This window comes from Aegilops tauschii, chromosome 5 (assembly GCF_002575655.3).
Source record: "Aegilops tauschii subsp. strangulata cultivar AL8/78 chromosome 5, Aet v6.0, whole genome shotgun sequence".
Lineage (NCBI taxonomy): Eukaryota > Viridiplantae > Streptophyta > Magnoliopsida > Poales > Poaceae > Aegilops > Aegilops tauschii.
The window spans coordinates 498,807,771-498,879,859 of record NC_053039.3 but is presented as its reverse complement, the minus strand read 5'-3'; the positions used below and the strand labels follow the sequence as shown (position 1 = coordinate 498,879,859).

Below are 72,089 nucleotides of genomic sequence, written 5' to 3'. Positions count from 1 at the left end.
CTGTTTAGATGACACTGAAAGTATATACCTGGACAAATGCAGGAAGAATGTGTACCTGGGCCATCGTCGTTTTCTTCCGACCAACCATCAATGTCGAAAGAAAGGCAAGCATTTCAAAGGCGAGGCAGATCACCGGAAGAAGCCCACCATGCGTACCGGTGATCACGTACTTGCTATGGTCAATGATTTACACGTAATCTTTGGAAAGGGTCCTGGCGGACTAGCTGTTCCGAATGACGCTGAGGGACACGCACCCATGTGGAAGAAGAAATCTATATTTTGGGACCTACCCTACTGGAAAGAGCTAGAGGTCCGCTCTTCAATCGACGTGATGCACGTGACGAAGAACCTTTGTGTGAACCTGCTAGGCTTCTTGGGCGTGTATGGGAAGACAAAAGATACACCTGAGGCACGGGAGGACCTGCAACGTTTGCACAAAAAGACGGCATGCCTCCGAAGCAGTATGAAGGTCCTGCCAGCTACGCTCTTACGAAAGAAGAGAAAGAAATCTTCTTTGAATGCCTGCTCAGTATGAAGGTCCCGACTGGCTTCTCGTCGAATATAAAGGGAATAATAAATATGCCAGAGAAAAAGTTCCAGAACCTAAAGTCTCATGACTGCCACGTGATTATGACGCAACTGCTTCCGGTTGCATTGAGGGGGCTTCTACCGGAAAACGTCCGATTAGCCATTGTGAAGCTATGTGCATTCCTCAATGCAATCTCTCAGAAGGTGATCGATCCAGAAATCATACCAAGGCTAAGGAGTGATGTGGCGCAATGTCTTGTCAGTTTCGAGCTGGTGTTCCCACCATCCTTCTTCAATATCATGACGCACGTCCTAGTTCATCTAGTCGATGAGATTGTCATTCTGGGGCCCGTATTTCTACACAATATGTTCCCCTTTGATAGGTTCATGGGAGTCCTAAAGAAATATGTCCGTAACCGCGCTAGGCCAGAAGGAAGCATCTCCATGGGCCATCAAACAGAGGATGTCATTGGGTTTTGTGTTGACTTCATTCCTGGCCTTAAGAAGATAGGTCTCCCTAAATCGCGGTATGAGGGGAGACTGACTGGAAAAGGCACGCTTGGAGGGGACTCAATAATATGCAGGGACGGATATTCTTGGTCTCAAGCACACTACACAGTTCTACAGAACTCTACCTTGGTGACCCCGTATGTCGATGAACACAAGAACAGTCTGCGCTCCAAACACCCAGAGCAGTGTGACGACTGGATTACATGTGAACACATCAGGACTTTCAGCAGTTGGTTGGAAACACGTCTCAGAGGTGACACCACTGTTTGTGATGAGTTGTACTCGTTGTCCAGGGGACCATCTTCGACTGTATTGACTTACAAACGATACGAGATAAATGGGAATACATTTTACACGATCGCCCAAGATCAAAAGAGCACCAACCAAAACAGCGGTGTCCGCTTTGATGCAGCAACCGAGAGGGGAAAGGACACATATTATGGTTACATAATGGACATATGGGAACTTGACTACGGACATGATTTTAAGGTCCCTTTGTTTAAGTGCAAATGGGTCAATCTGTCAGGAGGCGGGGTACAGGTAGACCCACAGTACGGAATGACAATAGTGGATCTGAACAATCTTGGGTACACTGACGAACCGTTCGTCCTAGCCAATGATGTGGCACAGGTTATCTATGTGAAGGACATGTCTACCAGACCGAGAAAAAGAAAAGATAAGGAAGCGAATACATCATACGATGAGCCAAAGCGCCACATAGTTCTTTCAGCAAAAAGGGACATTGTGGGAGTGGAGGGCAAGACAGACATGTCTGAAGATTATGAAAAGTTTCATGAAATTCCTCCCTTCAAAGTCAAGGCTGACCCAAGCATCCTGATAAACGATGAAGATTATCCATGGTTACGGCGCAATAAGCAAATGACACAAGCGAAGAAAAAGTGAAGACTTTCTCCCGCAACTATTATGATGATACCATGCCAACTTTGTAACAGACGAGTATGATACCATTGTCCGTTTTGTACACGAAGTGCATCTAGTTTTTGCCGTAACCCTCTCAATTTTCTTGCACATGCTATGTGGATGAAATGATGATACCATGCCAACTTTCAACCTTTTCGGAGTTCATTTGAAATGCTTTTCAATTTTAGGGTCTTATAGCTCAAAATAATTAGTAAATGCATGAAAAATAACAGGCCAAAAATTAAAAATTATGCCACCTACTGGGCCACCACGGCCTGAATACGATTAGAAACCCATCCATGGGCCAGGATTCAGGCCCGCAGAAGGCCCAATAGGCCCACAGGCATGTACAGAGAGGTTAGGCCCGTAAGCCTGCTTTAGAGAGGAGCTCGACAGCTCAGGCGCACCGCACCTTATAAAAAGGTGCGGCTCTCTCTCAGCTAGCGAGGTGGGACTAAACTCCCACCACCACGCCGCTGTGCAAGGCCATTGGTCCCGGTTGGTGGCACGAACCGGGACCAATTCCACCCTTTGGTCCCGGTTGGTGCCACGAACCGGTACTAATGAGGCTGTGGCCCCACGAGCACCTTCAGTACCGGTTCGTGGCACGAACCGGTACTAGAATTTCTTACTAAGCAGTTTTTTAGTCCCACCTCGCTAGCTAAGAGGCACTAGGAGCGGTTTATAAGCCCTGAGTGCAGAGACGATGAAGAAGAGGCGCAATGCTCACCTTCACGTTGCTTAGCTTCAAGCCTTGAGGAATAAGGTAGACTGCATGGAGCTATGTGCAGTGCAGTCTACACTATTCCGAAAGGCTTGAAGCTAATCAACGAGCATTGCGCCTCTTTTTTATTTTTAATAACTTATTACAACTCCGGACTTCTTGTGTTACGACAAAATAAAATAAACTTTAATAGAAAAAGAATTATCATAAAGAACTTTTTTGATAGAAACTTTAATAGCAAAAAGAATTATCATAAAGTAAAATAAATAAGTAATTAGAAACAAAATAAAATAAAATAAATAAGTTTTTTGTTGTAAGTAGAAACAAAACAAAATAAATAAAGCAAAAAAGAAAACAAAAAAACTAAATACAGCAAAAAGAATTTTCATAAAGAACTTTTTTTGATAGAAACTTTAATAGCAAAAAGAATTATCATAAAGTAAAATAAATAAGTAATTAGAAACAAAATAAAATAAAATAAAAAAGTTTTTTGTTGTAAGTAGAACAAAACAAAATAAATAAAGCAAAAAAGAAAAAAAACTAAATACAGCAAAAAAAATTGTTGGGGCGCTGCCCGCTGGGCCTTCCAACCCTCAGGTTTGCAAATACAGGCCCAGAAGGGCTAGAAGGCTCAACGGGCAGCACACCAAAGTTAGGCCCAGAAGCCTGCTATAGAGAGGAGTTCAAGACAGCAGCCGCGCCGCGGCTTTTAAACTGGTGCGGGCGCACCTCGGCTAGCGAGGTGGGACTAAACTTTTGGTCGCGACGGGGGCAGCAAGAGGCCTTTGGTCCCGGTTGGTGCCACCAACCAGGACTAAAGGGGTGCATTGGTACCGGTTCGTGGCACCAACCGGGACCAATGCCTCCCCTTTAGTCCCGGTTGGTTCCACCAACCGGGACCAAAGGCCGCCGCTTCCCGCCCTTTGGGCTGCTGAAAAGAGGGCTTTGGTCCCGGTTGGTGGCACCAAACGGGACTAATGCCTACCTTTAGTCCCGGTTGGTGCCACGAACCGGGACTAAAGGCTTTGCTATATAAGCAAACACTTAGGAAATTTTTCAGAGTTTATCTGCAGTTTGCCCCGACGACGCCGACGCCGCCAGGCTGCCCCGACGCCGCCCGCCGCCCCCGCCGTCGCCGTCGCCGTCGCCCGTGCCCGTCGTCGCCGTTGCCTGCGCCCTCGCCGTCAACCGCGCCCCTGCCCCGACGCGCGCCGCCCCGGCCCGTCCCCGTCGTCGCCGTCGCCCTGCCCCGCCCTTCGCCGCCGTCGCCCCCTACCCCGAGCGCGCGCCCACTGCCCCGTCGCCATCCTCGCCGCCGACCCCGCGGTCCTCCTCACCTAGGTCCGGTCGACGCCCTTTTTTCATATATATGCTTGTTTTTTTTTCATATATATGCTTGTTTTTTCATATATATGATGATATGTTCATGTATGAGTATATGTATGTATATATGTTCTCTGTGTATATATATGTTCATGTATATATGCAAAAGATAGATTTTTAGAAAAGTTAGGATTTTTTTCTGTTCATAGATTTTTTTGGTGATATTAATTACTGTAGAATATGCAAATGTTTGTATATTCATATGAACAATGCATTAGGCAAAACCTTTACTTTTTATCGAAATTTTCTATTTGAACATTTTTTTATGAATGAGAGGAAAAAGGAAAATAAGAAGAGGAAGAAAGGAGAAGAAGAGGAGAGGAGGAAGAGGAGAAATAAATAAGAAGAGGAAAAAAGAAGAAAAAGAAGAGGAGAAGAAGAACGGAATAGAAGAGAAGAAGAAAAAATAGAAACTCCTCTATTCCTTTCTTCTTCTCCTCTTTTTCTTCTTCTTTTTTTTTCTTCGATCTTCTCCTCTATTCCTTTTCTTCTTCTCCTCTTTTTATTTCTTCTTCGTTTTCTTATGTTTTATCGGGTCTGTCGTCGTCGATATGCCCCTCTCCCGATAACTTCAACACGAGGGGGGGTCGATATACCCCCTCCCCGATAATATTATTTTCCCATGTACGTATGTCGTCGTTGTCGATATAACCCCCTCCCGATAACTTCAACACGTGGGGGGGGGTCGATATACCCCCTCCCCGATAACATTATTTTCCCATGTATGTATGTCGTCGTTGTCGATATATATAACTCCCTCCCAGATAACTTCGACATCATGGACGGTCGATATTTATACCCCCTCTCGACCATGATAACTTATACCACGGGAGCACCCCCCGGCCCTCTCGCTCGACCAAAACTCTCGAGGACACCCAAACCCTAGAAAAAAACGATGTCGGTCTCCTATCCCCTCCCGCCGTGCCCCTACCCTTGAAGCGTTGCCGAGGCCACCCCAAACCCGGAATAAGCTAGGTCTACGTTTGCACTAATATATCCACCTGCTGTCATGTTTGTGTAATAATTGCCATGTTGTAATATCTGCAGAAACAATGGAGCACGGACGAGACGAGCAAGCAGAAGAGGTGTTGGGGGACATAATCTTAGCCGGAGGTGATATCTTGTCGTATCTTAACGACAATGATGGTCTGGAAGAACAGGGTGAAGAAGCAGGCTACGGTGATCGAAGAGTGGAGGAGGAAAGACATGATTATGATGGCTCCGGTGACCCAATACTGGTGCAAGAAGGAGCCCGTGGTGACTGCTCCGGTGACCGAACAGAGTCCGGCCAGGTAAATATATTAGTTAAGCCTGTGCTGACTAGCTAATTGATGCATTCATTGTTTTGGTATGTACACATATTAATTAACACTCGTCTTTCTTCTTTTTCTAGCCCTCCGGATCGAGCACAACTACGGTACAGAGACGAGGCCCGAAGAGAAAGTTGCGCTTGGATGAAAGGTTTGAGATCACAGCAATCGCGCGCGACGGCCAACCGATTGAACCCATCCGGACAAAGGATGCATTTGCTGCTCAGTGCGGGGTTCTAGTTAGGGACAAGATCCCGATCAGCATCCAGCAATGGTATAAGCCTAAGAAGGAAGACCCTGAGGTGTCTTATGTCAATGATATGCAGAAAGATGATCTTTGGACTGAGCTGAAGGCAAACTTCACCCTACCGCCAGAGGAGGATCCGGAGAAGCCAGTTAAAGAGCAATTAATCAAGTCTCATGCTCTTAAGAAGATGGCAAACCTATTCAGGAGGTGGAAGAATGAGCTGAAAACGTTTGTCGACAAAGAAGAGACACCAGAATTCATCGGTCGGTATGAGAAGATCAGAGATCACTGGCCCGCATTTGTGGCCCACAAGACATCGGAAAAGAGTAAGAAGATGTCAGCGACAAACAAGAAGAATGCTGCGAAGAAGAAGCTTCACCATCGCACGGGGTCAGGTGGCTACCTCAAAGCCCGACCTAAGTGGGCCAAGGCTGAGAATGATCTGCTTGAAAAAGGGATCGAACCACGGACAATGAACTGGACAGATCGTTGCCGGACTTGGTTCTTCGGGGCTGGCGGAACCTTGGACCCTGTATCAGGGAGGTGCGTTTGGACGAACGAGCTTTTGAGAATACCAGTCAAGAAGATTCAGCAATATATCGATGCAGCGCAGGAAGGGACGTTCGTTCCAGACAGAGAGAACGACAAGCTCACAATGGCCCTCGGGAATCCTGAGCACCCTGGACGGACACGAGGCACGCCAGGCTCCGTTCCGTGGAAGGCTGGTTTTCTGGACGCAGACGGTTACAAAAGCCAGGAGAGGAGGAAAAAAATGGAGCAGACCCAAATTCAGAAGCTGCACGAAAGGGTTCAAGCGCTAGAGGAACGAGACGGCAATTGACATGCCGAAGCTACCCCCGAAGCTACCCCGCCATCTCAGCGGAGAAGCAGCGTGGCTTCCACCGAGCTGCTTCAGCCAGAGCATGTCTTGATGGCTCCTGCTAGCTACCCCGTGGATGCTATCATGGAGTCTCAACATTGCCACCTTATGGCGGAATGGCAGAAATTCAAAGTCAAGGCGGCTGTTGGCTCTGTTTTACCTCCTGAACCCGGCGCAACCTACCACTGCCGGCCGATTCCAGAAGGATATGCTAGGGTGATGGTGGATGAAATAATGGAGGGATTTGAGGAACTCCAGCTTGACCACCCTACCGGTGAAGGGGAGACTCGGCTGGGTTTAGCTCTGAAGACTCCGTGCCTATGGCGGAAGGAGCTCATTAACCTTTCGAACTGGACGCCTCCGGCGAGTAAGGGCACTCCGCCAACGCCTCCTCGTCCGGCGAGTGATCAGGGCACTCAGCCTCCTTCTCCGGCGCGTGGCGGCACTCCGCCTCCTCCTCCGCCTCCTCCTCCGGCGAGTGATTGGGGCACTCATCAGCCTCCTTCTCCGGTGCATGGCGACACTCCGGCTCCTTCTCCGCCTGCGCCGGCGTGCCAGAGCAGCCAGCCTCCTCCTTCTCCGCCTCGTCAGCAAGGGCGGAAGAGACCCGCCACCGCTCCGGCTGCTCCAGCGCGTCGTAGTCCTTCTCCTCCGCCTCGTAAGCAAGGAAAGAAGACAGCCGCAGCCGCTCCGTCTGCTCTGCCGGCGTCTAGCAGTACAGCTGCCAGAGGCGGGAGGCAATACAGATTCGGTCCTTCTCTGAAGACTCCAGAGAAGTTACCATACGAGAGGACCGAGGAGGAAACCAGGAAGATCGTGCAAGCCGAAGTGAAGAACTTCTTTGAAGGGGTGAAAGCAAAGAAACATCCACCTCCGGAGGAGAAGGTAGATCCGGTGAAAGCAAAGCGCACTCTGGCTGCCCTGACAAAACTACCAAAGTCTCCACCGAGAGGCAACTATGAGCGCATTCTTGCAAAGACATATGCCGAAGCGGAGCGGTCGGGAAGTACTGTCAATGATCAAAGGTTAAAAGAACGACGAGCTGGGAAAAAAATTGCCCAGCTCGGCGAACAAGCGAACCAATCGTGCCCCCCGCTCAAGGAGTCTAGCGACATCGTCGCTAATGATCCGAGGATGGTGCCCGGTTATAGCAATCTTGGAGATTACCTGCCCGACGATGTACATTATGAAATCATGGAGGTGGACGAACACAAATACCATTACGGGAAGCCTCTCGTCAAAGATGAAAGATCTCTAACAACGATGATGCGAAGATTACATGATTGGTACATGAAAACCTGCAGAGAGTCTGATGGGATGAATACTTTGACGCTGAGAGTTAAACCGGAGCATGACCTCGTTGGAATTGAACTGCTGAATGTTCCATTTGAGGAGTTCTTCCAGTTTTACAATCAAAAGGCCCTCGATAAATCAACGATCACTTGCTACTGTCTGTAAGTAGTACTACTTCTGTCATTAAGTCTCTCTATATAGGCCAGCTCTTTCATTGCATGTATTTATAATTATCCTCACTATATTATGCAGATTGAAGATCGCCGAATTGAAGAAAAGACAAATCGGTGATATTGGGTTCATTAACACAAATCTCATAGATGCATATACGGTTGAAAAACATGCCAAAGAAGCTGAGGCCAACTTGCTACGATCGTTGGTATTAAATCAAAACAAAGATATAATACTCTTTCCTTACAACTTCAAGTGAGTGTTACTGTCTTGTGCATATTCGGTTTCCCTTATTAGTCCAGGTTATGGTAATGTAATTGATGACTTATGCATGCATGCGCAGTTTCCACTATATTCTCCTAGAGATTAAGCTTGAGCAGGGAGTAGTAACCGTCTTAGACTCGAGACGAAAAGATCCCCAGGACTACGCGGACATGACTCAAATGCTCGAGAAGTAAGTTAAATCGATCATTATCCACCATATCAGCAACTTTGTTCATTTCCTGATATCAAGTAATTGTTTTCTTTGTCTGGCAGGGTTTGGAGAAAATTCACCACAAAAGCTCCGGGACTGCCGAAGAAGCTGCAATAGACACCCGAAAGTAAGTACTATAGTAGCATGTTCCGTACATCTCCTAGTGATTCAAGCGCTAGTTTCATCAATACCATTTAGCATGCTTGCTTATCAGTTAGATTGACCTCTATTTCTTGTAAAATGGTTGTGTGGAACAAGGGAATGATTTCTGTGGATACTACGTTTGCGAGTCTATCCGCCACACGACCTGTGAGCGGGGCTACTCTGACGAACAATATGAAGTGCGTAAGCAATAATATTCACAATTTTATTTTATTACCATCATTTGTGTCGAGTTTCATTTATTCATATATATATATATATATATATATATATATATATATATATATATATATATATATATATATGTATTGACCCCCTTCTTCAAATTAGATGTTTCGGATGCGGGATGAACTCCTAGCAGAAGATCGTATGCGAGCAATTCAAGAGGAATTGGCGGTATTCTTCCTTGACCACGTGATCGCTGAAAACGGAGAATACTATGTGGACCCTGTGTTCTTACAATTTAATTAGGAGATTATATTGTAAGAGATAATTATTGTATATATGTAGCCGGTAGTGTCAGATAGATATACGAGAACTTGTTGTTCGACCAATCTCTCGGAGAAGGAGAGGTGGTCGATATCACTTCTCTCTGCATGCATATGTTCATGACGATCTTCTGTTTCCTTCATTTGCTTACTAGTTAGCGTGTCTAGACCTCTCCATACGTATATAGTACGTAGCGTCGACCAAGCACGGAGATAAGAGAGGACACTTCTCTCTATTAATTACCTAGCTAACACAATATATGAAACACCTAAATTAACCCCCCAACCCCCCCCCCCTTTCAAAAAAAAACAAAAACCCCAGCCCCTAAAATGCTGACGCGTGGATGCCTATTGGTCCCGGTTGGTGACACCAACCGGGACAAAAGGCCCTGCCTATTGGTCCCGGTTGGTGACACCAACCGGGACAAAAGGCCCTGCCTATTAGTCCCGGTTGTTGGCACCAACCGGGACCAAAGGCCCCCCTGCCTGGGCTGGCAGCAGCGGCCACATGGAGGATCTTCTGTCCCGGTTCGTGTAAGAACCGGGACTAAAGGGTTAGGGCTTTAGTAACGACCCTTTAGTCCCGGTTCGAAAACCGGGACAAAAGGCCCTTACAAACCGGGGTAAAAGCCCCATTTCCTACTAGCGTGTACAAAAAAATGGAAGTAGTAACTATTTGACTTCCTTCCCCATTGCGGTGATGCCAATGATATCTCAAACGTTGTGGTTTGGCGAAGTGCGTTCGACGGAGAACACCATTGAGGGAGACCACGGTAAGTCGTTCGCAAGTGCCGCCTCCAAGCTGAGACAACCGCCTTATTTGCATCCAGGAAGTCCGTTGAACCAAAGGACGCGTAAATGTACTAGTACTACTAGTACACAATTGCGTCGTCCATCCAGCTTAGTGCGGTGAGGTGGTTTCTCGAAGAAGACGATGGAGAAGCGAAGTCAGCGAAGAGTGAAATGATGGTTGCTTCATCCGTGCTTTGTGATTTGATGCCTCACTGCTTTGTGATTTGTGATAGAAGGGACATGAGAGTAGACTCTGTGCTCTATACTGTACATGCGTCCAAGCACGGGAGAAAGAGGAGAGACGTTGCATTTTTCCATTCCTTCAATCAATTAATCAGGGAGCTTCGGTTCCATCTTTTTGGCTTTGGCAGCACCGTCCACAATGGTTCCCATAGATGACAAAAGCTATTTTCACATTTGACTACACATTGTGGATGCCCTTAACCGTACCACTTGGTTTTGCTCCTGTGTGCTATCTATACAAATCTCAATTATATTGATCTAAAAAATTATAGAATCAAGATTAGTAAAAATGAGGTGATTTTGCCGCGCGGATGGCTGGGGAGGTTTCTTATTTTTAGAGGACGTTGGCCTGGTGGTTTGCTAACATGCGGTCCCATGTGTCAGTGCTTTACCAAGCCGATCCGCGTCCCACATGAGGCAGAACAACGGAAGAAGCAACACGTGGTTAACTTGAAGAAGATGAGGGAGAAGCGGATACAGCAACGAGTGAAATGATGGTTGCTTCGTCCCTCCAACTTCTTTTTTTACTAGCATTATTATTACTACATCCCTCCAACTTAACTGCGGGAAAGGTGCAGCTTTGTGATTTGACGCCTCATTGCTCATTACTATGCCGGCACCATGACTGGGGTGCTTCACCCCTGCTGCTCTGCACTGTATTTCGGTATGGCACATGGACCCGGTAGCTTGATGTCCCACATGCCAGCGAAAGGGACTAGAAAATTTGTGAAAGTGAGCGCTTCACTCTTACGACGGAGCAGTACACGACACGGCGGCCCAGTGAACTGTCACTTGTACTGTATAGTACTATAGTTTGCTGTTTCGCACGATCCATCGATACAAACCCAATTAAACAGGAAAGGGCGGGATTTTTCCCGCGCGGTAGATGATACTGGCCATACATTTCAAAGGCAATTTTAATGTATGCAAACTGAATAATTAAGTAACAATATGATATCTAGTAAAACTAAAAACACATATAGTTTATTGTGTTAGAGTGTAGTAGTAGTGCTGTATTGCATAGTTGTTATATGTAACATGCAAGAACGTGTAGAGATGTAGTTTTGGAGGGCCTACAGTGAGAAAGCATAATACGGTCACTGAACTTCAGAAGACGCTCATTACGGTCACTATATACGTTTTGCGGTGATTATACGGTCCCTTGCTCACCGTTCAGCATCGGATTGCACTCCGTTAACCGGCCAAATAGTCTGCGTGGCACCATGTTGACTAGTTAAATTGACCACGTTCCTTGTGGGTCCCACCTGTCAGTTCGCCTAGGGAAAAGGTCAGATAAAGACAAACTTACGGAGGCGCGACAAGACTCCAACCCATGCGCGGGAATCACCTGGTTGTTTATGCGTCTGTCAGGGGCTGATGTGTGTGCATGCACCTGTAGGTTGAGCACTTGAGTGTGAGAGTGTGTGTTGGTCGTGTGGTGTGCATGCATGCGTGCGTGTGTGCGTGTGAGTGTTGCATGCATGCGTGGCTGCGTGTGTATGTGTGAGTGTTGCGTGCGTGCATGGCTGCATGTGTTCGTATGAGTGTTGCGTGCATGTAGTTCGTGTGCATGCGTGTGTGTGTGTGTATAATCACCACACCAGCTCTTGTGTGTTAAAACAGACGACTCAACATACCAATACAAGGCCACCTTGTCCGCTGTGCCCGTGGTCATGACTTCGAACCACCGTCCAATATTTTTTTGTCGTTTGTTTTCATTCTTACTAGCAAGATGCCCGTATATTGAACGTAACATCAAGATGCATTTGTATGACTAGTTTATCTTGTGAGAGAAAAGGATGAATGGGGGAAGGCCTTATTTGCAAATGTGGAGAGGTGTGTGGGTACATTTTTGCAAAATTGCCATGGTTTCCTTCCTATCCGTCAGATATAAATCGGACGGCCTATATTGCAGGATGGCAGGCACACCATCATCACCAACTCTGTTTTTTATGAGTGTAGTTATAAGAGTGTAGATGTAGATGTAGAGTAGATACAAGCCGACAGGTGGGCCCAATGGTAGTGAGATAATGTGATGCAACACTAGAGGTGCCACGTGGAGCGTTTAACTGGTCAACTAGTCGTGTCTTGAGCAAATACAGAGCTATACGGTGAGCCCATCACTGTATAATAACCACAAAACGTAAATGGTGACCGTAATGAGTGGATTCTGAAGTCCAATGTACGTATCGTGGTTTCTCGTCAAATACAATGATCGTCACTGTATATATCGCGAGAGAAAGATGAAACATGCGTGAATGTGCTGGGGGCTTACTTTTAGAGGACCTGGAGATAGTTTGTGTGCGTACGTGAAAGGGGCGTAGAGGGGGTGTATGCGATGGAGAGAGATGCTCTTTGTTCCTCTTTATTATGACTAACTTTATATATAGGATAAAAATATAAAAATTCACAGTGCGGAATAAATATCATTGTGGGCACCATGCAATGCAAATTAACGTTCATACTCCTCCATATAACTTTGTAATGTTGTATATATTTAGAAATTCTAAAAAATTGCAACACTTTATTCAAAAGGAATGTTGTATGCGAAATAAACGTGAAGAGAGGGCTTTTTAGATCAATGGGGTACGTGATGTAACATGTGTGAATGTGCAGTTGATGTATTTGGCAGGGCATAGAGAGGTATGTGTGTTTATTACGTATTCGAGAGAGGCATGGATAGAGGGGCCGGCGGGGGGAGGGGGCATGGGAGAGATAGCACGAGAAATGAGAGAGGTCTAGAGAGAGAGACAAATATGATGTCACGGCGAGAGATTCCCTTGAGCGTGTATATGCAAGGGGGGAGAGGATAGAGGCACGAGGAGAATTTTTTGAGTGTGGTGTGTGTGTGTTGGTATGTGTGGGTGTGAGAAGATAACGAGACCTGGGGCAGAGGGTGTGTCACCGTGTGAGGTTTGGTGGGTCGAGGTGAGGCCCTTGGTTCGGTTCCGTCCTACGCCACATTGGTCAGCCCATGACGCATTTAGGGAGACCCATGGATGACTAGTCGTATAAGACAAAGATAGCAGAATTGTGAAGGACTCTGTGTCCACTGACAAAGCCGGCTAGGATTTGTAACCCTAGGTTCTCGGACTAAGGTAACCCCTTATCTCTGATATTACTATTCATCCAACCTAACTTTAAGGGGCATCCTACAGAATGCTCTGCTAGAATCATATTCGTCGATTAGGAAGAGAGGTGTGAGACAATGCGTGAGAGACAGGCATAAAGATAATGTGCGTACAGGAGACACGTAGGCATGTCTATGTATATAGAAAGGGTCGATGGGGATTGTGCGTGTGTATGCTTGTGAGAGGAAGAGTGCTTATGATAAAGGTTAGTGAAAACAGTCGTAAATGGTTACGAGAGGGAGGGAGGGTTATATCGAGAGCATGTCTGCGAGAAAGACACCTCGGGAGAGAGTGTGTGAGCATGTGTGAGAGACCACCGATGGAGAGTGAAACTACACGTAAAAGACTGATGTACACATTGATTAAAGATATAAATTGTATCCAAATATTAGGATGGGATCATGATACTTGCAATTCGCGTAAGGAACGGTCATTGATCCATCAGACATATAGATTCTAGCATGTCTATGTTATTATTCGACATAATTGATCCACATAGTTAGTATTTTGAACTCCAGACAATGCATCGCTTTAGAAATCGAATATAAACATGAGTATAGTTCATGTTGTGTGTGTAAAGCAAATTATACATACGAAAGTTACACAATGTACATTATAAATAGCTAGCTATGAACTAGCATACATTTGAATTCAACTTAAGGTGGTTTAAAAAAATTGAATTCAACATGAAATCCATTCAATTATCTGAATTCGATATCATGGCATTTGTAAATCATACCTAAATTATGAGGGCACCAATCTTGGCTCTGATTTTATACATAATAGCATATATAGTCGTGTACAAAATAGATTCAAATTTAGCTCCTCCATTCCAAAATAATCGTAGTTATAGGATTTTCAAGTGTCAAAATTTCAAAAAGAAGCGGATAATTTAATGAGGTTTTCAAACATACAAGGTCAAATTTAACGTTTTCTATTTAGGTCAATCCTCAAAGTTCAAGAGTACTCTAAACGTGAACGCTTCTGTTTCAAAATTTCGAACGAAGCGCCAAAAGAGCCTCTACTCGCTCGAAACCGCGTGAGACCAATGTCTGGTAGTAGAAGGAAATGACTTTTCTAACTCCGACCCATGAAACCTACTGGCCCGACGTCCAAAGGTCTAAACTGGGGTAGGTTTGTAGCTTCATCTAGACGCCAAGCAACCGCCTCCGAAAAAAATTCATACACAATGGCCACCTAAGCACACATGCGCGCGGCCGAAATCACTCCCGCCCACTATTTGGGACACCTCGGATTACCATCCTACCCCCGACCCGCAGTAGGTCCGAAATTTAAGAGGGGGGCAAAGTTTATACTTTCCCCAAATTTCAAACAAGCGCGTCCCATCTGTTTAAAAAAAGCCAAAAACAAGCGCGTCCCAGACCGAAACATGGTTCTCCCTTAGCTCCCCCCGCCCCCGCCCCCCCGTCCGATTCCCCATTTGTACTCCATGGGCGCCAAAACTACCTCTCCACCAGCCGCGAAACCCCGGCGTCCTCTGTCCGCCACCCCATCGCACCCATCAACCACCGCCCTCCTCCATCACGCCGGAGCTGATACCCCGACATCGTCGTCCACCGCAACCTCAACCGCAACGCCCTCCAAGGCTAGTAGTTGAAGCCGAGGCCGAGCCGTCCGTACCCGAGCCAATTCAACCACGTCGTCCTACGCCTCACCGCTGCCGCTCCAACTTCGCCACCGTCCACGGCACCGGAGCTGTTCCTGCTACGCCGTCCTTCGCCGCCTCGGATCTGCTTTCCCTCTGCCGACATACGGCCACGGCAACATAGTCAACAATTTGGCCATGGGTTCGTCCAAGCCTGCACCCTCCTCCAAAACATCGGTTTCCCCGGCAAAAAGAAGAAGATCGGCGCGGCATATGGAGGCGACCACACTTGCAACCGTAAATGGTACTCCTCTTCCCTTATTCATGCAAATCTTACGTGTCTGCTTGCACGGCATTCATCCCACAGAAGACACTAGTTGACCACTTCTTCTTGATACTAGATGTTCCTAGTAACTCGCGATGCACAAGGTTTCTCCTCATATACTATTTCACCTTAGCTAGAGGTCCGTCGCCTCCCTGGATTTCAATTCATGGTCAGTTGATTCCCAATTAACGGAAGCATTCCCGGCGTAACAGGCGCTAGTCCGCCTATTACGTCGGGGAAGCAGCGCCTCCGTGTTTATCTTAGGGGTGTGTGGGGCCTAGAGCTGCTGGAGCCCGATCTGGAGGTCGACCGGGATTAAAGGGATGGCCTGGGGGCGCTGCCAAGCACGGCGGTGGTGTGAGGTTGAGGGGAGGGTGGGGCGGCGGAGGGAGGGGTCTGGGCCGGTGGTCGCTGGCGGTTCGAGAAAGATCACCAACAGTGACTGGCGGGAGGTAGACGAAGGCCATCTGCATGTTCCTTATAGATCAGACGGTTCATCAAAAAATTGACTGGCCTATTTATTTTTAGTCGACTGTTATCTTGATAGGACCACATGTGGTGGTGTGATGGAGGAGTACCTGCATTTCCTGTGCTCATATATTACAAAATCATACGGAGTAGAATCTGATTTTGTTTGCCATGCAATGTTGTAGAGCTATCATATGTCTCCTGTCATTTATTTTTCAGCCACCTGTTATCTGCTACTTTTACAGTGCACTAGTTCTGCACACACTTCACCCATACTCTCACTATTGTGTTTTTATGCAAGGGTATTTCAGACTCTGCCTTCAAAGAAGTAGAAAAGAAAAGAGAGAAGTTGCTCCATCTTTGTACGCGGGTAGCCCAGACACGTTTTAGCACTTTAAAGGGTGCATTGTCAGCAGATGGAGATGGTAAACGTAGCTCTGGAGTTGACAATCTCGCTCCCAATGAACCACCATCCCAGGTGCCTGCTTTAACTTCGCGGTGTCATATGTGGTTGCATGTTGCATATGGTGTCTAGCTTGTATTCGAAAGGCCGAAGTCGGTCTTTATTAAGATAAGGAAAGATATTTTTTACACGAACCACCATCCCGGGAGCACCAGAAGTCAAATAGCTAGTCACGGCACTGGCCGAGCCAGTGACAAGCCCATCACAGACAGGCATCACCTGGAAGCCAACTAAAAAGCCACGATGGTGGCGAAGCAGCCCGCCTCCCACCAGGGTCTCAGGTCCTAGATGATCATGCTCACCACTCCAGCCGGATGTCTAGCTTGTATTGCCTCCAATTTGGTTAAATTGCATCTGCTTAGCTTACACACTATACCTTTGAATATGACATGCCTTCCTGTTTTTGGTACATACTAGTACATCTGTCTATTAACCATGTTCTTACATCAAACTAATGTTCTTGTGTATCCCTCACCAATCACTTATGATGAGGCAGTCAGGCCAGTGGACTACTGTGAGAAAAGATCCTCATTTAAAGATTGCAGCGTCAGCCTCCCCACATGATTCTCAAGAAACAACAAGGCTAGATGAAGATAGTGAACGTAGATCTATAGTTGATTACCGCATTTCCCCTACACTAGCATCGCAGGTGCTTGCTCAAACTTGGCAGCATGATATGTGGTTGCATGTTGCATATGGTGTCTAGATTGTAATTCTTCCAATCTGGTCAAATTGCATGTGCTATTCTGCTTAGTTTATACATTATACCTGTTAATGTGGCATGCCTTCCTATTTTTAGTACATAGTACATCTGTCTATTAAGCATGTCCTTACATAAAACTATTGTTTTTTTGTATCCCGCATCAATCAATATGACGAGACACCTTTAGTAAATGCAGTGTGATATTAGTTGCATCTTTCATATGATTTATAGCATGCGCTGCTTCTAATTTGTTGAAATGCCATTTATGATGGGATGCTTTTAACTTGGCAGAGTCATATTGGTTGCATCTTTCATGTGGTGTCTAGCTTGCATTGCTTCTTATTTGTTGAAATGTTTTCTGCTTAGTTTACACAAACAGTTGTGAACATGCCATGCCGTCCTGTTTTCGTATTATTCCATCCTGGTATCATGTGTTTGCCTTACATCAAAGTAGTGATTGTCACTATCATGCACGAATGAGTTCTGAAGAGTGAATTTTATTGCTTTTTCTTGACAATTCAAAATCAATAAAGCGGAAGGAAGTTAGCAAGGCAGCGGATAAAGGTGCTCCTTCCAAACTGAGGGCCTCTACAGATTCTACTCCTCCATCCCCCCAAGATGATTTCCAAGACAACACATGCATAGACACTCAACGTAGCTGTGTTGATCATGAGCACGTCTCCCCTAGTGCACCATCATAGGTGCTCCCTCTAACTTGGCACTGTTATATGTGGTTGCATGTTATGTATGATGTCTAGCTTGTATTGCTTCTAATTTTGTTGAATTCCATCTGCTTACTTTACACATTATACTTGTGAATAAGACACGTGTTCCTGTTTCTAGAACATACAATATCTGTCTATCACACCATGTTCTTACATCAAAGTACTACTGTTGTGTAACCTGCAACAATTACTTATCATAAGACATGTTTGACTTGGGAGTGTGATATAGGTTACATCTTGCATTCTTTTCTAGCTTGTACTACTTCTAATTTGTTGAAATGACACTTATGACGAGATAATTTTAACTTGGTAGAGTGATATTCGCTGCATATTTCATATGGTGTCTAGCTTTCATTGCTTCTAATTTATTGAAATGCCTTCTCCTTAGTTTACACATCATAAGCTGTGAATATGCAGTGCTGTGAATATGCAATGGCACTAATGACGAGAGACCTTTAACTTGGTAGTGTGATGTTGTTTGCATCTTGCATATGATTTATTTCTTGTACTGCTTCACATTTGTTTAAACGCCATTTATGATGAGACACTGTTAACTTGGCAGAGCGATATTTGTAGCATCTTTCATATGGTGTCTACCTTACATTGCATTGCTTCTAATCTAGTGGAATCTTTTCTGCTTAGTTTACACATCATAGTTCTGGTTATCTCATGTCGTCCTGTTTTCGTACATATTACATCCTACTATCATGTGGTTGTCTAACATCAAAGTTCAGTTCGTCTGTATCACGCATCAATTTGTTCTGAAGAACTAAATTGTTATTCGTTTTTCTTGTCGGTTTGACTTAACATGGCACAGAGAAAGAGGAAGCAACACAGATTGACAGGGAACGGGAAGCGGAAGAATCCTGCAGATTCTGCTGGTACTGATGGTGCAATAGAAGGTCAAAGTCCAGCGAAAAATTGTACAAGGGCATCCCGTGATACATGAGCTGTAGAACAAGCCAAACGGAAACAAATAGCTGCCACCAAACAAGCAGAGACAACCCTAGTTGTTGCAACACCTTCCACCGTACCACCAGCTGCACGACTTACTCGTTGGCCAACTCAGCTAGCAGCACGTTCCCAAGCTCCCTTTCCACCTGACACTACTTCCGAAGCACTCTTGACACAAGATGAGTTGGCAAGATCAGATGAACTTTGTGAGCTTCAACAGGAAGAAGGTAGTTGCCGGAGTCAAGTTACAGTTGCATGCTTCTTTATATGTAGTCTCACAGTTTGATGTACACTAACACTTCCTATGTTCGTTGTTGGACTAGCACCTAGGCGCAAGAGGAAACAAACATCAGGGATAATGCTCGATAGGTTAACTAAATCTAGAGGAGGAAGAATGGAGATCCGTTTTGAGGCAGGTTTAAAAAGGCCACGTGATGCTATAGAGTCAGCCAAGTTAGTATCAGAGGCAGCGGTTGCCGTTAGGTGTCATGTACATATCCTCCCAACATGGATTCAGTACAGGAATGACAAAGACGAAACCCAGTTCAACACCTTCCTCGACCATTTATCTGTAAGTATGGTTATGTATGGAAACGAGTAATATCGTCTTGCTCTGTCCCATACTTTCTAGGTTGCTGATAATGAGACTCCCATAATTTTCAGCAGATGAGGTTCAAGTTGGATAGCCAAGATGATGCAACCAGACAAGCTTGCACCCATGTTTTCAAGTCTGCTCTGCGACAGTATCGGTATAACTTGAGGAAAACTCACTTTGAAGGCAAGGCTAACAGTGAATTTTCCCAAACATCTCCAATGGAAAATATATCAGATGAAGACTGGAGAGGCCTCGATAACACTGGTTTGATCCGAAGTATCAGGTACATTATATCTATATCTGATCAGATCACATGTTGAAGTCCTATTTACGCATGTGCCACACACATCTATCTTCTTGTAGGTGAACTGTTCAAAGAACAAGGCCAACCGTACGAAAGTGAAATTCCAACAGACGACAGGATCTCGTATCTATATTGCACACTGCGAGGCTCTTGTAATTAGCTGCTGTTTCACTCTTTTCGCTGTACCATATTATCAGATCTATATTGACTTGTTCCAAATGCAGGGGAAAGCCCGCAAGGACCAAAAAGTACCTGAACCAAATGCTGTGGAAATCTTCAAGGACTGTCACACCAGCAAGACGAAGGGCATGACTACACCAGTCAAAACCGCTGTTGTAAGTCCTTAATCCTCATGCCTTTTAACTACTACTTACTCTGACTCGTGCCTTGAACTGCATGGTTTGCAGGCAATGTCTATTACTTTTTTCAATTTTATACACTAGCGTATCATTGCACCTTACAAGTTTTAAAAGAGAGGAGTGATGTTCCTTTGATCTTGACCTGTAATCTAGTTCCGTGCTGGACTTGCCCACACAATGTTACAATTGCCTGTTTGTCTGTTATCAGTTGTTTTGTGATATGAATGATGTCATACTATGCTTACAGTATTATAAACTTTGTCCCTTTATCCTTAGCTGTCAATACAATGTGAAGAAATAAACAATACATTAGCCATGGTACATGGTCATATGTTTGGAACCTAGTTTTATTATGTACTTTGCAGTAAAATACAACTAATATTTTACATGGGTTCACCAGAATAAGTTCTGTATATAGACCAAAGCTATTTTGTTTGGTTCTGCTGCCTCCTTAATATCTTCAGTTCTGGTACTACTAATGTAAAAACCCAGCTTTTCAGCAAGCTATGGAAAAAATGGTGGAACCGCCACCTTCTGAAGGTGGCGACGCAACTATAACCGCAATGTCAGCTCTTGATGCAGTGGGTCAGTACCTGTCCACTAACAGTGCCAAAAGCACTTTCCTGCGTAATACTGGGTTGGTTGTTAAGGCAATCTCGTCCAAACTGCCTCATGATCAAGATATGCAAACTCAAAACAATGTTATATCTGCGCTCCAGACACAAGTCCATTCCCTAACAGAGACCCTTTGTGAAACAAGGACAGACATTGTTCGATGTCGTCAAGATATGCATGGTTTTGAACCAGACTATCAGAAATTTTCTATGTTGTTCAGGAGCCTAGGAGAAATGAAGGCGAAGGTTATGGTGCTCCATCGGACAATACAGCATGAAAACGTAACAGCCATGTCAAATGAACTGAGCTTCTGAACTTCTAGTGGTGCATTTATCTGCCAGACTATTAACTTTTATGCCAACCTTCCTTTTGTTTTATAGTTATAATTTGTTTTGTTGCGATACAAAATTTGTTCTTAACGTGCAGCCACCTACTGAAGAAAACATCAAACCATTTTTGTATAGTGTAGGGTGTTCCCTATATTTGCACTGGTGGCGATCTTTGATGCCCAGTGGATGTAATCTGTGCAATCGCCTTAATAGCCTAGCGTTAGTTTCGGGCTTATTTATTTCCTAGTCTTCTTTTCCCCTGGTTTGCTAGTGGCCGCAACAACCATGGGCCATATACGGACCGTGGTAACCGTGACCCTGCTACGGGCCGTAGGATCCATGGGCCTCCTACGGGTCGTCGATAAATGGGCCTCCCACAGGGCCGTAGAATCGGTGGGCCTCGGGTCATCGGATAAATGGGTCAACATGGGCCGTAAACGGGCGTAATTGGTATCGGCCCAGCACGGTACGGGCCGTTAACAGGCCGGAGGACAGCAAATGCTTAATTCTGTCACAGGCATAATGGTCGTTAATGGGCCAGAATATAGGACGGCCTGGAAACGGCGCAACGGGTTAACAGGCCAGAAATGGGCCGACTCTTGCCACGGGTCAAATTTGGCCCATTAGGGGAACATGCCAGTAACGGGCCGGAAGTAATCAAGGGCCGGAAAGGAGCCCAAGAATGTGTGGGCCATCAGTAGGCCGAAAGCTAACACGGGCTGGAAACGGCCCATGTGAATCATGGGCCGTTAACGGGTACAAAGAAATTTACTGTTCATTATGGGCTAGAGTCACCGTGGGCCTCTAAAGGGCCTAAAGATACGAAGGCCTCATATGGGCCGAAAGACGTCGTGGGCCATACATGACGTTGTTGGGCCGATTTCGGGTAGGCCCTAACGGGCCGTGAGTTACCGGGCCGCAAAATGGTCTATTTGAGAAGAGACCGTTAACAGGCTTTTCATGGGCCAGCCCGCTAACTTTTGACTAAGTCAAACGGGTCGGCCTTTGTAAGCTATATGGGCCAGCGGTGGGCCGTCGCACGTGTCGACATATCATAGGCGCCTATCTGACCCACTGACGAGCTGACACGTGTTTCCTCCGGCCAATCAAAATTTTACACGTGGAAATTTCCCATTGGTCCGGGCTGTTAACGGGTTATCGGATCCAAAACCGGACCCGATAGCTTAACGGCGACCCGTTATGGTGGATGCCATGTGTCGGTCACCCTTGACGAAAGCACTTCTATGATGCGCGATTTATCGTCATGGAAGTTGACACTTCCGTGATGATAATTTTGGTAATGTCATGGAACACTTCTACGACAGCATAGGTATGAGTATCTCGATTCTGTCATAAAATCATCATGGATGTACATGCATGACAGAAAACGTGACCTACTGTGACAAACACATATCATCACGGAAGTGTCTTTTTTTTTTAGTGAACAGGAGAAGAAAAATATCACATGATGTGCCAGTGCGTTGCTACGGGTTGCTTTTTATTTTACTTTTAGGCCTTGGAGAATCTCGCTAAGTTAGTTCTTATTTGTGCCAGTTAGCACATGTAGAATTTTCGTTGTCCTGGCCATGGCGTGTAGAGGTCAAGAAGCCTACTCACTTCCTCCGTCGGCGTTGCCGTAATAGGGCCAAGGCTGGGTGACTCGAGAGACGATGTACGTCATAACAAAAGGAACAAATTTAGGATCCTCATGCATATCAAGCAGAGTATTTTAGAACTTCTATATTAAAATTACTCTCCTTACCACCAGGCAAGTGTGGTAAAAGCAATCTCAAATAGACACAAAAAATATATTCTTCTTTCCTTCTATAAAAAAAATAAAAGACCGAATCAGCAACCAGTAGAAATAAACATTGCATGCAATTATTTTAAGTTTTAATCTTTACAAATTCATAACGGTCGATAGTTAGTCTTTCCCTATAATAGATGAAACCAGCCATTTAAATATACCGACTGCCACCATGTGTTCTCCAAACATTCGAAACGGTGCGAAATTGGTAATCAAGAACCATCAAAGAACAACTGATCATGTGCCTTTTTTATCCTCTTAGGAGCTTGACCTTTAAAAAAATTAATCAATTTATTTATTTCTGTTCATAGTTCAGTAGAATACAACTCAGTAGAAAGATGCATGTGGCAGTGCACTATAGCAAAACTAGCAAAGCAAACAACAAGACAGAAGGGGGGGGGGGGGGGGGGGGGGGAGGAGCAGCATAGGACATTCAGGCACGTTACAACACTTCCCACGCCAAAGAAAATAAGAAGTTGCTACACACGATTAACATGCATGGCATTATTTCAAGGTAGACCCAAATATGGTCGCCGGTGTTGATGGTCTTCGCTTTTCCCTCTGGCATTTTCACTCGCCCAACAAACACCTGCTGCAGAGACACTTGTTATATTCGCTTCCTCTGCACACACCCAAAGCAGAGACACTTTGTGCAAGTTTTATTAGATAACTTTGTGCGGGTAACTTTGTCAAATACGAATGCCCGTTCCATTTCAGACACAAAGATGCATTTTGTTTAAAACTCACACAGAACAAGGTGAAGGACAGAATGGTGGGACGATTTACCAAACTGTCACCCCGCAAGATTTACAGAGTAGCATGCTAGGATAAACCTAACAGGGTACTACTTACCAAAAAGATGCACTGTGCATTTTGGATCAATTCATTTCGTGATGACTAAAATATACAGTTGCGCTTAAAAGAACATGTGTAGGCTGGCCTGGAGTACTTAGTAGAAATTATCCTCATGAGCCATCAGTACACCACATTTTCCAAAACCAAGATCCTGGGATAGAACTAAACAACATCCTGGTAGCAGGAAAATTTCAGTCCCACTGATGTGCAAAAACCTACTAGCACAACTGGAGCAAAGAAGATCACAAGTTGAAAAAATTGATCATCGTCACGATAAAATGACTCTTTCTCCTCAATCTGCATAGCAGAGCATGAGTACGCCCAAATAGTTACATAATTTGCCTACTTTCTATATTACCTAGATAATTAGATTTCCTTGAAGGCAGAGTTTGTAAGAAAGAAAGCAAACTGACATTCTTCTATCCTGCTACATCTCTCCCACCTCCTTCCCCAGGAGATACACCGACATTTTTTTAGGTGCTAACCCGAGGGTTTCCAGCCACTGCTCGGGAGGTGCGGCGGTTCGGGCATCTCGCTCGCTCTCTCCAGATCTGTCTCCCTCCTCCACCTCTTTCGATCTTGTTTGCGGCGGCGGTGATGGGGGATCGGAGGGCGGACAAGAGGCCCATGGAGTCGTCGGAGTTGGATGCGGAGAGAAGGCGGGAAAGGGACTTGCGCGACAAGGCCAAGGGATCTGCGCGGGAGCGGCAGGGGATCCACGACGAGCGTGCGCCGCGCGGCTCTGCTTCGGCGCAGGTGGGGTGCGAGGGGGAATGGGGTCCTCCTCCCCCTGGTGGATCCAGATGCAAGAGAAGAAGGAGCTGCAGCGCCGCTGTGAGCTGGAGCGCAAGCCCATGGCGCTGCCCAACACTGGCGGAGGGCATAGGGATCCCCTCACCAAGAAGCCCCGGACGAGCTCGTCGACGGTGGCGAAGGCGCTGCCTTCCTCTTCCAAGGGTACGGCGGGGGATCCAATCCCTGTGGAAGACACGCCCGAAGCCGATGTGGAGTGTTTCAAGTGCGGCCGCTGGGGCCATTTCCAGTCGGAGTGCTCCTTCAAGCCGCTCTGCGTGCTCTGCAAAGAGGAGGGCCATGCCTCGGCGACCTGTCCTACCCGTGGTCGCGCCCTCAATCTCCAGATCTTGGGGAGCGCTATCACGGGGAGGGTTTCTTCTGTCTCCAGTTTGACGACGATGCGGAGGTGGAGCTGCCAGTGGATGAGCGGATTGCAAACTCTGCCATCCTATCGGCGGAGCCTGGCAAGCTCTCCCTTCGCATCCTGCAGCAGGAGCTCACGCTCATCGTGGCCGGGGACTGGGATTGGCAAGTGACGCAGGTGGGAGACAACGACTTCCATGTGGTGTTCCCTTCGGCAGATCTGCTGCATATGGCAAAATCGAGCGGCAAGCACTTCCTGCCCTGCAATGATATCACAGCTAGGGTGCGTGATATGCTACATGAAGTGATCCAGCCCATGGTGATGCCCGAGACTTGGGTGCGGCTGCACGGGATCCCGAAGAAGCATCGCAGGGAGGAGAGGATCACAGAAGGATTCAAGATGCCGGGCCGCCCTATTGTGGTGGACGAGTTTTCCCTCATTCGGTTGGGGCCGGTGAGGATGAAGCTGGCTTGTAAGAACCCTGACAAGCTCAATGGAGTGGTTGAAGTGTGGTTTAACCATGAGGGTTATCAAGTCAAGGTGGAAGTCGAGAGGCTGCCCAAACGTGGGGGCGATGGCGGTGCTCTGAGGTTGGGTCCTGCTGATCCGTGCCCTCCCAATGCGGGTGACAAGCCTGAGAATATGGGCGATCAGGGAGATCTCAACAAGCAAGGGGCTACTGGCCCTGGTTCAAGCAAAGGCGGGGCTGGGGGGTGCAAGGCAGCGGATCCAAAGCACGATGTGCAAATGGTTGATCAGGAAGATGAGCCAGAAGACAGTACTCAGGATACCTCGGTCGACACTGAAACCTGGGACAAATTGGGGGCTCTGAGTGGTGGGAATCAGATCGTGGAGACGCAAGACACTACGGTTAGCATCCCTCCGCTGGCCCGTACCTTGGTTGGGGCTTTTGATGAGTATGGCTCAAATCTGGAGATGCCGGTGCCCTCTCTTCTCTCTGATACTGTGATACTAGAGACCCCGCGGGCCCAAGTGATCCCTTCTCCGATCGCGCGGGGGGGGGGGGGACTCTGGTTGTGTTCTGAATGAAGGGGCTGGTACGACTCCTGCTGCTGGGCGTCGTGGCTCAAGTGGATCGGGTAAGAAACCGAAGAAGACGGCAGGCCGGAAACCTTCGACCAAGGTGGCGGCGGCTACGAAGGTGGTGACCTCTGTGGACGTGGGTGGAGAGCTGGGTGCGGAGCTGGTGGCAGCGGGGACAGCGGTCAAGGCCAAGAGATGCAGGGCGACCCAGTGGAGCCGCGGGCGCCGAGTGTGCGGGCCAAGGCCAAGTTGGGCGAGCTGTCGTCCTTGGAGAGCGCCAAGCTTCGCCTTGCTGACAAGAATCTCGAGACCTCAGGTAATACTCTGCCATCCTTTTGCATCCTTAATGCTTTCTCCGACGACCACTTGGTTTCCATCTTGAATGATAGTGGTGTTGAGGTGTTGGCTAGTGCTGTGGATGTTGTTTCTTTGGTCCGTGCGAGGGAAGAGGCTCAGGCCGCGCTGGCTGAGGCGGCAGCCAAATGCGCGGCTAATGCCGTAGAGGGACTGGCAACAACAGGGGAGGCTGCCTGTCCCGTGCCCGATAAGGAGACATAGAAGAGGGATGCCTCTGTCGTTCCTTCTTCCAGCCGTGCCCCGGCTAGGAAACGCGTGGCTAAGGCGGTGAGCTCGACGGGAGTTCACCTCAGGAACCGCATTATCTAATGCATTACCTGTTTTGGAATATTCGCGGCAGCAGACACCCGGGGCGTCATACGCAGTTGCGCGAATATATGGCTAAGGAGAAAATCGACGTTGTAGCTCTGCAAGAAACGATCAAAGCAGATTTTTCTTATAGGGACCTTGCCTCGGTCGATCCTTTCCAATGTTTTGATTGGCAATGGGTGCCGTCTTCTGGCCTGTCGGGGGGTCTTTTCTTGGGTTGTAACAGAGACATTTGTGAGGTTTTGGCTTGGGAACGGGGTGTCTTTTTTATCGCAGCGACTATCAAACACCGGGTTTCTCAGTGGTCTTGGGTTGTCATGTTAGTTTATGGCCCGGCTGACCAATCCCCCTCAGCTGATTTCTTGGCTGAGTTGCTCAGCTTTGTAGGGACTAAACGAGCGCTCCTCCTTCCTCTTATCGTGGGAGGGGATTTCAACTTGATCCGCTCGGGTGCGGACAAGAGTAATGATAATGTGGACTGGACTAGGGTGAACATGTTCAATGATGCAATCGCGGCTGGGGCCTTGCGAGAAGCAGCGCGTTCGGGTGCCAGGTTCACTTGGTCTAACAAACAACTACGCCCAGTTCGGAGTGTGTTAGATCGGGTGTTCTTCACCCCGGAGTGGGAAGCGATCTTCCCTCTCTACTCCCTGGTGGCGGAGACGCGTATTGGCTCGGACCACCTTCCCCTCATTTTCTCTTCTGGTGAAGATTCGCTGCGGAGAAACAAGCGTTTTTATTTTGAAACTGCTTGGTTCGAGGTTGAGGGTTTTGAGCCGTTGGTTCGGGAGCGCTGGGCGTCTATCACGGCACAGCTCGGACCCCAGCGGGGGCCGGGTGAATTTTGGATGGTGGCGGCCGCGGTCCTGCGTTCTTTCCTCTGGGGTTGGGGGGCGAACCATGGCAGTGAGGCCAAGAAGGAAAGGGCTCGACTGGTAGAGGAGATTGCAGCTCTGGACTCGATCGCTGACTCGAGGCCGATGGCTGAAAGCGAGTGGGCTCTCCGCTACTCCTCAGAAAACCAAGTGCTAGCCATCCTGCGTGCCGAAGAAGAATATTGGCGCCGTCGGGGCGGTGTCAAGTGGGTGACCAAAGGCGACGCGAACACAAGCTATTTTCACGCTTTCGCTAATGGCGGGAAAAGGAAAAGTTTGAACCTGCGCCTTAATTCGGAGAACGGGCTCTTGCTGACTCAGGAGGAAATCGCTAGACATATTTATGATTTCTTTGTCGGCTTATTGGGTACGGCCGAGTAGAAGGTGGTGGGCCTCCAGGAAGGGTTCTGGGGGCCGGCCGAGAGGGTGTCCCAAGTGGAGAACGACGGGCTGGCCCTTGCCTTCCTCCCTGAAGAGATCGACCAAGCGTTGGCCGACATGAAAACCGACACGGCCCCTGGGCCGGACGGCTAGCCGGTTGCTTTCTTTAAAAGATTCTGGTCGTGTTTTAAACACATCTTTTATGAATTAGTCAACGGGTTTGCGCTAGGTACGGTAGATTTGGCTCGCATCAATTATGGGGCCATTAGCCTCATTCCCAAAGTAAAAGGAGCCAATAATATTAGACTTTTTAGGCCTATCACTTTGATCAACGTGCCTTTCAAGCTGTGTGCTAAGGCTTACGCGACGCGCCTCACGCCGGTAGCTCAACGTGTGATCTTGCGTAGCCAAATTGCTTTTCTGAAAGGCCGCAACATCCTAGAAGGCCCCATTGCGCTAGGTGAGATTGTCCACGAGCTTAAACGTACCAAGAGGAAAGGGATCTTGCTGAAATTGGACTTTGAAAAAGCGTGCGATCGAGTAAACTGGGAGTTTATTCGAGAAGCCTTCCTCAAAAAGGGTTTTGAGGCTGGTTTCGTACACCGCATTATGCATCTTGTCTCCTGTGGGCATACGGCGGTCACTATTAACGAGGAAATGGGCAAAATTTTCCAGAACAAAAGGGGCCTCAGACAAGGGGACCCTGGCTCGCCACTTATTTTCAACTTTGTGGCGGACGTTTTTGCGGCGATGATTGACAAAGCCAGGGCGGCTGGTCACATCGAAGGGGTTGTGGACCACCTTATCCCAGGGGGGGTCACACACTTACAATATGCCGACGACACGATGCTCCTTTTCGAGCCTGACCTTCATAGCATCGCTTCGGTCAAGTTGTTGTTGATCGCCTTTGAACTCCTCTCCGGCTTAAAGATTAACTTCCTCAAGAGTGAGGTTATCTCTATCGGGATGAGTCAACAGGAGAGTAGGCACGTGGCGTGTCTTCTTAATTGTAAGCTAGGGAGTTTTCCAATTAATTATCTTGGCTTACCGATTTCGCACCGGAAGTTGTCACTTACGGAATGGGAACCGTTATACGGCAAGGTGGCTAATCGTGTGAGCCCGTGGAAAGGGAGGTTCATGTCTTCGGCGGCAAGACTTATTCTCACTAACTCTAGTCTCTCATCCCTGACCCTCTTCACGATGGGAATGTTGCTCTTAGCGGATGGGGTCCATGCGAAGCTGGATACGCCCCGGTCTAAGTTCTTTTGGGAAGGCTGCGGAACAAAAAAGAAGTACCATTTGGTTAGGTGGGCGGCAGTCTGTAGACCGAAGAAGTTCGGTGGTTTGGGGATCCTTAACTCTAAATTGATGAATGTGGTGCTACTTGCGAAATGGTGGTGGCGCCTGGCCCAAAAAGAGTCGGGGCTCTGGGACGACATCCTTAAAGCGAAATATTTCCCGGATGGAAATGTGTTCAACGCCAAGAACAAAGGGTCGCAGTTCTGGGATGGGATCCAGGCGGTTAGACCAGCCTTTGCGGTGGGGGCCAGGTTTGATGTCCATAACGGACGGTCCGCGCGGTTCTGGCTTGATAGCTGGATCGACCCCCGGCCGTTGTAGCAGATTTTTCCCTCCATTTACCAGCTCGTGACAGACACTAACATGCTGGTTGGAGAGGCCCTTAGTTCGTCGCCCCCAGCTATACACTTTAAGCGTTCATTGACAGAGCCTGAAAGAGGTAGGTGGAACGAGCTGTTGGCGAAAATTGGGGCGGCACCTTTGAGCTTGGGAGCTGATGAGGTGTCCTGGGGTTTGCCGGCCTTTAGGAAATTCTTGGTGAAGTCTTTATACGCCAAACTGGTGGAAGGCAACACTCTGGATATTGCCAGAGGGCTGTGGAGGGCAGGGATCCCTCTTAAGATAAATTTTTTCCTTTGGCAAATGTTTAAAAATCGCCCGCCCACGACGGATAATGTGGCCAAAAGGAACGGCCCTTCCGATAGGACGTGTATAGTGTGTGGGACCCATGAAGATGCGAATCATGTATTTTTTCAATGCGTGTTAGCTCGATTCGCGTGGAGTGCGGCGAGGGACGCATTCCAGCAAAATTGGAGCCCGACGACGGGCTCTGATTTACTTTAGATTGTTCAATCCCAGAAAGGATCTAGTGGCCGAATTTTATGGCATTGCGTAGGGGCGCTTCTTTGGGGTTTGTGGTATGTTAGGAACAAAATGACGACCGAGAAGAAGTTTCCTAACCACCACGCTGATGTGATCTTTAAATGTCATCTCTTTCTACAGATGTGGACACCGTTGGGGTAGCACCGTGATGCTGAGCGGATGTCGGAGACCATGGAGAAGATCAGAAGCACACTGCTGGCTGTGCGGCAGCCTCCTTAGATTGGTCTTCTCTCATTTTGGAGATGGTGGTAGTCGAAGGGTTAGGGTGCACAAGAAGATGACAAGTGATTCATGTAACCCTAGCTACTTGTTTAGGTTTTGCGCCGGTTTGCACTAGAACTTTGTTGTAACGTGTGTATGAACGTTTGTGACGTTGACCCGGTGGCTTTATTAATTTAAAGCCGGACGCTTCTAGCGTCTTCGTTCCAAAAACCCGAGCATAACATGACTTGAAGTAAAACCTTCAGCCATGTGCATGAACCAAATACCATATTAGCTTCAAATTGGAATAGTAAATAACTACGAATTGCCAAAGTTTATGCAAATCGATCATCTAGTCTACAAAGCAATATGATATCATTCACAAAACATCTATTTCAGATACTAAACCAGATGTAGGAGAAAATTACTCTTATAAACCTCTGCTCCGGAATTACATAGAGTTACCTTGATCCTTAATGGCGGCTTAGAGTTACAATATGCGCGGCAAAATTTATTAAGAAAATTGCGTTATTTACTTGCTGGCATCAACTTAGACTGCTACTTGCTGTAGCTATTTTCAAAAAGGAAAGAAGATGGCAAAATAATATAAAGTTCCATCCTATAACCATAAGTAAATTTGGTCGTAAATCAAAGATAGCTTACTGCAAATAGTGGACTGTCCATGTATTTATCTTGACATAGAACATCTAATCATCTTGAAAAGCTAAATATAGGATTCATAAGCGACTCGATGGAGGCATAGCTACTACAGGACCTGATCCACCCTTTCAACATCAGAGATTATGAACCACAATCACAACCAGCAGTAGTAAAATAAGACCAAAGACATATTACTGTAGGTTGCAGAGAACCAAATACCATGATTTCAATCCTCCTTGTCTACATACCTCAAGTGGAAAATCGGCCGACGAAGTTCCTGCGAACTGTGGAACACTGTCGGTCGAGTTGAATAGTTCACTCCTGGCTCTTCATCAGGTAACATTTTGATCTCTCTAAGCTTCAGTTTGGAATGATCAGTGATAACAAAAATTGATATCCACCATGCAGCTAGAAAGGCAATATTGTAGCTCTGATTCAAAAACTTATTCTATAATAAACTAACTAATTTGGCTTGTTTGCGATGAACCAACAGCATGGAAAACAGTTAGTCAGTATATATCCTTAATTAGTCTGGTGCCGGTGTGCTGACTGCTGAAGTGCTGAGCATGTGCTTAATGGCATGGGGCAGCTGTGGTGCGTCCTAGTTGCTGTCAATTGGATGCTCTCCCTCAGGAAGTTTTGCACCGAAACAAACTGCTAGCATCGTGCAACTAGATGTGATATTATGATGCATCATGTACCTACAGATTGCATCACCTAGAACTAATGGTGGCAAGCTGGTTTGTGATGAGCCGATGATGATACATGAATTGAGCGGCCATGTGTCGAATTGGTCGACTCTCATACAAATTTAAGCCCTCTTTCTGCACTAAGAGCACCATGATTGTTGTCGATTTTGTAGCTGATGCAGGGAACACTTGCAGATAAAATTATCCTTAGGCTCCCTTTCGTCAACATCAGGGGGATCTCTAGCTACCAATTCTTCCACTATGAATTACGTCCCGGGATTGAGCACGAGGAACTGGAATACCTGCCTGGAGAGGGGGGCCTTCGGGACGTAGATTTTTAGAGCACCTGCACCCTGTCCCTACTATCCTGGCTGTCGAGTATTGCTTTAAGATCTGTGCAACTAATTTTTTATTTTTAAAAATATTTTTTTGTATATTTATATTTGACAAAAAATTCTGAAAGATTTATCCTAGATTCTAGTTAGAAAGCTTTGCCACGCTGCAAAGGTTTGAACTTCAAGACATGTTTTATGTGAGAGAAACAAAAAGAGAAATGTATTTGCACGAATCGCGATGCAGGAAATGGATGGCTAGATAGAGAGGGCCTGGGTGCAGGTGCTCTATTATATATTTTCGGGGGCCTTCGGAGGAGAGCTCCGGTGGCGATGTGGGGGCACGCCGTGGAGCCGCGAGAGGCGGCCGGCGTAGATGGCCTTGCGCACCCCGAGGCAGCCGACAAACACACATTGCACGCACGCCCCGTCCTCCATGGGTCCCTGCCACCGCGCCTGGCACAGCGCTCCGCCGCGGGTGGCTCCTTGGCCCACGCCCCTCCCGCCCCCATCGCATCCACGGAAGCCAGGTGTCGGTGTCAAAACCGGCGGATCTCAGGTAGGGGGTCCCGAACTATGCGTCTAAGGTCGATGGTAACAGGAGACAGGGGACACGATGTTTACCTAGGTTCCGGCCCTCTCTATGGAGGTAATACCCTACTTCCTGCTTGATTGATCTTGATGAATATGAGTATTACAAGAGTTGATCTACCACGAGATCTTAATGGCTAAACCCTAGAAGTCTAGCCTGTATGACTATGGTTATGATTATTCCCCTCCTCCGGACTAAGTCCTCCGGTTTATATAGACACCGGGAGGATCTAGGGTTACACAAGGTCGGTTACAAAGAAGGGAATATACATATTTGGTTGCCAAGCTTGCCCTCCACGCCAAGGAGAGACCCATCCGGACACGGGGGAGAGTCTTCGGTCTTCATATCTTCACAGCCCATCAGTCCGGCCCATGGCTAATAGGTCGGACGCCCGAGGACCTCTTAGTCCAGGACTTCCTCAGTAGCCCCTGAACCTGGCTTCAATGACGAGGGGTCCGACGCGCAGATGTGTCTTCGGCATTGCAAGGCAGGTTCCCCTTTCTGAACTCCAAGATAGTCTTCGGACGTAATGATTGTATCCGGACCTGACTGCCGAGAGTATAATATTCCACAAGTCCAAACCGCTGACAACTTTTTGCAACATGACATTATGTCTGCCCGGTCATTATTTCGAACCGATTTTCGCTGTCGCTCCACGTTTCGAGACGCGGTTGCTATTGGCACGTCTTGTCAAAGCAGAGATCGTGTCCCCTTCTTGCGGGATTCTCATCAATACGGGTGTGGGTAACCCAACCGTGCCGTTTACACAGCCGTTCGGAATAGGCGAATTTTAAGGCGAGTGGGGAGGCGCTTGATATTCACGGCCTTTATAAGGGGATAAGGATTTGTCCTCCTTCACCCAGGCCTTCTCCTTCCTCTGCCCATCCATTCTCGAGCTCCAGCGCCCAAGCTCTAGCTTTCCCCGCCCGAGAAAGCACTCCAACCATGTCCGGATCCGGAGCGGGAGGCAAGTGGATGGCCTCCTCCGTTAAGAAGAAGGACATCAAGGAGCTCCGAGAGGCTGGATACCTGGCCAAGGAGATCATTCATCGACTCCCGGCCAAGGGACAGATCGTCCCTACCCCAGAGCCCCATGAGAGGGTTGTGTTTCTCACACATTTCGTCCGCGGGCTGGGATTCCCTCTCCACCCATTTGTCCGCGGACTGATGTTTTACTACGGGATGGACTTCCATGATCTAGCATCCAACTTTATCCTCAACATCTCGGCATTTATTGTCATGTGCGAGGCCTTTCTCTGCATCCCACCTCACTTCGGCCTATGGCTGAAGACCTTCAATGTGAAGCCGAAGGTGGTGAGCGGCCAACAAGCAAAGTGCGGAGGCGCCATGGTGGGCAAGATGCCCAATGTCACCTGGCCCGAAGGCTCCTTTGTGGAGATGGTGAAGGGGTGGCAATCGGGGTGGTTCTACATCACCGAGCCGCGCGACACCAACTGGGCGGCAGCCCCCGAGTTCCGATCCGGAGTTCCGATGCGGCTTACCTCCTGGCAAGAGAAGGGCCTAACCTGGGGTTCCTCGAACGAGCTGACTGGGCTCCAGACGTGTGTCCCGAACATGATAACCAAGAGAATCAAGCTTGTCAACGTGATCCAGCTTATGCTCATTCGCCGGATCCTTCCGTGCCAACGCCGGCCTTGCTATTTGTGGGAGTTCGATCCGGCCAATCACCAGACGCTACTAGGGCTCTTCGGCACGACGCACGAAGATATCTGGAAAGTGCTCTTCAAGGCCGGCGAGACACCACCGCCCACGACCGAGGATCGCGGGCTTAGCTTAAAACGCCAGGCTAATTCGGTAAGCTCTTTCATGTTTTCAAGGTATACCCTTTACTGGAATATTTTGAGGAAGGAGTCTAAGCCTTCCTATCAATTTTTTCAGGCCTAGATCGAGATAGCGGGGCGGATTAACTGTCCGGCTCTGCTACCCGAAGACCAAGAAACCCCACTTCTGATGAAGATGCTGTTTCCGGCGCCTTATGAGGTACTGGAGAAGAAGGCCAAGAAAACGGCCAAGGGGGCCAGGAGTGGCCCTCGCCGAAAAGGTGCTTCAGACGTGACGTCCGAAGACGAGACTCACCCTTCAGCCGCTGAAGACGACGAGGAGGAGGAGGAGGAAAGCGACTCCCCCCTGAGGGAGGAAGGAAGAAAAGGGGGGCCTCCACAGATCTGGAGGCGAAGGCGCCCAAGAGGGGGAAGGGCTCCCTCGCGGATAACTCCGCGTGGGATGTCGATAGCAGTTCGGAGCGACCCCCCCCCCCCGGGCCAAGCCTTGGGCCGACGTCCAAATGTCTATCCTTTCCGCTTTGAAATATTAATATGTTTGAATTATGCCATTGCAGTCTGGCCTGTGACAGCTCCCCGCGATCCTCAACAGGAGGTTCGCTAGATTCAAAGGAGATGGCCAGCGTGTCACCGCCGCTCGCTCACTTTCCCCCAGCCAAGGGTGATGACGAGGTGGTGTCCCAAAGGACCTTCCCAGGTCAGGGAGAGGTTCCGGAGGCCGTCGGGGTGGCGCGAAAGGATGACTCCTCGGCCGCCGGGCACATGGGGGAAAAAGCCCCCATGGGACTGGCGATGGGGGCCAAGTTCAATTCAGCCCCTAGCCGGATACCATTCCGGCGACCTACACAGCTCCGGAGTCAAGCGAGCATCCTTCCCCGAAAGGAGGAGGTGTGCCTGTTCCGCCGGTGACCTCTGCCTATCAGAGGCATCGGATAATCTGCTGGAAACGCTGCGAGGCGCTTCCATTGTGGATGAACACCGTATCCTTATGGGTACGGTGATCGAGAAGGTTCGGTCCGCCAAAAGCGGACTGGCCGAAGCCTGCGCTAGCCTTCTAACAGGCTTTGAGGTAAGTAACATAATTGTAGAAAGAATATCATAGTGTAGACAGTAGCCCCTGATGCTCTGTTCGGTGTTTGGAAAGAAAAAGGCGAACAGAGGATCACAATAATTTTCGCAGGAGTCTAACATAAGATGTCTATGTGAATAAGCAGGCGTCGCTGCTGGCTGCTGCCGCTCATACTGCGGAGGTCTCCGGACTGAAGCAAGACCAGAAGCAGGCCGAGGAAGAGCTCGACCTCGTGAAGAAACAGCTGGAGGACAACCAAGGTATGCAGTAACCTGCATGTATATTTAGGAAGGATGAATGGTTTGTGTTGACTAAAGTGTCATGAACTTTATTAGGGGCCACGACCGAGGTGGCGGCCCTCAAGAAGGCGTTAGCCGACGCCGAGAACAGAGCGGCCAAGGAACGCGCCGCACACGAGAAGCACGAGGCCCGGGTCAGCGAGGTCTAGCAAGAGCTCCAGGATGCCGTCAAGAAGTACGAGTCCTTGGAGCGTGATTCTAAGACACAAGGGTCCGAGCTTGCGAAAGCCCGCCAGAGCACACAAGATGCCCGAGCCAAAGCCCAGAGCGCCCTCCAGGAAATCCAGGCGGCCAAGAAGATCGCGGCGGGTAAGGCTTTCATTATGCAAAGCAAGTCTGCGAAGGAAACATTCCTTTTACTTACCCGAATTTTGAGTTCTTCAGGGGCGTTTACGGATTTGCCGCGCAGCGTATCAGATGCTGCCGAGTTCTATCAAGCCGAAGAAGGGAGTTCTACGGAGAAGCTGTTCTAGTCTCAATACCTTGGACCAGAACATCCGGTGCCCTTCAGCGACCAGCTGAAACAGCTGGTCGAGCTGCACAAGGCGGCCGAGCTAGCCATGAAGGACCTAATAGTCCGGCTATGGCCTGCCGAGCCCATGCCCCGCAGCTACTTCGAACTTGTGAAGCGTCTTGTGAGTGCCTGCCCACGGCTTGAAGTCATGAAGCGATCGGTCTGTATTGAAGGTGCACGGATGGCCTTTGCCCGCGCCAAGATGCACTGGGCGAAGATGGATGTCAAGAAGCTGATGACCGAGGGGCCGCCTGAGGGCAAGGAGCACCGCCGACCCGAGCTATATTTTGATAGTGTCCTGGAGGGATCCCGCCTTGTGGCGGAGCAATGTGCGAAGGATGTCATATTCCCATGAAAACATTCATGTTATCCTGTCCTGTAATATGAAACAAGGTCGTTATGTAATATAATGGTTGTGACTTTTAAAATTTTACCTCCTGTGCGGTCGTTTATGAAATCTGAGGGTTGGCCAGTCGTCGGCTTCTGCCCCCACGTAGATAGTACGGGGGTGTTCGGGATAAATCTAAACACTCTTTAATCCACATTCTGGTCCTTAAAGGAGGTGTTTAGTGCAACGAACAAGGCAATCAGACTATACGGCTTTTATCACCCTCACTTAGCTTTGACAATGAGAATTTTGGCAAAGCCCCTGGTATTCGGAAGGCCGAACTAGGGGCGCTATACACACCTGATCGGATAAAAACCGATTCCTCGCATAAAGCGGAAAAAATCTCTAAGGATTTGAAACCTCTCGAACAGCTGACCGGCTCTCGCCGCATCTTGACAGTCAGTTTTCGGCTTTCTCTACTGAGGTGCTCGTCCGGAAGAACCGGGACACAATCGCAGTAGATCTCCCTTTACTAGCCTAGCCGATATAGCGAAACGTAAGGTAGTAAGCACAGGAGCCGGGCAACCCAACTATTGACCAAAGACATGATTCGGAGCCGATGCATATAAAGCTATAAGTTCGGGGTGCCGAACCGTACTGTAAAGTGTTCACACTTTACTGCCGTATTGCGGGGCGTGGTGAAGCCCCTGGTGAAGTAATACGTACCATAGTGTATGGGTGCGATGAGTAATAAATATAATAGGCAAGGAAAAAATCAAGTAGTAAGCTGACGTTGCCAATTATGTTCCATTGTAATTTGATTAATACGTCGAGGCGTACTTGTGGAAGTAATGCGATAAGTAAGGCTATTTAACATGCCATGACAAAGAGCGAGCTGCGTGCGGGTATGTAAAACAGGTATAGCAATCGTTAGCAGAGACCACCTGGGGATTCCCTTGTTACGTCAAAGCTCCTTGCCTCCTTGGTGTATCCGTCCCGTGATCGGTCTGATGATCAGGTTATTAGAAAAAGCCTTGAGAAGAGAAAAACCCGAAATGAAAAAGAAAAAGTGAAGGTGTGCGGATCCAGGGCCGGTCGAGCTGCACTGTGGATCGCGAGCTAGCTATGCCTCCATCGATGCCCATGGGATTTTGAGTGCGTAGTTATGTACGCGCGGTACGAATGCCGCCATTTGATCGGGATTGGGACGGAGGCCAAATTGCTAGTTAAGCTCTTGACGAGCCGGGCTATCTTGCTGCAGAATAGTCCGGACTCTCTTAATGGTGTCCGGGGGTCGGCCGCCGAATTAAGGTTCTGCCGGAAAAGGCCGCGCTATGCTTCTGATGCTAAGGCCGCGGTATGCTCCTCGGTACAGAGGGAGCGTTCCGTATTTCCATTGACTGTTATGACGCCACGTGGTCCGGGCATCTTGAGCTTGAGATAAGCGTAGTGAGGTACCACATTGGATCGAGCAAATGCGGTTCGTCCAAGCAGTGCGTGATAGCCGGTGCGAAAGGGGACGATGTCAAAGATCAACTCCTCGCTTTGGAAGTTGTCCGGAGATCCGAAGACGACCTCTAGTGTGATTGAGCCAGTACAGAAGGCCTCTATGCCTGGTATGACTCCTTTAAAGGTAGTCCTTGTGGGCTTGATTCGTGATGGGTTAATGCCCATTTTGCGCACTGTATCATGATAGAGCAGATTCAGGCTGTTGCCACCGTCCATGAGGACTCGCGTTAGGTGGAATCCATCAATGATTGGGTCCAGGACTAGTGTGGCTGATCCGCCATGCCGGATACTGGTCGGATGATCCCGACAATCAAAAGTGATCGGGCACGATGACCATGGATTGGAATTTGGGGCGACATGCTCTATCGCATAGACGTCCCTGAGTGCGCACTTGCGCTCCCTCTTGGGGATGTGTGTAGCATATATCATGTTCACCGATTTGACCTGGGGGGAACTTCTTTTGTCCCCCTGTGTTCGATTTCTGAGGCTCCTCTTCATCGTCCTCGCTTTGCGATCCTTTTTCTTTGTTCTCGGCATTTAACTTGCCGGCCTGTTTAAAAACCCAGCAATCTCTGTTAGTATGGTTGGCTGGTTTGTCTGGGGTGCCATGGATTTGGCACGGACGGTCGAGTATGCGGTCCAAGCTGGATGGTCCCTGATTGTTTCTTTTATACGGCTTTTTCCGCTGACCGGACTTGGAGCCGCTGAATCCGGCGTTGATAGCAGTGTCATCGGTGTTGTCGCCATTGCTTTGGCGTTTGTGTCTGCTGCGTCGGAGCTTGTCGTTGCTGTTTTTGGCCTTGAAGGGGCCTGCGTCGCTGGCCGTATTTTTACTACGAGCCAGCCAGCTATCCTCACCCGCACAAAAGCGGGTCATGAGTGCCATGAGGGCTGCCATAGATTTCGGCTTTTCTTGGCCGAGGTGGCGGGCGAGCCATTCATGGCGGATGCTATGTTTAAAGGCCACAAGGGCTTCGGCATCCGGACAGTCGACGATCTGGTTCTTTTTGGTTAGGAACCTATTCTAGAACTTCCAGGCTGACTCCCCGGGTTGTTGAACTATGTGGCTTAAGTCATCGGCGTCTGGTGGCCGGACATATGTACCTTGGAAGTTGTCGATGAAGGCCTCTTCCAAGTCCTCCCAGCTGCCAATAGAATTTTCAGGCAGGCTGTTTAACCAGTGCCGAGCTGGCCTTTTAAGCTTTAGTGGGAGGTATTTGATAGCGTGGAGATCATCTCCGCGGGCCATGTGGATATGGAGGATAAAGTCCTCAATCCATACCGCGGGGTCAGTGGTCCCATCGTATGATTCAATATTCACGGGTTTGAACCCTTCGGGGAATTCGTGATCCATTACTTCGTCAGTGAAACAAAGAGGGTGTGCGGCGCCTCTATATCGGGCCGCATCGCGACGAAGCTCCGATGGAGTCCGTCTGCGGTTTTCGGCCCTGGCGTGTCTATGTTTAGCACGTCCGGATATATAGCCGTCCTCGCGTGTCAAGGCACGTCCTCGCGATCCGTAGATCGATCTTGTATGTCCAGGTCTTGACGAAGGTCATATGTATAGCCCCGAGCTGTCTTATCCCTGCTTTTACGGCAAGGTGGGACAGGCTGGTTTTCGGCTCGGGTTGCCGTTTTATCCCGACCGCGTGGTGGTCGGTCGACCGCATTGCGTGATGCTGGTGGGGGCTCTGGCGCCCCATCATCGAACTGAGGTAGCAATTTGCGGTTCGGGTAACTTTTGGCTGGGCGTTTAAGGCCGTATTCCTTGGCTGCCAAGACATCGGTCCATCTGTCATTGAGCAGGTCTTGATCAGCTTGAAGCTGCTGCTGCTTCTTTTTCGGGCTCCTCGCAGTGGCTATTAGCTGAAGCTCAAAGCGCTCCTGCTCGAGAGGTTCCTCAGGCACGATGAAGTCTTCGTTGCCGAGGCTCGCCTCCTCCTCGGAGAGCTAATGGTAACTACCGTCCTCCGAGTCTTCTTCCATGGCTTGTTCATCAGGGCTGACTTGCCCATCTTCCCGATTGTCTCGTTCGGCAGTTTGTTCATCGGGTTCCTCTGTGTCTTTGGCACCATCCGGAGTGTTGTCATTTCCTGTGCCGGTGTTGCTGTCTCTATTGCGGCGCGATTTAGAGCGGCGCCGCTGATGCCGGTGCTTTGGTTGTGTCTTAGGAGGGTCCTCCTTCGCTGGGTTTTCCTTGTCATCGCCGCTATTAGTTTTGGGCGTATCTACCATGTATACGTCATATGAGAAAGTGGCCGTCCATCGTCCAGTAAGTGGCGGATTTTGGTCCTGCTCCTCATCAGCATCGTCGTCCATACCGTCGATGTCTTTGGAGCCGTAATCCAGCGCGTCGGTTAAATCCTCGACCGTGGCTATGAAGTGGGTGGCGGGTGGGAAGCAAGATTCTCCATCGTCAGCCCTAGTTCGAACCGGACATAGTGAGGCTGTGAGTCCCCCGCCAAGGACAGGTTCTTTAGTGAGTTTAGCACATTGCCCAAGGGCGAGTGCTGGAAGATGTCTGCGACGCTAAACTCGAAGATCGATAAGCGATCAGGTTCTGTGTCCGTGGACTCACATGGTTCGGAACTTATATCCAGAGATGAGTCCGGAGTTCCGGTGACACAAATATTGTGTGAGGTTAAGTCCATGTGCGGCTCCAACGCCGGGGAATCTGTGGCCTCCGCGATGGGGTTGAGCCTCCAATCCTTGGATGGCGCAGTATGCTCTGGATCTAAGGCCAGAGTAGTTACAGGAGCTATCTCCTGAACGCGGTCCGATGACAGATTTAGGTCATGTTCATCGAGGTGACCAGGAGCGGTCGCCGCGGTCTCGAATCCGGCGAAGATCAAATCTCCACGGATGTCCGTGACGTAGTTCAAGCTCCCAAATCTGACCTGATGGCCAGGGGCGTAGCTATCGATCTGCTCCAGATGGCCAAACGAGTTGGCCCGCAGCGCGAAGCCGCCGAACATGAAGATCTGTCCGGGGAGGAGGATTTCTCCTTGGACAGCGTCATTGTTGACGATTGAAGGGGCCATCAATCCTTTAAGGGACGGCACAGTGGCACTCTCAATGAAAGCACCAATGTCGGTGTCAAAACCGGCGGATCTCGGGTAGGGGGTCCCGAACTGTGCGTCTAAGGTCGATGGTAACAGAAGACAGGGGACACGATGTTTACCCAGGTTCGGGCCCTCTCTATGGAGGTAATACCCTACTTCCTGCTTGATTGATCTTGATGAATATGAGTATTACAAGAGTTGATCTACCACGAGATCGTAATGGCTAAACCCTAAAGTCTAGCATGTATATCTATGGTTATGATTATTCCCCTCCTCCGTACTAAGTCCTCCGGTTTATATAGACACCAAGAGGATCTAGGGTTACACAAGGTCGGATACAAAGAAGGGAATATACATATTTGGTTGCCAAGCTTGCCCTCCACGCCAAGGAGAGTCCCATCCGGACACGGGGGAGAGTCTTTGGTCTTCATATCTTCACAACCCATCAGTCCGGCCCATGGCTAACAGGTCGGACGCCCGAGGACCCCTTAGTCCAGGACTCCCTCACCAGGCTCGTTGTCGACGCCCCAGACTCGGCCGCGCATGCCCGGATCGCCCAGGACATCACCAACATCTCCAAGGAACCGGAGATATTTTCTGCCCTCGCCCTGCTGCTTCGTGTTCGAGTCTGAGACGACGACGAGGTCCTGGAGTGCTGGCTACCTTCCTGGCGCCTAACAGTCAAAAAAATAGGGTGGAGGAGAAGGGGAAGAGAGAAGAGGGCGGAAGAGGAGCAGAGGCGTGACCAGAGCGCCGGCGTGCCGCCGGCGGGAAGGCCGGAGAGATGGCGGTTCAAACCCTAGCTCCTGTTCTCGACCTTTTTCTTTTTCTGTTCGGGAGAAGCGCTCGTGTCGTTGCTCCTTGCCTGGGTAGAAGAGAAAAAGGACAGAAGGTGAGAGGAGGTTTCTAAAGGCCCATTAGCATTGATGCTGGCGAGGCCCAGACGGCGACGCGTTGTAACAGACGAATTCTTTTGTGTTGAAACAATTTTAGTACCACCTCAAAAATAATACTATACGGTGAACTGACGACCGTGAGCGGGCGCGCAGAAGCAATAGCCGCTTATTAGGGAAAGATAAAAGTGATTTTGCACCGAAACAAGGTATGGCGGCTGCCAGACCTTGCCCACTGCGGTCCTCCGCCAGTGTGCGCAGGGATGACCGCCCTGTCCAGGCGCACGGCTGCTGCTAGCCGGAGCCGCGTTCCACCGCCTTCCTCGGCGGGGCACCGACTAGGTGGGTTTCTTGCCACGGCTAACCCGGAGTGGGTCGTCGAGTCTTGAGGCACCGGCAGCGGCCGCCAGCGGTGCGCGCACAAGGTACTCGATGGAATACATGAGAGAAAATAGGGAATATGGAGGCTGATTGGGGGCCCTGCACCAACCTGACGGCGGAATCAAACAGTTTGAGTTCCGGCCGACACGTCATCACTTAAAGTGGGTCCCACTGTAAGTTCTTATGTCAGTGTCACAATGTGCTCAATTGAGCTTTTAGAGCGTGTTTGGTTTTCACCCTAGAGTAAAAGTGCCTGGCCTGAAGTGTGCCTAGAAGCTGCCTGTATCCTGTTTGGTTGATCACCTGTTAAGTCCCCACGTAGCCTGTCCTGGACCAAGTATAGGTGCGGTTAGCCTGGCCAGCCTTCCAGGCACACGGTTAGCCTGAGCCAGGCTACCAGATCCGACGTCTGGCAACGAAAATCGAGGTGCCTGGCAACCAAAAGCTAGCAGTCCGCACTAAATAAAGAGAGAAGTAAGCTTTCACACAAATTTAATACTCGTCTAGGCCAAGGAAGCAAACCAAACATCACCTAGCCCAGGCAGCCTGGCCAGACAAAAATCTTTCACTTTCCAGGCACAAACCAGGAATGAATTTTTCTCAGGGCATAGAGCCTAGATCGCTAAACAAACAGCCTCTTAGTGCTAAAAAAAACACCAAAACTCCTGTCGCTCCCGCGCGGACGATATAGTTGATGTCCCGGAGCAGCGCTGCCACCGACCTACTCACACTTTGCTAGCATAATCAGACTTGTCTAGTCGATTTACGAAGGACCAAACAATTACATCAAGTATGACACTGGAATTTGTTAAAGATGTTCACCGAACTCGGTTTACGGTTACATTCCCGGGAATGACTACGGGCGCCCCTTTCTGGGCACACTGACCATTCGGGCACCGTCTCATGTTGTCGACTTCTTCTGTGCACGCGTGCTATTATGTTGGCATACGTTTACATCATGTGTCTACCTTCACAATATATATCAGGTCTAGGATACACGTGTCCTACCCAAACACGACTTTGTACCTGGTGCGCTGGCGCTGCTTGGGGTCTGCCGGACGATGAAGGGGCGGCGTGGCTACTGTGGTTCAGCGGCGGTGCGCGATCCGTGGCGTAGATGTGCGGGCACCGGTACGGACTGGCTCGATGGGTGACTCAGATCTGGTTCGTGGTGGCGGTTGACGTCTGACGACGCGCATGTATGGGGGGCGACTTGTCCACGGTGGTGTAAGCCCTCGTGTTGTGCTCTCCTTACCCGCAACTCATTGATGGTGTCGATACGAGTCGAGCTCCCATGGCGCTGCTATACCAATAGACGGATCGGTGCGGATGGCCAGGGATGTGGCGGCATGTGGGCTCACTTATGCTAGGGCAACAGGGCTAGGGGTTTTCTTGGCAGCAGAGGTCGTCAACCACTGGTTTGTGTCCCCGGGTCCGCCGGGACTGGCTGGCAACGCATGCATGGACTCCTCCTACGATGGAGATGTTGACCCGGTGGCTGGTGCCAACTAGGAGTGGGAGGAGGGCCTTCCATTCTTCCTAGCGTGGTTCGTGCGTTGCGATGTGGAAGGTTGGCGACGTCGTGGGAGAGATTGAGAGGGATCAAGAATCCTAATTCTCGCTATTTGGGGATATGGATGCCATGGAGGGGGACCTTATGACGGTCTGCATGGTTGACTCTCTAGTGGGCACCATGTCGCCTCGTGGCTATGTCTCTTGGTCATTTCGGTGGCGAGGGTGTAGCGGATGGTTGTTCGGGCTCGATGTCTGTTGTTAGCAATGGCGATGCTCAGATCCGGATCTGGACGCTTGTACTCATCACGGTTATCCTTGGTGCCTGACGGTGACATGGGTGAGTTGCCAAGAGAAAGCTCCACGCTTTGGCACCGACCGTGATGATGCTCGTCGGTGCTGCTATCCTCTTGATGGCAACGTTCTAGTTCTCCTCTCTCTGTGAGGGCTCTGAGTGAAGACCCTTGTCCGTCTTGGACTTAGCAATGATGACGCTTTGCATCTTTTCCCCTCCTGAGGGCATTGTCGTGGAGCTGAGGTATCCTAGGCGTGTCGTGGCGTTGTATTCCGATCTATGTGTGTTATCTCGCGGCAACATAGTTGTATGTGTTTGTGTTTTCTGGTTATCTCGGGATTTGCTACCTTATATCTCGGCCGTGTACTTTTTTTATGCTTTATCTATAAAGCGGGGCGATAGCCTTTTCGAATAATATATGTTGAATATTCTTTAATACACGCTGAACATTTTCTAATGTAGTGAGTTTTTTTAATATACAATGAGCATATTTTTGGTATATGCTGATTTTTTTTCAAGTCCATGAAATATTTTTGAAATTGGCACAATTTTTCAAATGTGAAACATTTTCTTATATTTTCTGAATTTTGGTATAATTTTGAAAAAGCAAGATTTTTTTCAAATTCATGAATATTTTTTTAAACCCCGAACATTTTTCAAAAGTAAAAGAAAGAAAAAACTCGCACCAGAATTGGGACGGCCCTTGTGCGCTCCCTACAGCGTCGCCTGCACTATTCGGTGCCTACAGGCGTCGAACAGGAGATCTCTGCACTACAGGGGGTGAACCACAGAAAATTGGCGTGTCACACATTTTTGCTGAAAACTGCCCACTCTCACCACAATTCCTCGTACAAGAATAATCTCATTTTCTAAGTACTTCAAAGGTCCTGAAGACGAATTTATGAATTATGGTCCATGACCAATGTTGTCAGCTTGATAAAAGAAGAGTAGCTCAGTATGAAGGATAAAATTCGTTTTAACGATCTTTTCTAAATATTTCAATGGTGAGATAGTTTTAGATGAGAAGAGGTATCCAGTTTACAGAGACTCGACAACGATAACTGCGTCTTGAGAAACAAGGGTGCTCTTGGCTTAAACAAACAATGGGTCGTGGTTTAGAAAAACCAATTTGAGAATTTTAGCACGAGAGGACCATTCTCTTGAGGCCACTGAATACATAGCTTTTGAGGTAACTCCACCATTCATACATATAGATAGATGTAGATATAAAATTTTCAAATGGATAATAAATATAGTTAAAGATAGATGGAGAAGATAGATAGCAGGGATTTAAGTAACAACGAGGTTGCATCATCATCATCATACTACTAAAGGAATAAACAAAGCTCCTGCTGTGAGTTGTGTGGGCTCACCATCGACCACTCGACGGAGTCCGCCTGTGTGTCCGTCCTTGTTAATTGGCGCGTGCGCCCGATCAACGCCGCCGCCTCCACAAGCAAACTCGCCGGCACGTCTGCGCTACCAGGCGCTGGAGCGCGTAGCCAGGCTCATGGCCGGCGGCGTGAGCCGCCACCTCCCTCCACAGCGAGGCAGCCATGGCGACGCGCAGCGGTATGCGTGGCGCCACGGCGGCGAAGTCGACCCAGACCGTGCGGCCAGCTGCGGCGGCACACACGCATGCAGCCCCCGCATCCAGGCCCATCCGCCGGGCCCAAACCTGGAGCGTCGACCCGCAGCGCGCGCGAACGTCGTTGGCTGCCGCGGGACGCAGGCGCGCAGCCCCCGCGTCCTCCAGGCCCATCCGCCTGGCCGAAACGCGGGCGTCGTTGCGCGGCGGGATGCGCGTGCGGCGGTGGCGGGACGCGAGGAGGTTGGCGCCGTGCACCTCGGCGTCGCACGGCGCGCAGAGGAACGCGGCGTCGGCCTGGCAGTGCACGTCCGCCCTCGCGCCGCACAGAGCGCAGCGTGGCCTCGCGGTGGTGCGCATCTCCGCAGACATACGGTTGCACGGTCTTCCTGCGGGCAGGAGAGGAGAGACGAGGAGCGTGGTGCAGGTGCTTAGCTCTCGTCCCGGCTAGCGTGTACTGTATTTAATGAAGAAGACGAGGGATCCCTCCCATGCAAGTTGATCCCCGGACCGCTGGACGTGCGTACGTACATGGGTGCAAACGGAGACCACGTGCAGCCCTTCTTTGGTCTCGCGAGGACGTGGAGGCTGGAGGGACCGGGCTGGGCGATTCCCATGCCAAAAATATCTGGACTTTTTCTTTCTTTGCGAGGGCAAAATATCTGGACTTGGTTTGGCGCTGCACTTCGGCCAGTTAGTTATTCAGTCCAAGACGTTTGAGCTCCATGGAGACTTTTTCAAAACAATAATAATAGGACAACCCTAACGCCACACGTGTGGTGGGAGCTAAACCTGCCCACACGCACTATAACACACAGAGTACGCCATGTCACCGCATGGATGCATGTGGAAATCTTTTTTGATTTTCAGTTTTTAAAATATTTTATCTCTTAAATGAAAAATCCGATTGAAGATCTGTTTTTACCATTAAATCCCTCGCGACGAGATCTTCGAAACTAGATCTCATATCAATATATTTCGATAATTTTTTTTTGTTAAAAGTTACCATGTCTATTGCACATGAATTGCCATGATGTTTACACTAAAATTGCCATGATATGTTTCAGCTATTTTCTTCTACATTTAAAAGTAATTTTGACATATTATAAAATGGGGAATTAAGAAACTAGACTTGTCATGCACCATAAACTAAAATTGCCATGATACGTGCACTTAAAATTGCCATGGTTCATACAAAAAAATATTTTCATGCTCAAAGTACTGGAATTGCCATCATCAAAAACTAAAATTGCCATGATCTACAAACTAAAATTGCCACATGGCAACTTTAATTTAAGCACTATGTCAACCACAGTGTAAACATCATGGCAACTTTTGGACAATTTTTTTTTCGTCGAAACATATCAACATGGGGTCTAGTTTTGAAGATCTTGTCGAGACGGATTTAATGGTGAAAACGGATTTTTAATTCGCTTTTTAAATTAGGAGATAAAACATTTTTAAACCGAAAACCAAAAAGATTTTTGCTGATGTCATCTATTCATACGTGGCAAAATGAGTGTTCATGGAGGCGTGTGGGCGGTGTGCAAATGCCCACACGTGTGGGCGTTAGTTTTTCCGTAATGATATCCCAACGGTTTTTAGAAGTTTGATACTCCATCTATCCCATAATATAACACATTTTTTAGCTAACATAACTTATAAATAGGGAAACGATTGCCCTCAGCTAGCTATTAATCACCACGCGTCCGCCGTCTCTGTTGCGTGCCACGCGTCCAACGCATAAAGGCAAGTGCAAGCATCTATTTCAACAACGGTGTTGTTGTAAATCTTTATGGCAAACAACTACTGTGATACAATGTGGCTTTGTTTTGTAGAAATATAATCCTGCAACAAGTCCTCAGTTTAAAAAAAAATCCGTAACAAGACGGTTGATGCAGGAAAATTCTAAACAAAACCGCAACAAGATGTCTGTTGCAAAAAGAAAGCTGCAACAAGATGCCTATTGCAAAAAATTCTGCGACAAGATGTCTGGTGCAAGAAATTTTCGTAACAAAGCATGTGTTGTAATGGTGGATGGCAACGCTCGGCTCACTCGATGCGTCAAATCTGACGGCTCACGCCTGAACAACCTTTTAAAAAGACCAGTCGACGGACACTACTAGAAAATTCTGGGCTACGCCGAGTGCCACGGACACTCGGCAGAGGGCCGAAAACCGCCGGCAAAGCCTTTGTCGAGTGTCACCCTCGGCGAAAGCCACCCGGCGTACACCTCTTCGGCAAACAGGAGTTTGCCGAGAGACAGAACACGGGCACTCGGCAAAGACTTTGCCGAGAGCCAAACAGTACCACTCGGCAAAATAAAGTGGCTAACGGATAGCAGACGGTGCCGGCGGTTCCTGACACGTGGGACCAGGGGAACAGGCCGAGGGCCTTCTTTGCCGAGTGCCACTTTCGGCAAAGAGAGCCAGTAGGTGGCTGACACGTGTCAGCTCCTGGCACGCGGGACCAGGCGAACAGGCCGAGGGCCAGCTTTGCCAAGAGCCACTCTCGGCAAAACCACCCAGTAGGTGGCTGACACGTGTCAGCTCCTGGCACGTGGGACCAGGCGAACAGGCCGAGGCCCAGCTTTGCCGAGAGCCACTCTCGGCAAAGCCACCCAGTAGGTGGCTGACACGTGTCTGCTCCTGACATGTGGGACCAGGCGAACATGCCGAGGGCCAACTTTGCCGAGAGCCACTCTCGGCAAGGCCACCCAGTAGGTGGCTGACACGTGTCAGCTCCTGACATGTGGGGCCGGGCGAACAGGCCGAGGGCCATCTTTGCCGAGAGCCCCTCTCGGTAAAGAGAACCACTAGGAGGCTGACACGTGTCACCTCCTGACATGTGGGACCACGAGAGCAGGTCGAGGTCCATCTTTGCCGAGAGCCCCTCTCGGCAAAGAGAACCACTAGGAGGCTGACACGTGTCACCTCCTGACATGTGGGACCACGAGAGCAGGCCGAGGTCCAACTTTGCTAAGAGCCACCCTCGGCAATCCTTTTCCCTTTACCGAGAGCCCTCTCGGTAAAGTTGTCATGGGCACCACAGGTTATTATCCTTTACCGAGAGGCCTCTCGGTAAACTAGAGAGGCCTCTCGGTAAAGGTGTCAGGTTCTACTGGTTGGTACATGTTTACCGAGAGGCCTCTCGGTAAAGGGTGCATTATGGTCCAGTTTCACAGTTATTACCGAGAGCCACCCTCGGTAATGGTGTGCCCAGGAGCCTTTTTTTTCTGTTTCTGTTTCTTTCCTGCAGCGAAACATATACAGCAGCAGCATATAGTTCATCACATATAGAACATGTCACATATAGGCATCATTGAACAAAAGAAGCAATGATTCTGAAAAGCATTCCACATAAAAGCAATAGTGCATAAAAGGTGAAATAGTAGTGAAGACACTCGACTACCACAAGTTTACAAGTCTCAAAATGCAAGAGTTCTCAACATACCAGTCGACGGACGCGTAGCGCACCCCTTATAAATAATATGTCTTAGAGCATCTATAGCCGCGGACAGCAAACCCGGACCCTCAAACTCTCGAGGACGTGCCCAGACTTTAGCCCACGGGCAGCGAGCTCTAGCGCCGCCATATATCACACTCCACCGGAAGAGATGCCTATCAGACCGTCAAGTTTCCGGGTGTTTTCCTGTGAGATCCCAATGTCAGTCCGACGTGGCAGACGTGTCGGTCACGTCTCGGCCGCCCCATATCCATTCCACACTGAAGAAAAAAAAGAAAAATGCCTACGAGCGCAATGGACGGGATTGGTGCCCCTCTTCATTCACCAGAGCGCAGGCCCGAGAGCCTTCGAGGGATCTTGCGCTGGGTCTCATCGCCGGGAGGGGGCTGGATCTGAGGGAGTTGGGAAGGCGGATACCGGTGGTGATATGACCGGACACTTCTCTCCGCGCACCACCACACGCTCCAGCTCCATTCGCAGGTGACAACGGCGACCTGCGCGCCGTACGTACGCAGCAGCAGCATCAGTACGCCGTGCCCCACGAACTGTAACCTGCCGGCGGGAGAACTGCCTCGACACAAGGCATCCCATGCGCAGGTGCCTGTTCTGTTGTTCCGCGGAGCTCCACCGACGCGACATGGTCAACGGGACCAGGAGCTGGAGGCTTCCCGTGCTAGGGCGCCTGCAAGTAGCAACGCTGAGGCAGGTTTAGTTAAGCCACCGTTCGTTGGAAATTAAGCTGGATTAGCAGAATCAAACACCGAGCCAGCAAGGCAGACCTCCGCTGGAGAACAGAGAGAACACAAGTACATCTCGATACTGATTACTGACTGACGGAGATGTCCTTGAGCATAAATCGGCATATGCAGCACAGCTGATTGACCAGTGAATGAAATCATGACTTCATGCATGACCTCACTCATCAATCATGATCAAATCATATCCCTCCCTGCCGGAAAAGGTACTGAATTTAGTTTCTCTGGGAATGCAAACGATGCCACATGAAGCTAGATTTCTGCACTAAAGTACTTTAGATCCTGAACCGAAAAAGGAACTTCTATCTAATGATTCAGGTCTGCAGTCTGAATCTTAGACAAAAGTATTGGCTCCATGTATCTTATTTCATGATTAACCGAACAGGGTCTCTAAAGCCTGAATTCGGTCTGGATCTTGGCAAAACAGGAGGTGAATTCAGAAAGGGTAAGGAAGAAGCATAAGTAGTTAAGAACATCTCTAGCAGACCCCTTATATCCCACCGAACTGTAAAATAACCGCCAGTTTTTAGTTTTAAAAGGAAAAAGTAGCCTGAACAAACACCTTATACACCTTTGACTTTTTTTAAGGGATGCAGTAAAAAGCTCCTAACAATCTGAAAAACACAGTTTTCGTGTCCATTTCTACGGTGCCGGAGAAAGCAGTTGACGGAAACCCAACTGCCACGGAAACATCTCCGTGACCCGTTCGTGTCCGCGGTCCGCACCGCCCTGTCCGCCGCCTGGCCCGTCTCAGAGGCCGGCTGGCCGCCCGCGTCTCTCCGACGACGGGAGCTAGCTAGCTACAGCGACGGGAGCTAGCTAGCTACGGCAACGGGATCTAGCTATAGCTAGCTCCTGGATCGATTCGACGAGAGCTAGCTCTTGAAGCAGCTACGGTGACGGGAGCTAGCTAGCTAGCTCCTGGATCGATTCGACGGGAGCGAGCAGCTAGCTCCTGAAGCAGCTACGACGACATCTCCTGTATCGATTCGATGCTGTCCTGAACGCCGGCGGCTCCGTATTGGCCGCTTCGTGCGCTTTTTGTCGGCTTCGTAGGTGCGAGTTAGAGTCGTGGACACATGCGAGAGGAAGAAGACATGGAAAAAAAAAGCAAATATTCGATTTTACATTTAAGTTTGAGGAGTCTGGCCGCAGCTCAAACCAACTCTTAAAACACGTTTTCTGCAAACTAAAAACCGCATTTTCAGTTCCACGATTTAAGGGGTCTGCTAGAGATGCTCTAAGTACCTCCTGACTATAGATTCCCTCTGCCCCTGAGCTTCTGATCCAGCCTCTACTTGGCCTCCCGGGTGATGCTGTCCAGCTGCGTCGTCCACACCTCCTCGCATGCACCGCTCTTCTGCTCCAAATCAATTCCAGAGACTCACAGGGAGCGAGATTGAGATTAACCAACATGCAAGCATCAACCAAACATGATGATGGACAATCCTTGGCTTGTACTAGTTGTTACCTTCGCAAAACCTGCCGAGGTGGGTGTGGTAATGCCATTTGCTACCGGCGTACATGCCCTGCAACGGCCGTCCCGACGCACGGGTTGCTACTAGTCGGAGCCACGTTATGTCGCCTTCCTCACCGGGGCATCGGCTAGGTGGGTGTTCTCGCCACAGCCAACCCCGATTGGCTTGTCGAGTGGCAGCGGCCAGCGGTGCGCATAAGGTACTCCGATGAAATGGATAAGAGCATCTCAAGCAGATCCCGCAAAACCTCGTCGGCCGATAAAACTTCGGCCGTTTTGCAGGATCTTGCGTTTTTCGGCAATAGATTCGATGAAGTTAGCACAACCAGTAAAAATATTAGAGGCAGCCCGCAAAACCTTCCCTTCGGCGCTATATCTACGGGTCCAGTCGGGATTTAGGGTTACCAAACCCTATGCCTCTGCCTCAAAATCGCCTGCTCCGTCGGTAGCCATCCCGGCCTCTGGCGACAAGTCCAACCTTAATTCCGCTAATTTTTCTCCTACATGGCCGGTGTTGCTCACGGGCGTGGCGTCCGTGGTGGGTCGCCGCCGCACAAACTTGCTCGGGACGAAACGGAGGCTGGCAGCTCCAGCAGGCCCGTAGTCGAGCCATGGCGGCCAGAGAAGGCACATGACCGTGGCCACCTCTCCAGCAGTGCTGGGTGTTCCCCTTGGAACGACTTCAATGAGCTCCATGACACCCTTTCCCCGCACATCCTGAGGTTCAGGGAGGCGGATGCGGAGCCAGAGCTCAGTGCCATGGAGCGATAGTGGCGCCCGGAGAAGAAGGTGTCGTCGACCGTCTCACTGCCGTAAAGAAGGATCACGCCTATGCCAACGCATGCCGCAAGTCTATGGAGAAGTTCTTCCTCCATGCCGAGGTTTAATTTGTAGCATGAACTATGTATTTGCTGTGTACGAACTCGAGTTGTGTGATGAACTATTTGTAGCTCGAGTTGGTTTTTAAATTTATAGTACAAATTATACCGGATATGTTTTGCGGGGACCTTCACGTTCCCGCAAAATTGTTTTAGGAGGAACCCTATAAAATGATTTTGATGTACGAGATTTTACCGGATCTTCTAGAGATGCTCTAAGAAAGAATGGGGAATATGGATGCTGATGGGTGGGCCACGCATCAGCCTAACGGCAGAGTCAAACCGTGTGAGTTTTGGTTGCCACGTCATCACTTACAGTGGGTCACACTGCAATTTTTTTGTCACAATGCGAGTTCATAGTGCTTTCGGCAAAAAACTTACCGAAGACTTTCATAAACTGGTAGTGAAATGATGTTTTTCCTTAGAAGAGTGCATTGTTGTGGTTCTTTCTAACAATTTTCTCGTGTCGCTCCCGAGCGGCGACAAGTGGGATGTCCCATTCCAGCGCTGCCACGGTCCTCCTCCCACTTTGTTACCATAATCCGACTTATGTAGTCGATTTCCAGAGGACCGAACAATTACAGCAAGCATGCCACTAGAATTTGGTAACGATGTTCACCAAACACAGTTACATTAATTCCCAGGAATGACTAGGGGCGCCTCTTCCCGAGGCACACTGGCATCAGTTGTTGTCGGCTTCGCTTGTGCACTCGTTCAATTATGTTAGCATATGTTACATTGTGTGTCTACCTTCATAATATATACTAGGTCTAGGATACACATGTCCTTTTCAAACAGGACTCTGTATCTGGTGCGGCGACACTGCTCAAGGTCTCTCGGGCAACGATTGGGCGGCACGATTGTTGTGATTTGGCAGTGGTGCGATCTATGTCGCGGATGTGCAAGCATACCCCGGTGCAGGCTGGCTCAACAGGCGACGTGGATCTGGTTCGTGGTGGTGGACGACGTCCGGCGGCACGCACATATGGGGGGGGGGGGGGGGGGGGGCGACTTGCCTGCGCTAGTGCAAACCATCATGTTGTGCTCTCCTTGTCGGCAACTTGTTGGTGGCGTCGGTCCGTGCCGAGCTCCCATGGTGCTGCTATACGGTTGGATGGATCGGTGCCGATGGCCACTTATGTGGCGGTGTGTGGGCTCACCTAGGCTAAGGCCAGAGGGCTAGGGGTTTGCTCGGCGGCGGCCGTCGGTAGCCACCGGGTTGTGTCCCCCCGGATTCCACCAGGACTGGTTCAAAACGCAAGCATGGGCGCCTTTGGCAGGGGAGACATTGATGCAGACCCGATGGTTGATCCAGGTTAGGAGTGAGAGGGCCTTCCATTCTTCCTACCGTGGTTGGTGCGTTGTGATGTGGAATGTTGGCGATGTCATGCGAGATGGATGCTGGGGTGGTGGCCTCGGATGGCAATACACATGGTTGGCTATGTCTCTTGGTCATTTGGGCTGTAGCGGATGGTAGCTCACGCCCGATCTTTGCTGTTGGCATTGGCGATGCTCAGATCTAGATCTGGAGGCTTGTAATCGTCACGGTTATCCTGGGTGTCTCGCGGTGACATAGATCTAGATCCGGAGTTGGAGGTGACGTTTTCCTTCTTGAGGGCTTTGTGGTGGAGCTGAGGTTTCCAAGGCGTGTCGTGGCATTATATTCATGCATACATGTGTTATCTTTATCTTTCGGTAAAATAGAGCGTGCGTTTGTGTTGTCGAGTTATGTAGGGATTCGTTTTGTCAGAGAACTCCCTCGCTATCTTATATCGTTCGTTCCTGTACTTTGGTTTATGTTTTTTCTATAAAGCAGGACGAGAGCCTGTTTCAAGTAATATACGTTGAATTTTTTTAATACACACCGAACATTTTTGTAATATATATAGTGAACTTTTTATAATATACGATGAACATATTTTCGGTATACACTGAATTCGTGAACATTTTTAAAATTTGGCACATTTTTTAAATTTTGAGAATTTTCTGAATTTTGGTACAATTTTTAAATTCCAGAAACATTGGGGCCGGAAGTGGGGCAGCCGATTGACGCCCGCTACAGCGTCGCTTGCACTGTTTGGCACCTATATTCGTCGAACAGGTCTGGTGAGCCACAGAAAATTGGCATTCCGAATATTTTCCTAAAATCGCCCATTTCCCAGCTTGCTTCCTCGTACAAGAATAATCTTATCAAGCTTCCTCGTACAAGAATAATCTCATTTTCTAAGTACGTCAAAGCTACTGACTACGTCTGGACTACATGACCAGAGCTCAAAATAGACACGTATTGCTTTTGTTGTTCTCGTGAGACGTGTAAGAGTGGAACAACTCAACTCAACTGAGGAATGAAGTAAAAAGTGGAACACAGGGTCATATACTCTTGGACACATACAAAGATAGCTTCCTATTTATAAGGGAACGACGCAACATACGGAGTACATATAGAAAATAAAATCGATGATGTAATAGTTGCGCACAATTACTGTTGCGTTGTGTGTTAGAGTTGTGTCGAATATTATTGTACAAGATAGGTTACAGTTGGACTCTGGGTAGTATTGTGTTTACATGGTATGGAGTCGTCTGAATAGTATTGTATTTACAAGGTATATGGAGTCGTGCCCTAGTAGGATACTTCTATCCTAGCCTCTCATATACAACCAGTGTGGACACACGTTGTAACCTATGTTAGAGTTGTGTCGAATATTGTGTACACGTTGGGTTACACTTGGACTCTGAGTTGTACTGTGTTTAGATAGGATATGGAGTCGTGTCCTAGTAAGACACTTCTATCCTAGGCCTCTCATATATAGCGGGGGTAGACACACGATGTAACATATGCCAACATAATAGCACCAGAACGCGGGGGAAGCTGGCGGCATGTGCCGGCGTCCAGGGCGACCGGGTACGGTATTGTAGCGGTGTCATGGGGAGGAGCGCCCATAGTCAGGCCCCGGGGATGTAGCCATATCGGTGAACCTCGTTAACAAATCTCGGTGTCATGCTCGTGTGATTGCTTGGTCCTCGAATGATCGACGGTATGCCTCAGATTTATTCTAATAAGTGGTATCATGAGCTAGGTTGTTGGGAAGCCGTGGAAGGTTGATCTAGAGGAAGGAAGAAAGCATCAACGGAAGTCTGCAGGAAGCAATCCTAATACGGGATATGTCATCGGCGAGTTATGATGCATGAGCAGATGTATTGGTCGTCTTGTGATCTTTGGTGAAGCAATTGGAAGCGAGCAGCAGAATCGGCGAGTTCGACGGTACAAGGCGAACGACACGAAAATCGGATATCAGGCAGGCTGGCAGCAGTTTTTGGCGACTCGGCAAGATCGAGCAATCGAGATCGGATCGTGGCTGAGTGGTAGCGCTCACAGAGGCTTGTGGCCCAGGTAGGGCGCCAGTGGCTGCCAAGGCCAGACTGTGATGGCCCAAGGCCCATAGGGGTGCGGCTGTGCAGGCAGCCCATGGCTGGGGTGGCGGCTGATGAAGGGGATCGTAGCAGAATTTTAAAATTTTCCTACGCTCACCAAGATTCATCTATGGAGTATACTAGCAACGAGGGGAAAGGAGTGCATCTACATACCCTTGTAGATCGCGAGCGGAAGCGTTCCAATGAACGAGGTTGATGGAGTCATACTCGCCGTGATACAAATCACCGATGACCGAGTGCCGAACGGACGGCACCTCCGCGTTCAACACACGTACGGAGCAGCGACGTCTCCTCCTTCTTGATCCAGCAAGGGGGAAGGAGAGGTTGATGGAGATCCAGTAGCACGACGGCGTGGTGGTGGATGTAGCGGGATCTCGGTAGGGCTTCGCCGAGCTTCTGCGAGAGAGAGAGGTGTTGCAGGGGAGGAGGGAGGCGCCCAAGGCTGTTGTGTTGCTGCCCTCCCTCCCCCCTTTCTATAGGCCCCGTGGGAGGGGGGGCGCCGGCCAGGAGCCCATCTGGATGGGGGGGCGGCGGCTAGGGGGGAGACTTGCCCCCCAAGGCAAGTGGGGCGCCCCCCCCCCCCCACCCTAGGGTTTCCAACCCTAGGCGCAGGGGGAAGGCCCATGGGGGGCGCCCCAGCCCACTAAGGGCTGGTTGCCTTCCCACTTCAGCCCATGGGGCCCTCCGGGATAGGTGGCCCCACCCGGTGGACCCCCGGGACCCTTCCGGTGGTCCCGGTACAATACCGGTGACCCCCGAAACTTTCCCGGTGGCCGAAACTTGACTTCCTATATATAATTCTTCACCTCCGGACCATTCCGGAACTCCTCGTGACGTCCGGGATCTCATCCGGGACTCCGAAAAACTTTCGGGTTTCCGCATACTCATATCTCTACAACCCTAGCGTCACCGAACCTTAAGTGTGTAGACCCTACGGGTTCGGGAGACATGCAGACATGACCGAGACGCCTCTCCGGTCAATAACCAACAGCGGGATATGGATACCCATGTTGGCTCCCACATGTTCCACGATGATCTCATCGGATGAACCACGATGTCGAGGATTCAATCAATTCCGTATACAATTCCCTTTGTCAATCGGTATGTTACTTGCCCGAGATTCGATCGTCGGTATCCCAATACCTTGTTCAATCTCGTTACCGGCAAGTCTCTTTACTCGTATCGCAATGCATGATCCTGTGACTAACGCCTTAGTCACATTGAGCTCATTATGATGATGCATTACCGAGTGGGCCCAGAGATACCTCTCCGTCATACGGAGTGACAAATCCCAGTCTCGATCCGTGCCAACCCAACAGACACTTTCGGAGATACCCGTAGTGTACCTTTATAGTCACCCAGTTATGTTGTGACGTTTGGCACACCCAAAGTACTCCTACGATATCCGGGAGTTGCACGATCTCATGGTCTAAGGAGAAGATACTTGACATTGGAAAAGCTCTAGCAAACGAACTACACGATCTTTGAGCTATGCTTAGGATTGGGTCTTGTCCATCACATCATTCTCCTAATGATGTGATCCCGTTATCAATGACATCCAATGTCCATAGTCAGGAAACCATGACTATCTGTTGATCAACGAGCTAGTCAACTAGAGGCTTACTAGGGACACGTTGTGGTCCATGTATTCACACATGCATTACGATTTCCGGATAACACAATTATAGCATGAACAATAGACAATTACCATGAACAAAGAAATAAACCATTTATTATTGCCTCTAGGGCATATTTCCAACAGTCTCCCACTTGCACTAGAGTCAATAATCTAGTTACATTGTGATGAATCGAACACCCATTGCGTCCTGGTGTTGATCATGTTTTGCTCTAGGGAGAGGTTTAGTCAACGGATCTGCTACATTCAGGTCCGTATGTACTTTACAAATATCTATGTCTCCATTTTGAACACTTTCACGAATGGAGTTGAAGCGATGCTTGATATGCCTGGTCTTCCTGTGAAACCTGGGCTCCTTCGCAAGGGAAATAGCTCCAGTGTTGTCACAAAAGAGAGTCATCGGGCCCGACGCATTGGGAATCACCCCTAGGTCGGTAATGAACTCCTTCATCCAGACTGCTTCCTGTGCTGCCTCCGAGGCTGCCATGTACTCCGCTTCACATGTAGATCCCGCCACGACGCTTTGCTTGCAACTGCACCAGCTTACTGCTCCTCCATTCAAAATATACACGTATCCGGTTTGTGACTTCGAGTCATCCAGATATGTGTCGAAGCTAGCGTCGACGTAACCCTTTACGACGAGCTCTTCGTCACCTCCATAAACGAGAAACATATCCTTAGTCCTCTTCAGGTACTTCAGGATATTCTTGACCGCTGTCCGGTGTTCCATGTCGGGATTACTTTGGTACCTTCCTACCAAACTTACAGCAAGGTTTACATCAGGTCTGGTACACAGCATAGCATACATAATAGACCCTATGGCCGAGCATAGGGGATGACACTCATCTTTTCTCTATCTTCTGCCGTGGTCGGGCATTGAGCCGTGCTCAATTGCACACCTTGCAATACAGGCAAGAACCCCTTCTTGGACTGATCCATATTGAACTTCTTCAATATCTTGTCAAGGTAAGTACTCTGTGAAAGACCAATGAGGCGTCTTGATCTATCTCTATAGATCTTGATGCCTAATATATAAGCAGCTTCTCCAAGGTCCTTCATTGAAAAACACTTATTCAAATAGGCCTTTATACTTTCCAAGAATTCTATATCATTTCCCATCAATAGTATGTCATCCACATATAATATGAGAAATGCTACAGAGCTCCCACTCACTTTCTTGTAAACACAGGCTTCTCCATAAGTCTGTGTAAACCCAAACGCTTTGATCATCTCATCAAAGCGAATGTTCCAACTCCGAGACGCTTGCACCAGCCCATAGATTGAGCGCTGGAGCTTGCATACTTTGTTAGCATTCTTAGGATCGACAAAACCTTCCGGCTGCATCATATACAATTCTTCCTTAAGGAAGCCGTTAAGGAATGCCGTTTTGACGTCCATCTGCCATATCTCATAATCATAGTATGCGGCAATTGCTAACATGATTCGGACGGACTTCAGCTTCGCTACGGGTGAGAAAGTCTCATCGTAGTCAACCCCTTGAACTTGTCGATAACCCTTAGCGACAAGTCGAGCCTTATAGATGGTCACATTACCATCTGCGTCTGTCTTCTTCTTAAAGATCCATTTATTTTCTATGGCTCGCCGATCATCGGGCAAGTCAGTCAAAGTCCATACTTCGTTTTCATACATGGATCCTATCTCGGATTTCATGGCTTCTAGCCATTTGTCAGAATCCGGGTCCGCCATCGCTTCTTCATAGTTCGAAGGTTCACCGTTGTCTAACAACATGATTTCTAGGACAGGGTTGCCGTACCACTCTGGTGCGGAACGTGTCCTTGTGGACCTACGAAGTTCAGTAGTAACTTGATCCGAAGCTTCATGATCATCATCATTAACTTCCTCCCCATTCAGTGTAGGCACCACAGGAACATCTTCCCGCGCTGCGCTACTTTCCGGTTCGGAAGGGGTGACTATCACCTCATCAAGTTCCACTTTCCTCCCACTCAATTCTTTCGAGAGAAACTCTTTCTCCAGAAAGGACCCGTTCTTGGCAACGAAGATCTTGCCTTCGGATCTGAGGTAGAAGGTATACCCAATAGTTTCCTTAGGGTATCCTATGAAGACGCATTTCTCCGACTTGGGTTCGAGCTTTTCAGGTTGAAGTTTCTTGACATAAGCATCGCATCCCCAAACTTTTATAAACGACAGCTTAGGTTTCTTCCCAAACCATAATTCATACGGTGTCGTCTCAACGGATTTCGACGGAGCCCTATTTAAAGTGAATGCGGCAGTCTCTAAAGCATAGCCCCAAAATGAGAGCGGTAAATCGGTAAGAGACATCATAGATCGCACCATATCCAATAGAGTGCGATTACGACGTTCGAACACACCGTTTCGCTGAGGTGTTCCAGGCGGCGTGAGTTGTGAAACGATTCCACATTTCCTTAAGTGCGCACCAAATTCGTGACTTAAATATTCTCCACCACGATCTGATCGTAAGAATTTTATTTTCCTGTCACGTTGATTCTCAACCTCACTCTGAAATTCCTTGAACTTTTCAAAGGTTTCAGACTTGTGTTTCATTAGGTAGACATACCCATATCTACTTAAGTCATCAGTGAGAGTGAGAACATAACGATATCCTCCGCGAGCCTCAACACTCATTGGACCGCACACATCGGTATGTATGATTTCCAATAAGTTGGTTGCTCGCTCCATTGTTCCGGAGAACGGAGTCTTGGTCATCTTACCCATGAGGCATGGTTCGCACGTGTCAAATGATTCGTAATCAAGAGACTCCAAAAGTCCATCTGCATGGAGCTTCTTCATGCGCTTGACACCAATGTGACCAAGGTGGCAGTGCCACAAGTATGTGGGATTATCGTTATCAACTTTACATCTTTTGGTATTCACACTATGAATATGTGTAACATCACGTTCGAGATTCATCAAGAATAAACCATTGACCAGCGGGGCATGACCATAAAACATATCTCTCAAATAAATAGAACAACCATTATTCTCGGATTTAAATGAGTAGCCATCTCGAATTAAACGAGATCCAGATACAATGTTCATGCTCAAAGCTGGCACTAAATAACAATTATTGAGGTTTAAAACTAATCCTGTAGGTAGATGCAGAGGTAGCGTGCCGACGGCGATCACGTCGACCTTGGAACCATTCCCGACGCGCATCGTCACCTCGTCCTTTGCCAGTCTCCGTTTATTCCGCAGTTCCTGTTTTGAGTTACAAATATGAGCAACCGCACCGGTATCAAATACCCAGGAGCTACTACGAGTACTGGTAAGGTACACATCAATTACATGTATATCACATATACCTTTGGTGTTGCCGGCCTTCTTGTCCGCTAAGTATTTGGGGCAGTTCCGCTTCCAGTGACCACTTCCCTTGCAATAAAAGCACTCAGTCTCAGGCTTGGGTCCATTCTTTGACTTCTTCCCGGCAACTGGCTTACCGGGCGCGGCAACTCCCTTGCCGTCCTTCTTGAAGTTCTTCTTACCCTTGCCCTTCTTGAACTTAGTGGTTTTATTCACCATCAACACTTGATGTTCTTTTCTGATCTCCACCTCCGTTGATTTCAGCATCGAATATACCTCAGGAATGGTCTTTTCCATCCCCTGCATATTGAAGTTCATCACAAAGCTCTTGTAGCTTGGTGGAAGCGACTGAAGGATTCTGTCAATGACCGCGTCATCCGGGAGATTAACTCCCAGCTGAGACAAGCGGTTGTGTAACCCAGACATTCTGAGTATGTGCTCACTAACAGAACTATTCTCCTCCATTTTACAGCTGAAGAACTTGTCGGAGACTTCATATCTCTCGACCCGGACATGAGCTTGGAAAACCATTTTCAGCTCTTCGAACATCTCATATGCTCCATGTTTCTCAAAACGTTTTTGGAGACCCGGTTCTAAGCTGTAAAGCATGCCGCATTGAACGAGGGAGTAATCATCAGCTCGTGATTGCCAAGCATTCATAACGTCTTGGTTCTCTGGGATTGGTGCTTCACCTAGCGGTGCTTCTAAGACATAATCTTTCTTGGCTGCTATGAGGATGATCCTCAGGTTCCGGACCCAGTCCGTATAGTTGCTGCCATCATCTTTCAGCTTGGTTTTCTCTAGGAACGCGTTGAAGTTGAGGACAACATGGGCCATTTGATCTACAAGACATATTGTAAAGATTTTAGACTAAGTTCATGATAATTAAGTTCATATAATCAAATTATTCAATGAACTCCCACTCAGACAGACATCCCTCTAGTCATCTAAGTGAAACATGATCCGAGTTAACTAGGCCGTGCCCGATCATCACGTGAGACGGACTAGTCAAGATCGGTGAACATCTCCATGTTGATCGTATCTTCTATACGACTCATGCTCGACCTTTCGGTCCTCCGTGTTCCGAGGCCATGTCTGTACATGCTAGGCTCGTCAAGTCAACCTAAGTGTATTGCGTGTGTTCCGAGGCCATGTCTGTACATGCTAGGCTCGTCAACACCCGTTGTATGCGAACGTTAGAATCTATCACACCCGATCATCACGTGGTGCTTCGAAACAACGAACCTTCGCAACGGTGCACAGTTAGGGGGAACACTTTCTTGAAATTATCATAAGGGATCATCTTACTTACTACCGTCGTTCTAAGCAAATAAGATGCAAAAACATGATAAACATCACATGCAATCAAATAGTGACATGATATGGCCAATATCATTTTGCTCCTTTGATCTCCATCTTCGGGGCACCATGATCATCTTCGTCACCGGCATGACACCATGATCTCCATCATCATGATCTCCATCATCGTGTCTTCATGAAGTTGTCACGCCAATGATTACTTCTACTTCTATGGCTAACGCATTTAGAAATAAAGTAAAGTAATTTACATGGCGTTATTCAATGACACGCAGGTCATACAAAATAATAAAGACAACTCCTATGGCTCCTGCCGGTTGTCATACTCATCGACATGCAAGTCGTGATTCCTATTACAAGAATATGATCAATCTCATACATCACATATATCATTCATCACATCTTCTGGCCATATCACATCACATAGCATATGCTGCAAAAACAAGTTAGACGTCCTCTAATTGTTCTTGCAAGTTTTTACGTGGCTTGTAGGTTTCTAGCAAGAACGTTTCTTACCTACGTATGACCACAACGTGATATGCCAATTTCTATTTACCCTTCATAAGGACCCTTTTCATCGAATCCGTTCCGACTAAAGTGGGAGAGACAGACACCCGCTAGCCACCTTATGCAACTAGTGCATGTCAGCCGGTGGAACCTGTCTCACGTAAGCGTACGTGTAAGGTCGGTCCGGGCCGCTTCATCCCACAATACCGCCGAAACAAGATAAGACTAGTAGCGGCAAGAAGAATTGGCAACATCTACGCCCACAACTGCTTTGTGTTCTACTCGTGCATAGTAACTACGCATAGGCCTGGCTCATGATGCCACTGAAGGGGGTCATAGCAGAATTTTAAAATTTTCCTACGCTCACCAAGATTTATCTATGGAGTATACTAGAAACGAGGGAAAATGAGTGCATCTACATACCCTTGTAGATCGCGAGCGGAAGCGTTCCAATGAACGAGGTTGATGGAGTCGTACTCGCCGTGATCCAAATCACCGATGACCGAGTGCCGAACGGACGGCACCTCCGCGTTCAACACACGTACGGAGCAGCAATGTCTCCTCCTTCTTGATCCAGCAAGGGGGAAGGAGAGGTTGATGGAGATCCAGCAGCACGACGGCGTGGTGGTGGATGTAGCGGGATCTCGGCAGGGCTTCGCCGAGCTTCTGCGAGAGAGAGAGAGAGGTGTTGCAGGGGAGGAGGGAGGCGCCCAAGGCTGTTGTGTTGCTGCCCTCCCTCCCCCCTTTATATAGGCCCCCTGGGAGGGGGCGCCGGCCAGGAGCCCATCTGGATGGGGGGGGGCGGCGGCCAGGGGGGAGACTTGCCCCCCAAGGCAAGTGGGGCGCCCCCCCCCCACCCTAGGGTTTCCAACTCTAGGCGCAGGGGGAAGGCCCATGGGGGGCGCCCCAGCCCACTAAGGGCTGGTTGCCTTCCCACTTCAGCCCATGGGGCCCTCCGGGATAGGTGGCCCCACCCGGTGGACCCCCGGGACCCTTCCGGTGGTCCCCGTACAATACCGGTGACCCCCGAAACTTTCCCGGTGGCCGAAACTTGACTTCCTATATATAATTCTTCACCTCCGGACCATTCCGGAACTCCTCGTGACGTCCGGGATCTCATCCGGGACTCCGAACAACTTTCGGGTTTCCGCATACTCATATCTCTACAACCCTAGCATCACCGAACCTTAAGTGTGTAGACCCTACGGGTTCGGGAGACATGCAGACATGACCGAGACGCCTCTCCGGTCAATAACCAACAGCGGGATCTGGATACCCATGTTGGCTCCCACATGTTCCACGATGATCTCATCGGATGAACCACGATGTCGAGGATTCAATCAATCCCGTATACAATTCCCTTTGTCAATCGGTATGTTACTTGCCCGAGATTCGATCGTCGGTATCCCAATACCTGGTTCAATCTCGTTACCGGCAAGTCTCTTTACTCGTACCGCAATGCATGATCCTGTGACTAACGCCTTAGTCACATTGAGCTCATTATGATGACGCATTACCGAGTGGGGCCAGAGATACCTCTCCGTCATACGGAGTGACAAATCCCAGTCTCGATCCGTGCCAACCCAACAGACACTTTCGGAGATACCCGTAGTGTACCTTTATAGTCACCCAGTTACGTTGTGACGTTTGGCACACCCAAAGTACTCCTACGGTATCCGGGAGTTGCACGATCTCATGGTCTAAGGAGAAGATACTTGACATTGGAAAAGCTCTAGCAAACGAACTACACGATCTTTGAGCTATGCTTAGGATTGGGTCTTGTCCATCACATCATTCTCCTAATGATGTGATCCCGTTATCAATGACATCCAATGTCCATAGTCAGGAAACCATGCCTATCTGTTGATCAACGAGCTAGTGAACTAGAGGCTTACTAGGGACACGTTGTGGTCTATGTATTCACACATGCATTACGATTTCCGGATAACACAATTATAGCATGAACAATAGACAATTACCATGAACAAAGAAATATAATAATAACCATTTATTATTGCCTCTAGGGCATATTTCCAACAGCTGATGACCTGAACGAGGCCGGCTGCTAGCGCGTGGTGGCCAGGCACTGGATCGCTGAAGATGGGCAATGAGCTGGCAAGGCTTTGCACGTTTGCGTGGGATTTGTTTGAAAAAAAATTGGCACAAAGACTAGTCCTTCGCCGGGATGCTGTCAAGAAGAAAGAAAGAAGATAAGTCCAGGAGCTATATACGTGTGTTGTTCACACTAGAAGGCTGTGAGGGATTTTGCTTTGTTTTTCTTTGCTGGTACACTTTTGTGTATGGATGGCGTTGGATACGGTGACGGCTTGAGGACTCTAGAGTGTGTCGCGCAGTCGGATATGTTCGGCTGGGTCGGACTAGACAATCTGACGGATCGACGCGAGTCGGTTGATATAGAAGACGATGGTGAGATCGGCGATGACGACATAGGAGCGTGATGCTGATAGTGACCGACTTCTGGGCGTGAAAACACGTGGCGCAGGCCGGGGGCTTGTGCGGCTTCGACAAGACTATGGCGCGGGGTTGATTCAAGACGGTGCGCACATGAGAGTTTGGAGTCGACGAGGCGCGGGGTGGCACGTACAACCACCATGGAGTCATGTTGAAGGTGGAGCTGGATTGAGGGGCTACGGTGTAAGGATCCAGGGAATCGAAGCCTATTCAGCAAGGGAAAAAAGCGAGTGACACGCAATTTGGACTGGAGCCCAGTGGTCTGATGAAGGCGTGAAACTCGTCATCAGTCGGTGATGATCGGTGGTACTCTGCAGTGGGGGTTGAGTGGCGTGGTTTCGCGACCCTTGAGACTCGACTGGGACAGCGGAGGCTCGACGCGGTAATAGCGGCGAGGCGTGTGGTTAGCACGGGACATGGAGACGGGCCAGGGCTCTGGTGGTCATACATGTGGTGAGACAACTGCGAATTTGACTTAGGATGACTACAAGCAACGGTGAAATTCCTTCATGTTTCAGATAGGCGGTCAAGAAAGGAGCGGTGATGTTGAGTTCAGGTAACTCTTATGTGTGGCATCCAATATGTGAGTTGTTCACTTTCACGCAGGTCAGTGATCAGTGTGTGATGGCGTTGGACGGACACTCTGGAAGTTGGGAGCACAAACTAGAGTAACAAGGAACTTAATTTTGCTCGAGTGTTGACTGTGGTCAAGAAAAGAAGGGACTACAAGTTGCAGGTGGAGTCACATGGAGTCTTTGGAGTAGCAGCGGTTCTCATGGGATAAGCTCAAGTCCAATGTACATAGAAGTTTGACGCATTGATGAATTCAAGGTGGTGGAGAATATTTGCCAAGGTGGAGTTTGTTAGAGTTTTGTCGAATATTGTGTACACGTTGGGTTACACTTGGACTCTGAGTTGTATTGTGTTTAGATAGGATATGGAGTCGTGTCCTACTGGGACACTTGTATCCTAGGCCTCTCATATATAGCGGAGGTAGACACACGATGTAACGTATGCCAACATAATAGCACCGGAACGCAGGGGAAGCCGGCGGCATGTGTCGGCGTCCAGGGCGACCGGGTACGGTATTGTAGCGGTGTCATGGGAAGGAGCGCCCATAGTCAGGCCCCGGGGATGTAGCCATATCGGTGAACCTCGTTAACAAATCTCGGTGTCGTGCTCGTGTGATTGCTTGGTCCTCGAATGATTGACGGTATGCCTCGGATTTATTCTAATAACCTATGCCAACATTATAGCACAGGGCACGCGAGGGAGCCGGCGGCGTGTGCCGGCTTCCGGGCGGCCGGAAGGAGCGCCCGTAGTCAGGCCTCGGGGATATAGCCATGATGGTAAACCTCGTTAACAAATCTCGGTGTTGTTCTTTGTGTAATTGCTTGGTCCAAGGTAGATCAACGGAGCGCCTCGGATTTTATTCTAGTAAGTGATATCATGAGCAAGGTTACGAAGAGGTGGTTATGCGTTGATCTAGAGGAAGGTCGAAGGTGATCGTGGCTGGGAGTTGTGTGAACAACGAAAGCAATGGAATTGATCGCTCAGTGTTCGATAGCAGATTGATCAAGTAGACAACAAGACAGTCAAGACGTGTCGCTGCCGATTCGTTGGAGGATTGCGGTGTTGTCAATTCAATCAAGATCGGAGAAAAGCGGTCGGAAATCAACACGGGTCTTCAGCGAATCAGATCGATGGCGGCAGCAGGCAGCGAGCAAGGCGGCGTCTCCTTGGAAAACCGCGAGCGGCAGACAGGCGGCGGATCGGATCGATCGGTCTGGTAATGTGCCTGGCGCGCGGGCAGCAGGAATATGCGCATGGCGGCGTGAGGCAGCGGCTGATCGATCGGGCGTGAGAAGCGCACATATTTATGCGGAACATGATCCGAGTTGCAGGGAAGCAGGCGGCGGAATTGCGCAGAACCGTCTTGACGAGATCGATCGGCTCGGCGGCGGCGTAAGTAACGCGTGTGGGCAGCCCTAGCGACGCGTACGACAAGAGGCTTTGCCAGGGGCTTGCGCTGGTGCAGTGTGGGCGTGAGGCCCAGGTCCAAGCGGCTCTGGTGGGCGTGGCCTAAGTTGGCAGAGGCTGGCTGGTGGGCTACCAAGGCCCAGGTACAGGTTGCTGGAGGAGCAAAGCCGGCGGGATCGGGTCAAGGCAGTGCGTGCGTGCGTACATGGCTGAGGCGACAAGAGATTTGTTGATAAAAAGAATGTTGTTCTGCTGCAGTCAAAGGGTGTCGCTTGGTGTTGTCTTGTCACCAAGGCGTGAACATTGATGGCCATGGATCAATTGGGTACGTGTGTGAAGGATGAAGAGAATAGTTCAGAAAACTTATGTGTGGTGGCTTGCTATAGGAAAACAAGAAGGATCCGGATGCTATTCCTTTTGAAATTCTTTGCTTTGTACGTGGATCGGGAAGATGGTTGGAATGCAGCGGCAGTGTTGTTCGGCATGATGGTCAAATGGAAATAAAGACATATGACGTGCGTATAAGGCTCGTGGAGCCTCAAGTGCGTCGTGGCAGGATCATGCATACACAGGGCGTCAAACAATGCACGGAGATGTGCGGGACGGACACGGCGTGGGATGGAGCATGGTTGCAGTTGAATAATTTCGGCTGGATCAGACTGGACAGTCTGATGGACTGACGTGGATGTTGGTCAAAGCAGAAGATGGCGGTGATTTCAGCGACGATGACATAGGAGCGTGATGCTGATGGTGGCCAACTTCTGGGACGTGGAAACATGTGGTACATGCCGGAGGGCTTGTGCGGCTTCGCCAGACTATGGCGCGGGGTTGATTCAAGCTGGTGCACACATGAGAGAGCTTGAAGTTGACAAGGCGCGGGGTAGCAAGGCGCATCTACATGGAGTCATGTTGAAGGTGGAGCTGGAGTCTGGCGGAAGACTTCACTCTGAGCTGGTGGAGGGGCTACGGCATAAGTTAACGGAGAATCGAAGCCTGTTTCAGCGGGATAGCGAGAGACACGTGGATTGGACTGGGTACCAGTGGTCTGATGGAGGCGTGATACTCGGCGTCGGTCGGTGATGATCGGTGGTTCTCTGCAGTTGGGGTTGAGTGATGTAGGTTCGCAACCTTGAGAGACTCGACCAGGACAGCAAACACTAGTAGGAAAATGGGCTTTTACCCTGGTTCATAAGGGCCTTTAGTCCCGGTTGAACCGGGACTAAAGGGTCGTTACTAATGCCCTAGCCCTTTAGTCCCTGTTCTTACACGAACCGGGACTAAAGGCCGTCCACGTAGCCGGTGCGGGGAGCCCAGGCAGGAGGGCCTTTGGTCCCGGTTGGTGCCACCAACCGGGACCAATAGGCATGGCCTTTTGTCCCGGTTGGTGTCACCAACCGGGACCAATAGGCATCCACGCGTCAGCACCTGGCAGGAGCTGAGGTTTTTGTTTTTTTAAAGGGGGTGGTTTAGGGGTTTTGGGGGGTTAATTTAGGTGTTTCATATATTGTGTTAGCTAGCTAATTAATAGAGAGAAGTGTCCTCTTTTATCTCCGTGCTTGGTCGACGCGACGTACCATATACTGAAGGAAATGTGCCCTAGAGGCAATAATAAAGTATTATATATTTCCTTATATCATGATAAATGTTTATTATTCATGCTAGAATTGTATTAACCGGAAACATAATACATGTGTGAATACATAGACAAACAGAGTGTCACTAGTATTCCTCTACTTGACTAGCTCGTTAATCAAAGATGGTTATGTTTCCTAGCCATGGACATGAGTTGTCATTTGATTAACGGGATCACCTCATTGGGAGAATGACGTGATTGACTTGACCCATTCCGTTAGCTTAGCACCCGATCGTTTAGTATGTTGCTATTGCTTTCGTCATGACTTATACATGTTCCTATGACTATGAGATTATGCAACTCCCGTTTACCGGAGGAACACTTTGTGTTCTACCAAACGTCACAACGTAAATGGGTGATTATAAAGGTGCTCTACAGGTGTCTCCAAAGATACTTGTTGGGTTGGCGTATTTCGAGATTAGGATTTGTCACTCCGATTATCGGAGAGGTATCTCTGGGCCCACTCAGTAATGCACATCACTATAAGCCTTGCAAGCATTGTGACTAATGAGTTAGTTGCGGGATGATGTATTACGGAACGAGTAAAGAGACTTGCCGGTAACGAGATTGAACTAGGTATCGAGATACCGACGATCGAATCTCGGGCAAGTAACATACCGATGACAAAGGGAACAACGTATGTTGTTATGCGGTCTGACCGATAAAGATCTTCGTAGAATGTGGGAGCCAATATGGGGATCCAGGTCCCGCTATTGGTTATTGACCGGAGAGGTGTCTCGGTCATGTCTACATAGTTCTCGAACCCGTAGGGTCCGCACGCTTAACGTTACGATGACAGTTTTATTATGAGTTTATGAGTTTTGATGTACCGAAGGAGTTCGGAGTCCCGGATGATATCGGGGACATGACGAGGAGTCTCGAAATGGTCGAGACGTAAAGATCGATATATTGGACGACTATATTCGGACTTCGGAAAGGTTCCGAGTGATTCGGGTATTTTTCGGAGTACCGGAGAGTTACGGGAATTCGTATTGGGCCTTAATGGGCCATACGGGAAAGGAGAAAAAGGCCCCAAAGGGTGGCCGCACCCCTCCCCATGGGCTAGTCCGAATTGGACTAGGGAGGGGGGGGCGCCCCCTTCCTTCTTTCTCCTTCCCCCTTCCCTTCTCCTACTCCCACAAGGAAAGGAGGAGTCCTACTCCCGGTGGGAGTAGGACTCCCCCCTTGGGCGCGCCACCTCCCCTTGGCCGGCCCTCTCCTCCTTGCTCCTTTATATACGGGGGCAGGGGGCACCCCAAGGACACACTTGATATACGATATTTTAGCCGTGTGCGGTGCCCCCTCCACCATATTACACCTCGATAATACCGTTGCGGAGCTTAGGCGAAGCCCTGCGTCGGTGGAACATCATCACCGTCACCACGCCGTCGTGCTGACGAAACTCTCCCTCAACACTCGGCAGGATCGGAGTTCGAGGGATGTCATCGAGCTGAACGTGTGTAGAACTCGGAGGTGCCGTACGTTCGGTACTTGATCGGTCGGATCGTGAAGACGTACGACTACATCAACCGCGTTGTGATAACGCTTCCGCTGTCGGTCTACGAGGGTACGTGGACAACACTCTCCCCTCTCGTTGCTATGCATCACCATGATCTTGCGTGTGCGTAGGAAATTTTTTGAAATTACTACGTTCCCCAACATATACGTATGGAGAGGAGTAGACACGCTAGCTAGTAATCAAATGAAGGAACAGAAGATCGTCATGAACATATGCATACAGAGAGAAGTGATATCGACCACCTCTCCTTCTCCGAGATATTGGTCGAACAACAAGTTCTCGTATATCTATCCGACACTACCGGCTACATATATACAATAATTATCTCTTACAATACAATCTCCTAATTATATTGTAGGAACACAGGGTCCACATAGTATTCTCCGTTTTCCGCGATCACGTGGTCAAGGAAGAATGCCGCCAATTCCTCTTGAATTCCTCGCATACGATCTTCTGCTAGGAGTTCATCCCGCTTCCGAAACATCTAATTTGAAGAAGGGGTCCATACATATATATATGAATAAATGAAACTCAACACAAATGATGGTAATAAAATAAAATTGTGAATATTATTGCTTACGCACTTCATATTGTTCTTCAGTGTAGCCCCGCTCACAGGTATGGTAGCGGATGGACTCGCAAACGTAGTATCCACAGTAATTATTCCCGGGTTCCTGCCACAACCACTTTACAAGAAATAGAGGTCAATCAAACTGATAAGCAAGCATGCTAAATGGTATTGATGAAACTACCGCTTAAATCACTAGGAGATGCGCGGAACATGCTACTATAGTACTTACTTTCGGGTGATTAAATTGCAGCTTCTTCGGCAGTCCCGGAGCTTTTGAGGTGAATTTTCTCCAAACCCTGCCAGACAAAGAAAACAATTACTTGATATCAGGAAATGAACAAAGTTGCTGATATGGTGGATAATGATCGATTTAACTTACTTCTGGAGCATTTGAGTCATGTTCGCATAGTCCTGGGGATCTTTTCGTCTCGAGTCTAAGACGATTACTACTCCCGGCTCAAGCTTAATCTCTAGGAGAATATAGTGGAAACTGCGCATGCATGCATAAGTCATCAATTACATTACCATAACCTGGACTAATAAGGGAAACCGAATATGCACAAGACAGTAACACTCACTTGAAGTTGAAAGGAAAGAGTATTATATCTTTGTTTTGATTTAATACCAACGATTGTAGCAAGTTGGCCTCGGCTTCTTTGGGATGTTTTTCAACCGTATATGCATCTATGAGATTTGTGTTAATGAACCCAATATCACCGATTTGTCTTTTCTTCAATTCGGCGATCTTCAATCTGCATAATATAGTGAGGATAAGTATAAATACATGCAATGAAAGAGCTGACCTATATAGAGAGACTTAATGACAGAAGTAGTACTACTTACAGACAGTAGCAAGTGATCGTTGTTTTACCGAGGGCCTTTTGATTGTAAAACTGGAAGAAATCCTCAAATAGAACATTCAGTAGTTCAATTCCAAGGAGGTCATCCTCCGGTTTAACTCTCAGCGTCAAAGTACTCATCCCATCAGACTCTCTGCAGGTTTTCATGTACCAATCATGTAGTCTTCGCATCATCGTGCTTAGAGATCTGACATCTTTGACGAGAGGCTTCCCGTAATGGTATTTGTGTTCGTCCACCTCCATGATTTCATAATGTACATCGTCGGGCAGGTAATCTCCAAGATTGCTATAACCGGGCACCATACTCGGATCATTAGCGACGATGTCTTTTGACACCTTGAGCGGGGGGCACGATTGGTTCGCTTGTTCGCCGAGCTGGGCAATTTTTTTCCTAGCTCGTCGTTCTTTCATCCTTTTATCACTGACAGTACTTCCCGACCGCTCCGCTTCGGCATATGCCTTTGCAAGAACGCGCTCATAGTTGCCTCTCGGCGGAGACTTTGGTGGTTTTGTCAGGGCAGCCAGAGTGCGCTTTGCTTTCACCGGATCTACCTTCTCCTCCGGAGGTGGATGTTTCTTTGCTTTCACCCCTTCAAAGAAGTTATTCACTTCGGCTCGCACGATCTTCGCGTTCTCCTCCTCGGTCCTCTCATATGGTAACTTCTCTGGAGTCTTCAGAGAAGGACCGAATCTGTATTGCCTCCCGCCTCTGGCAGCTGTACTGCTAGACGCCGGCAGAGCAGACGGAGCGGCTGCGGCTGTCTTCTTTCCTTGCTTACGAGGCGGAGGAGAAGGACTACGACGCGCCGGAGCAGCCGCAGCGGCGGCGGGTCTCTTCCGCCCTTGCTGACGAGGCGGAGAAGGAGGAGGCTGGCTGCTCTGGCGCGTC

At 48.8% G+C, this 72,089-nt stretch overlaps 1 protein-coding gene across 1 annotated transcript; it reads right to left on the bottom strand.

The window, feature by feature from the left end:
• Positions 1 to 45,245: 45,245 nt before the first annotated feature.
• Positions 45,246 to 45,758, bottom strand: LOC109759402 (uncharacterized). Its single transcript, XM_020318225.1, has one exon. It carries the CDS (start codon positions 45,756 to 45,758, stop codon positions 45,246 to 45,248), a length of 513 nt encoding a protein of 170 aa, XP_020173814.1.
• Positions 45,759 to 72,089: the final 26,331 nt, after the last annotated feature.

Coding starts and splice junctions, on each gene's coding strand:
- LOC109759402 (XM_020318225.1), bottom strand. CDS start 45,758: ATGCGCACCACCGCGAGGCCACGCTGCGCTCTGTGCGGCGCGAGGGCG.